The sequence below is a fragment of the Lutjanus erythropterus genome, chromosome 15, assembly GCF_056507025.1.
Source record: "Lutjanus erythropterus isolate fLutEry1 chromosome 15, fLutEry1.hap2, whole genome shotgun sequence".
Classification (NCBI taxonomy): domain Eukaryota; kingdom Metazoa; phylum Chordata; class Actinopteri; order Lutjaniformes; family Lutjanidae; genus Lutjanus; species Lutjanus erythropterus.
In genome coordinates this window covers 24198052-24253743 of record NC_139331.1, presented here as the reverse complement: position 1 = coordinate 24253743, position 55692 = coordinate 24198052, and the positions used below count along the sequence as shown (strand labels likewise).

At 38.1% G+C, this 55692-nt stretch overlaps 6 protein-coding genes across 7 annotated transcripts; 3 read left to right on the top strand and 3 right to left on the bottom strand.

The window, feature by feature from the left end:
• Positions 1–1747: 1747 nt before the first annotated feature.
• On the bottom strand, positions 1748–19132 carry cd164 (CD164 molecule, sialomucin). Of its 2 annotated transcripts, XM_084737453.1 has the most exons (6): positions 18563–19122; positions 15183–15251; positions 5969–6037; positions 5504–5611; positions 3319–3399; positions 1748–3215 (listed from the first exon to the last, which is right to left on the bottom strand). In XM_084737453.1, exons 1-6 carry the CDS (start codon positions 18630–18632, stop codon positions 3043–3045), a joined length of 570 nt encoding a protein of 189 aa, XP_084593579.1. In that variant the 5' UTR covers positions 18633–19122; the 3' UTR covers positions 1748–3042. The 2 variants fall into 2 exon arrangements, with proteins under 2 accessions (XP_084593579.1, XP_084593580.1); XM_084737454.1 differs by lacking the exon at positions 5504–5611 and having other exon boundaries at positions 18563–19132.
• Positions 19133–20617: 1485 nt separating this feature from the next.
• On the bottom strand, positions 20618–24673 carry ppil6 (peptidylprolyl isomerase (cyclophilin)-like 6). The gene is made up of 8 exons (XM_084737079.1): positions 24545–24673; positions 24027–24122; positions 22622–22798; positions 22226–22288; positions 21897–22044; positions 21084–21143; positions 20828–20963; positions 20618–20735 (listed from the first exon to the last, which is right to left on the bottom strand). Exons 1-8 carry the CDS (start codon positions 24620–24622, stop codon positions 20618–20620), a joined length of 876 nt encoding a protein of 291 aa, XP_084593205.1. The 5' UTR covers positions 24623–24673.
• Positions 24674–24947: 274 nt separating this feature from the next.
• gen1 (GEN1 Holliday junction 5' flap endonuclease) lies at positions 24948–35192 on the top strand. The gene is made up of 13 exons (XM_084737763.1): positions 24948–25237; positions 26420–26618; positions 26717–26893; positions 28064–28174; positions 28255–28328; positions 28456–28541; positions 28774–28924; positions 30056–30092; positions 30404–30484; positions 31095–31225; positions 31321–31382; positions 32502–32651; positions 33468–35192. The coding sequence occupies exons 1-13, from the start codon at positions 25077–25079 to the stop codon at positions 34799–34801; spliced, it is 2754 nt and encodes a 917-aa protein (XP_084593889.1). The 5' UTR covers positions 24948–25076; the 3' UTR covers positions 34802–35192.
• Positions 35193–37141: 1949 nt separating this feature from the next.
• Positions 37142–38418, top strand: msgn1 (mesogenin 1). Its single transcript, XM_084737452.1, has one exon. The coding sequence runs from the start codon at positions 37468–37470 to the stop codon at positions 37930–37932; it is 465 nt and encodes a 154-aa protein (XP_084593578.1). The 5' UTR covers positions 37142–37467; the 3' UTR covers positions 37933–38418.
• Positions 38419–39282: 864 nt separating this feature from the next.
• LOC146314467 (uncharacterized) lies at positions 39283–46798 on the top strand. Its single transcript, XM_084737877.1, has 6 exons — positions 39283–39461; positions 43693–43781; positions 44114–44263; positions 44458–44598; positions 44967–45092; positions 45670–46798. The coding sequence occupies exons 2-6, from the start codon at positions 43693–43695 to the stop codon at positions 45758–45760; spliced, it is 597 nt and encodes a 198-aa protein (XP_084594003.1). The 5' UTR covers positions 39283–39461; the 3' UTR covers positions 45761–46798.
• Positions 46799–52158: 5360 nt separating this feature from the next.
• Positions 52159–54735, bottom strand: mrps10 (mitochondrial ribosomal protein S10). Its single transcript, XM_084737587.1, has 7 exons — positions 54631–54735; positions 54391–54443; positions 53353–53422; positions 53113–53252; positions 52677–52785; positions 52398–52487; positions 52159–52308 (listed from the first exon to the last, which is right to left on the bottom strand). Exons 1-7 carry the CDS (start codon positions 54700–54702, stop codon positions 52228–52230), a joined length of 615 nt encoding a protein of 204 aa, XP_084593713.1. The 5' UTR covers positions 54703–54735; the 3' UTR covers positions 52159–52227.
• Between the last annotated feature and the right edge of the window lie 957 nt (positions 54736–55692).

The window sequence follows — 55692 nt, the reverse complement described above, 5'->3', positions numbered from 1 at the left end:
TGGGATTCAGTGGTTACACAGCGTAGCAGTCAGCAGCTGTGAATAAAACTCAAATACTTCTCTAAATTTGGGGCGAAGGCTCTCCGCATGCAGAGAAATGTACAAATGGGTGCAGCTAAGGCAGAACTCTGTAGCCTACTCGCCATAGTTGGGTCTTTGGGCTGTAGCCTAATGCCACCAGGTGACTAGGTTAAAAGGCGTGTTGATGGTGAGCAGCAGAAAACATGTAATCCTAAATGATAAAAGCCAAAACATGAATTTCTTACTGTTCGTGGTCATACAAAACAAGGTGATTATTCATCCATTATCTATTACTATTCAAGACTGAGTATTTATACAAGCATCTGATTTTTTTTTTGGCTGAATCATGAAAACATTTACAAAGACAAAGTTACAAAACAAAGCTTGTCAGTGCAATGCTCAATTTCCATGCCAAAAACTGAGGACTTTGGCTTAATGCACACTGTTTCAAGGCATTCTTTCAGCTAGCATATGGGCTAATCACAAATAATGAAGTGGTTTTTAAGTGGATCTAAATCTGTAAGAGCATATGCAATGGGAGGATAAATCACAACTCCAAGCATCCAGCATGCAATAAAGGAAAAAAACAACATAACATTCTCGACACTGACAAGCCGCTACGAGCAAAATGTACTGATAAACACTCCTTCATTTAGCCTTTCCTCAAGTTGAAACCAAGAAGATAAACAAAAACAGGACGTGGCTATGTACAGGAGGGACAAAAATGGGGCGGGGGGGGGATAAAAATCACACAGTTAGCAGCAAGCTAATTAGAGAACTTGACATGAGCTCTAACACAGCCACTTGTTGCAGTTCTGCACTTCATTCACAATCCTCTCCTTTACACGGCAACTTCAGAAATTAGAGGTGCAACACACATTTAACCAAACCAGCATTCAATCCAACATTTTTACCTCAATGCACTCTCTCTAATCGTTTTTAAATTAAAGCCCAATAGTTTTGCCTTTTCTTTAAAAAAAAAAAAAAGAAGAAGAAAAAAAAAGGGTCCACTCTTTATAGCACCTATCAACGGTCCAAAATTTCCTGCCAGCTCATTTTTCATGTTTTGAAATTGAACACAATTTACAACTGAGTTCTCAAACATAAATAGAGCAGGAGGAGGAAATTTGGGAGCAGCGTTGAGTGCTAACAGAGGACCTCTAAAGGGATAGTTTTGATTATCTGACATAGGTTTGTATGTTACCTGCAGTAGATGCTGGTCTGCATTCCACCAGTTTGGAGAAGCGGAGAGTAGCTGAGCAATGAACTGCTGAGTAGGACAACAAAAGGCTTTTTAGTCACGTTAAAAAGGGCCACCTAAAAAACAAAATCGGTGTGTACGCGCTATTTAAAATATTTTCACTTCTTTGCTTTTCTGACAGGAAACTGCTGCTGTATAAGCCAAATATTGCTCTCTCAAAACCAACCGAACACCACAGGCACAATCAGTAATGTCTGTCTGACAGCGAGGTAAAGCAATGAAAATATTCTAAATATACTGTAGACTTAAACTGAGGACAAAATACCTTTTGTTGCTGACCGTGTCCACAGCAGTTCATTGCTCAGCTTCTGCTCCTGTTGCTTATTAAAACCGTGGGTGTGCTGACCACCATCACACCGACTAACAATAAGAACCTCATACAGCCCAGCTTCAAAAAATCCAAACTATCCCTTTAAATTATTCATTTACACAAGGTCACCAGTGAGAAGACCATAGGTTTCATGCACTGAATAGTCCTTGACTTACAGGGAAAAACTTCAATCTTGTCTGATTAAGGCCCTCGAGTGACAACTATCTACTGTATTCTTCAACAATAAAAGACTCTTCAGCCCAGCTGGGATACTACGGTTCTCACCAATATCAGCACCGCGATACCGTTTCCTCCTCAGAAACAAAAACTAATGATAACACTCGGGCCTCAATCGAAAGAAAAGACTCGTCCTCCTCCTCCTCCTCTGCGTCTCTCTTTAAGTCATACTGGACATTAAAGGCACTTCACTGCTATCACTGTCACATCAAGAAGGTGCATGCCATTTTCTTTATCTCCCCATTTTCTATATTATCTACATTAATAAAACAAATGAATTATTCTACAATCTTTCATTTTGACCCTTTTTTGACAGAAATGGTGCCAAAGGGCCAGATAAGTTTTGATGTCGGTAAAGATCAGCTAGGATATTAAAGGATGGGAGGATGAACTTGTTACATGATTTATTGCATTGAGCTGCTCTACTGGCAGTTGGTTTTTGATATTTTTATAACTAGTTTTGGATGAAATACTTCCCCAGGGACGTCAAACGGCAGAAAACGCACAGCACTCAGGGAGACACCCAAAAATAAGACTGTTTACTAGAGGGTTTGCTATTTTTTCAGTCTGACGTCAGATGATTGGGTGTTGCTTTTATTCCCTTGTACTGTAAGTAACCCCGCCTCTTTTACATCAGCTGTAAACACTTACACATGATGCGTGGGGGGAGAGGGAACCTGCCCACTATTCAACAGGCTAAAAAGCAACACTGAATCATCAAATCCGTCATGTTGAGCTGTGAACTCAAACAGTGTTTCCAAATCAAGACGAATAAATGTTTAAATGCTACCACTTTGCAGCTGTACTACTCCGAAGCATCAACAGGAAAGCTACTCTGTATACATGAGTGATTCTTTAGTTCCAATGTGATGTATTAGTTGACAAATCACGAGGAGAGGGGTGGTACATAACACGATCCCCCTCAATTTGCTGGAAAATGGTCTTTGCAGGATGACTAACAGCAGGTGGTGGGAGTAGCAACCAGATGATGTAATCCATATGCTCAGGGCTTAAATGCCATTATCTCTACAGATCTACAGACTACAACGGCAGCGCTAATGCAGGTCTAAACATCAAAGATCTAGAAACACTTGCTTGAAAACACTGTTTGAGTCCGTCTTGGCGAGTGCATGCCGAGTGGGGAGTCTTCTCTGGAAGGTTCTAGTTGGTGGGGTGTACGTCAAGTGATGTGAATTCCAAATGTGCGGCTGCTTCAAAGGGTGTGGTAGTTGCGATCCTTGGACTTGCAGAATTTGTAGAGGAAGAAGATGACGGCCTGCAGGCCCAGGACGAGCACTATTCCACCGATGAAGCTTGCAGCGTCAAAGGTGTTCTTGTGAGGCTCAGATGAGGGGGTGACTGGTGTGGTATTTGTGCTGGTTCCAGCTGTGATGAATGACAGAGCCAAGGAAAATGGAGATGTATTGGAATTATTCTTGTATTTGTGCATCACACGACAGATTTAAACATGGCAGACTTTGTCACTTACCTGAAGTTGTGGATGGAGTAGCAGGGGTGGAGCTACTACCACTGTGAGTGGGGGCAGCCGTGGGGATAGTGGTTGCATTGCCTGTTATAGGGTCCCAGTAAGAACACATCCATCAGCCTTTATATCATTTGACATCATTAAAGGGATAGTTTGGATTATCTAAAGTGGGGATGTATGAGGTAATGCGCATATTAAGAATAATTTCATTGCTTTAGTTTGCTGTCAGACCGCCTTTTCTGAAGTGACACTGCTGATATATAAGCCAAATATTGTTCTTCCTTAAACCAACTAAACTCCATGGGCAAAATTGGTCATTTCACCCTGCAAAACAAGGGAGTTGCTGGTCCACTTTTGCCTCAGTCTGCAAGTTTGTTGTATCTTTTCAAGACACCAAACAAGCTAACAGCAACTCCTGTCCTCTACCACTTTTGCATATGGAGTTTGGTTGGTGCAGAGAGAATGATATTTGGTTCATATCCCATCCGGAAAGGCTGAAGGTAAAGGTAAAGCAGTAAAAAAATATTCTAAATATAGCATATACCTTAACTGATACAGATTTTTCTAAGTGGCTAAAATATGCATTTTGCGGATGACCCTGTCCAAAGCAGAATTGCTGCTTAGCTTCTGTGCTGGTGCCCCTCTCTGCTTCTCAAAACAGTGGGCATGCCAACCGCCATCTACTGTAGCTAATACACTGACACACCCCCAGATCAAATAATCAGAACTATACATTTACACTATTTAACTTCATTAAAGTTGTAATCCTTAAGATTTCAGCCCTGATTGATTTTCAGACACCCATGGTTTCTCATGGTATCCTACTATCGCAGACACTCCTTGAGCAGCTACCCTGTCAGAAATACAAACACTAGTGATTCTGTTTACAGTGCAGCCAAACAACAATGTTGTTTTAATAAAGACGTCAGTCAATAAGAATTACAACCACGACCTGATTTCATTCTGCATACAGGTGAGGAGTTTCCACACAACAGCAGGACACAGTAAAGTTTTACTATTAGTCGATATGATTAAACGTCATCCAAAAACATTTGCATGTATTAAAAGACATTTGAAGCAGTCTCATTCTTCAATAACCGAATCATATTTTAAATAGCATTGAAATGTGTGGCACTTTTCCCTGTGTATTATGAACACTGCACATTATCCTTCAAAATATGACAATAACTCACTAAATGCATTATCTTTTCAAAGCAAGCAGAATCACAGCATCCATGATTAGCTGCAGCTGTAGCAATCTGCTCTCCTTGCAAGTAAACGTTCACCTGCCAGTGCTGAATGTGGTAACGCTTTGCTCCTGTCAAGTGGTTGTATGCCAGTTTATTCAAACACAGCCTACATTAATAAAATATTAGTAAATAGTTCAACTGACTAGTATTTCTGATGCTGACTAGCAAGGGTAATGACATTTATTTGTTTAGCTGACTAATCGTGCACTGACGAAAAATGCTGTGTATTACTGCCATCTTGTCTTGGTTGTCTTTTGTGAAGCAGCAGCAGTGGGAAATGTTGGGTTTGCATTATCAGTAACACGATACAGCTCTGATGAGATCTACAGAGAGTAAACAGTGAGGCTGTTATCAATGAGATGAAATTAAAACATTAACACAGGCTACAGCCTTTCCTGTGAATCCCTCGGGCATGTGAAGGCGATCTGAATCCAGCACGGGAATGGCGGACTCCGCCACTAAAGCCCCCTTCCTACTGGACAAATCTGCAATCTGCATTCATTCTGGGTCAGAAGACTCCACACAGTTAAGACCGAGGGGGACAGGCTAATTTTTGCCCCTTTGCCTGTGCGATACTATGAGGATCTGTCATCTCCTTTGGTCACTTGTGCAACTTTTTTGTTGCAAATTCCATCCATCTCTGTTCAAGCAGCGCTCAAATATCGTTACAGTCGGGTCTGAGTTATCCATGTTTGAAAAAACTCACAAATATGCACTGATTTTGGTGTAAAAACTGTATAACATTCAAAACTACAATATAGAGAGATAATTGCAGATGTAAATACACTGAATGCCTGTTACTGAAAATGATTTCATGAAATTCTTAAGGATTATAACTTCAAGAGACCTCAATGAAACTATTAACAACTTCAAACCTTCTATACTAGACAACACAGATTACAGCAGGGAGGTAGCAGAGGTTTTTAGGGATTGGTTACCTGAGCTGTTAGAGGAGGCGGTGGTGACGACAGGGGCAGTGGCTGTAATGGGAGGGGGAGCAGTTGAAGAGGCAGTTGAAGCTTGGGCTGCTGTGGGAGTGGGCTCAGCTGGACAGGGAACCAACACCAAAGAAAGGGTGAAAGGGGGAAAAGCAAGAGACACCACCCAAAAAAAAAAAAAAAAAAAAAAATTAACAATAATCCCTTATCATTAGGACACAAACAAAGACAACAGATGAGAGACACCCAAAGTGCTGAGAATGATCATTAACTGACACCTCAGTTAGAGCATCAGTAGTCCCAAACAGAATCAGCAGGAAATTTGTATCCCAAACTTGGAGAAATGTGGGTTTTTTTATATACAAATCTATTGTCTGCTGATTCTCTTTGGGCCTAAAAGGGTATGTTAATACAAAATGTTAATTTCCAGTTTGATAATTAGAACCACAATGCTGTTAGACTTACCTGAGCAGCTAACATTGCTGCAGGTCTCGTTCTCTCCCATAAGGGTCATGTTGTGACAGCCCACAGACGCTGAAAGAGACAAAAGTGCCCTGAATTAAATGCCTGTTTCGTGCTTCACAGGAACTAAGTTTACCCAAGCTGTCAAAGCAGATTTCCGTTATGTGCTTCATTTTATTCATTTAAGTCCAATCTTGAGTTATTTTGAGCTGATGAGAGTGCAATAAGTTAGTTATCTCACTGAAGTCTTTTTACACAACTCACCAAGAGGAAGCCAAATAATCACTGACATCACTGTGTCCAAAACATAATGACTGACAGTTTTGATCTCAATGTTTTCATAACTCATGTTCACATAGAGCGCACACACAGCTGATTCTGATAATCTTTCTCTTACTCGTGTGATGCATACAGATAGTGAACCAACATAATGCGCAGTCAAAAGGGCAATTCTCTTTTTTTTATCTCCTCCACAGGAAGGTCAGAGCTGTTGCTCACACAAGCCCACATCCTGCAGTTGGGAGGATGGCGTACCCTCCATCCTGCTGCCCCCATCATAACACTTGTTTATCTTAAGTTGGACATGTCTGAAACCTGTTTGTTTTTAACTTTTTTATCGTATCAGCACACTATCTGTTGATATAAGATGACGAGTCACTGATAATTATGGCTGCATAAAACCGTCTCTGTCAAGCTACTGTGCAATAACATCATGACTCCAGCACACTATACATCCATATTAGAGCAATATTACATTTATTCCTGTGCAATAATTACATGCAAACCACTGCAACTTTTCTTGTGCAATAATACATATTCAAATGCATATTTTATTTTATGTTATTTATTCTTCTATTCAAGATTACCAGTGTTCTACTTACTTCTTATTCTACTTACTTTATAATTCTATTTTTATTTAATTTTTTTAACCAGTTATTCAGCTGTGGATGTTTACTTTCTGTCGTTGTTTTTGTTCTTGTGTATTTTTGTATATTTTTGTCTCTGTGTCTTTTTAATTGTGCTGATCAGGAGCAATGTTCCTAATTTTGTTGTGTTCTGTACAATTATAATAAAGCTTTTTTTTTTTTTGCAGTCTCTTCATTGTTTTAACACCTGCAGATAAAGATTAGGCTTCAGTTATATTATTAGTGTTAGTCTGCTTGTAGATGTAATAGATTGCAATAGATTTCAGGGGTGGCTTTGTTGGATTGTTCAGCATTTATCCAGATTTGTTGATGCTTAGCCTTTCAAAAAAACAACATTTTTACTGCAGCCAAAAAACAAAAACAAAAAACTGCTCTCATGCTTGCCGCACACAAAGGGAGCTACACATCTATATTAATGGGCAGTTTTATCTGCAAAGTAAATAGTAACTAAAAATGACAAATAAATGCATTTCACAAATAAAGTGGAGCACACATATAAAGCATAGGCACCTGAAAACTGTACTTCTGTACAGCACAACTGCTTGAGACTGCAGACATTTTGATTTGCTTTTTGTATGTTCAGCGTGCTGAGTCACAGTTTGATCATCTAGGTGTATTCTCATCATTGTTGTAAAATTGGATTATTAATTAACCATGACAGAGATGGACTTTGTTCCCCCATGAAGTCTTGCCCGTCCCAAATACTTGACAGAAGGTCAAGTTACAGACGTACCATAGCATTGATGCAGTTATTTAGTCATTTACATGAGGAGCATGATTTTTACTAATTTACAGACATCATTAACTACATCAAGAGGAAGTTCAACAAGTTAAAGCATCAGTTTATGTTTGTTTCTGCAGTGGTAAAACTCTGCCTGCCTGCGTCACAGTGAGGAAACCATGAGTCATGACTAACAGCAACTTGTGACTATAGATTCTTTTCACACCCAGTTATACGATACATTCACTTCACTGCTGTTGTTGTTCAGTACAAAACATTCACATAGCAGAAATTTCTGAGTTAATAAAATGGGTGCTTTTATTTCAAACTTGACTACAAATCAGAAGATTCTCAAGTGAATCAAATCTTTTAAGAAGCTGAAATCAGAGAATTTGTTTTCTTTAACAAATTACTCAGAATGATTAGTCGTTTATTAAAACAGTTGGAGATTCATTTAATAGTTGACAACAATTCGATGAGTCAACTAACTGGCGCAGCTCTGCAGTAATGAAATTAAGAAAAGCAGTAACAAATATCGAGCCAGGTCACTCTTTGCCTTCACTCGTCTCAGTCCTCTGTGGAATGCCACTTTACAGGTCCTGAAACTAAATGGGTCAAGTAATACGGAAGTGGAACATGCATTTCCCACAAATTTTCAATACTGGTTTGACAAAGTGAAAGCGGAGGCCATTAACGGCTGCTGACCTCACTGAATGAATTTGTGTCTACGAGCATATGGGGTCATATTCTTCCTGGAATACAGGAACATCATAAAGAGAACTACGTCCACTCAATAAAGTGCACCTGGTGTTGTAAAAGGCCTTCCTACACCTTCCACGCTTGTTATACTACAATCCACAGCAACCCAGCCTGATGACTCCCACCAGATGGCTCTCCATAAATTACGAAATTAAATACACGGCAACTTTAACAGTAAGGCTGCAGCCGTTGTTGGAAGCATCTTTTGGCTTTCTCCAAATAGGGTCAAGAATGACTCAGGAGTCTGTGTTACATTTTCCACAGCAGGACTGTGTTTTGTGGTTATGCATCTTTGTGCGCTGGTCTTGGATACGAGCATCTACCAAATAGCTGTCCTTTCTATTGTAATTATTAGTTTGTGAAACCCATAATGTGAAGTTTCTGTTGAAACTGTGTCACTTGGCTGTTAGTTCAATTATGTGGTTATAATGGAAACCAATCTGGTGGCTATTCTGTCAGGTGCCTGTTGTGGTCACTGAGCACTGACACTACTACTTCTCTTTAGTGTAATAAGAGCTGCAACAAACGATCATTTTCACTATCAATTAATCTGTTGATTATTTTCTTGATTAATCGATTAGTTGTTTGGTTCGTAAAATGTCAGAAATTGTGAAAAATGTTGATCAGTGTTTCCCAAAGCCCAACATGACGACCTCAAATGTCTTGTTTTTTCCAGAACCCAAAGATATTCAGTTTTCTGTCATAGAGGACTAAAGAAATCAGGAAATATTCACATTTAAGAAGCTGAAATAGGAAAACTGGGATATTTTTTTCTTAAGAAATTGACACAGAACGATTCATTGATCATCAAAATAGTTGGTGATTAATCTAAAAGTCACTTTATAATAAATAAATGTGTTATTGTTGCACCTCTAAATATAATAATAAACTTTATTTGCATAGCACCTATCATACAAGAAATTACATGCACCAAGTGCTTCACATAAAAAAAGACACTGAGTGAACTAAGGATCTTAATAATTAGGCCTAATCATTAATCATCTAACCAATTAAAACATATTAATCAATTATCAATAGTGTAGAATAAGAAAAATAAAACCCACTAGTTTAAATTAGATAAAATGAGAATAGAATAAATAGAATGCAGCTCTACATGGATAAAATCCACTTAATAATACCAGTTACATGAAGATAAAAATAAGAAAAAAAAAGACAAAATAAAATGTCAAAAATATCATAAGATGGAAAATAAACCCCACTGAATAATAACAATAAAATTAAAGTTAAAAATAATACTGGGTACTGTGCCCTCGAGTCATGCCTGCGACCTTTTCTGTGTGAAAGCAGCCCCTCTAATTTGCTGATTTAACAGAATAAAATAAGAATACTGCATTGCTTTTTAGCTATTAAGAGCCCAAATCCTACAGACAGTTAGGCAAACAATTATGTTATGTCGTTAACAATCAACAAACGGAGTCATTATATATTAAAAATTAAAGAAATAGGGGTCAATGAGTGTCTTTTCAGTTTGCTTCCATCAAAGCGGACGAACCTGATATTTACAACTACTTTACTGAATTCTCAAGCAATGTATCTCATTTGTCACTTTTCCTGCCATTGAGACAGTTAGTTTTTCTGTTTCGACAGTGCGTCCAGTGTGATCTTACTGTAATCCAATTACAATTACACTACTGCAGCAAAGCAGAATTGTCTATAATTTGATAAACCTTTTACTACGAGCTGAGAGAGTAGAAAACAGGTCGGGTTTAGCTCCACTTCCTACGTTACTTTATGCTGTTTTCAGAGTTCATTATTGGAAGGTAGGTCAGCTCAGTTTATGTGAATTATTAACATTAAAATGCTCTTTGCTTCCCGCAGTCTTTCAAGTGGGCGAACTGTTAAACCAAACTCCATTTTGAAAACAGGTGTTTTATGGGAGGGCCATAATTTTTCAACAGTAAAAACTTCAGTTACACCGTCAAAAAGACTTTCTGATTCATCTCGGCACACGGGTCATTTACTCAGCAGCATCATTAACTTAACTGTGATAAAGTGTTCGTACATGACTGACTGTGGGTCCCACAGTTTTCACACCATTTCCATCATCTCTGCAGATGGCCTACTGCCACAGATCTCTCTTTTACTGTCCTTCACTCGTTCGGGAGGCAAAGAAAATCAGGGGTTTATTTTACTGTCTGACGTGCAAAATTCGACACAGCCACTTTTAGGCACGATGGCAGTAGTTTTTTCAATTTGGTGCCTGCAATTTAACAGCGCTTGTTTTCACCCAACAGAGGAGGTGGTCGTTCTGATGACACATGCCTGCCCTCATGAAAAAAATAAGTCGTACCATGTATTTTAAACTCTAAAAGTGACACTTTTTAAAGCTGGAAACTTAATGACTCACTGCCTCTCTCACTGCGATTTAGTTCCATCAAAGATCAAGTCATTTTTAAAGTGTTGGCAGCATTATTTTTCACACTCTTTGTGTGATCTGACACTGCGGTCTGTGTACGTCGAACCATGTGGGAGGTGGGTTTTTTTCACTCTCCAGCAGGTCATAGGGCTGTTATCTCGCAGGCAGCTGTGAACATTAGGACTGACTCTCACCCTTTTTCCAAGATGGTGACATCATCATCACCACGAGGTGCATCCACAGAGGTGTGAATGAACATCTCAAGGCCCCTCTCTTACCACAGAAAACAGCCTCTTGGTTAAGAGCTCTCAACAAGCTTTGTCACAGCCTGCAGCCGGCACTTAAAGACGCTGCAGAGCTTGCGTGTACACGTGTTAAGTTTTTGAGCATTTAAACGCTGGCCTGCTGGGAAATGTGCCTCTGACGCCAAAAGCTTGTTTACACAAAATCCCTAAACCGAAGATAAATCTGGTAATGACAATGTGGTAGGCGGTGTTAGCTTGCTGCAACAGTGTGGTTATGCTTTGCTCCAGTGAAGCAATTTCAAACTGGCCAGAGCTGACCTTTCCGGGTTTTGCTGAGTTCATATCCAATAGGTGATCCATTCTACAGTTTGTAAAAGGCTTTAGCTATAGGCTTACTTATTGTGTGCTTGTGTGGTAAGCTGTCAATACAATTGTGCCTCTCCAATATGCTGTGTAGTAAGCTGGAGTGAGTTCTTCGCTCTGGTGTCAGAAATCAGCAAAGAAGAAACACATTTCCTGACAAGAACAAGATAAAAACAGCAGAACCCTGAAACCTTTAGTAATGAGTCAGTTTCTTGTTTACATTAAGATCTGATGACAAAGGGAAAAACTAACTTCAAATCAAATCTTTTTTACAATAAAAACAGATTCCACCTGTCAGTTGCTTTGTTTTGTTCAGTTCCTGGATACCCGAGATTATGATCATGTTATTTTCAACAGACATTTAAAAACTGAACTAAGATCGCTTAATATTGCGGTTAAACATAATTTAGGACTACACCAAATTCTTTTTGTTTGTTTTAAAAGCTCTGTCAAAAGGCATTTCCTCGTTTCTGACTCTGGAAAAGTAGAAGCAACAGTAAAATTTCCCAAATCTACTTTATGTCTGAATTTCTTGTGAGTTCCTGTGAGTAAAATTATTGATTTCACCTTTAGAATTTTATCTGGTTTGGAGAGAGTGAAATTTTACTTCCATGACGGCAGCTTCCTGTCAGGAAAGGCCGTGCATCAGCAAGGTAAAGCAGCGGAAAATACTCCAAATACAGTGCACACTTAAACAGAAAGCTTCGGTGTTGGCACTCCTCTCTGCTTCTCCAAATTATCCCTTTAAAACATTTGAAAAATACAACAAATTCAATTAGAGAACAGATTTTGATGCGTTTGTGTCTGTGGGTATTAAATTGTTATTTCCTCGTGTGCGTTCAGTACAGCTTTCTCCCACAGGAAACCACCTTGTCTTCCTTGTCTCTGAAATGAGACACATAACTGTCATCCCACCTGTCCTGTTCCACCACTTAATGAATCATTAAGTCATGTATTATTATTGGTCCACTTAACATTCAGAGACAAAGCAGGAGGAGGGTGTGGGATCAACAAATCTCCATACAACCTCTCCTCATTGGTGAAGTTGTCAAACAGGTCAGCTCCCATGAGAGGTAAAATACCTGAGCCTGTCCTACAAAAGCAAACCGTTTACTGATGTTGAAAGCTGAACTGTCAAGTAATAGGGTTAAGATTACACAGAAAAGTTACAGTATCTTCCATTCTTTGAGCCTAATGACAACTGAAATGTAAGATGAGATAGATCAGAGTGTACTCCCACCCTTAACTGGACCCGAGGCATATATTATGAGAACAACAAGGCACATGAAACTTATCTTTTATCCTATCTGCGCACTCTTTCCTCTGACTCGTGCCTTTATCCCCTCCATCCCTCTGTTCCCCAGCGTGAGGATATTGCAGGCTTCCTGCCACACATCCCCTCGCTTCCTCTCCTGTTCATCTTCTTCACAATCACCAGGGACCTGTGTGCGCCTCACTGCACATACTGAACTCGAGCCAACACTGGAGCAAGGCCCCTCTAGGGCGATACATCAACAATCACAATACACCAACAGGGTTCAGGTTTTGGCCAGAGTCTTAACCTCACCAAACACTTAAGCAGAGGAAAGCTTTCAAGCCGATAATCAGGATTTATCACACTTTTTCCCATATCAGTTGAATGGAACTGCATGACAAACCTGATGATTGCGCTGACTGATCTGCATTTTACCCATAAAACCCGCAACATCATTTCTGTTCACAGGTAACGAAAAGATAAACAACTCCTCTCCTGACACAAAACCACAAACCAGCGATTGGAGAGCCTGTTGGTTGACTGAGGAAGCAATCAGTCATGCAGTTTTGTTATGGTAACTCCTTTTCACTGAATGATGCATATTTCTAATCAACCAGTAAAGACTTCCAAATTAGGCTGAAAAATACCACTGCGGCAGCATATTTGTCCACATCGACACTTTAGTGCAGAAGTCAGGGAGATTTCTTGGAGCACTCGTATTAAGACATGCATTTCCATTAGCATAATTAAATTACAGAACAGCAATACAGAGATTTAGACAAACTACAATCAGAACTAAAAGTGAGACTTTGACATTTTTTTTTTTTTAGAGAGAACAACTAGTTTTACTTCACTTGCCCTATAAAACTTCTACAGTGCAGGGCTCAACAATAAGGACTGCATACTTCATCTATTTTGACAATCTATTAATAGTAACAAGTAATTTGTCATGCACAAACCGTTTTCAGCCTCTCAAATATGGAAATCTCCTGCTTGCTTATGTTCATTATCGTATTAAACGGAATATCTTTGGGTTTTGGACTGAAAAACAAGAGATTTTAAGAAATGACACAGAAATTTTTCACTACTTTCTGACATTTTATAGATGTTACAGTCCTAGATTAAACATAATTAACTCTTTGTTGTTGTCTAATAACCGCTCATAAATAAAACTATAAGCATACAGGCAAATAAAAATTTATTTCAAGCAAAGCAGATTTCTCGTCCACTTGCCTGACCAGGGAAATGAAAACAACAACAACAAAAGTAACATTAGACCCTGCAATTACTTTGTTGTGTCTATGCAATCACCCACACAATTAAATTCAATCCCTCGTGCTCTGATATCAAGAGATGTAACTCTCCATCTATTTAGATTGATATATTGATTTAATAATCAATGATGAATAGCAACACTGCGAAGTGAAAACATTGATATTTTTCCTCTTTATCCATTTAGTCAGTTTTGGCGTGAGCTGCTGTGCTCTGGAGATGTCAGCTATAGAGAGGTCTGTCTTCTCTCTGATATAATGGCACAAGATGGCACTTGGCTTGTGGTGCTCAAAGCACCAAAAAAAAAAAAAAATACAGGGAGTAGTTCTAGTAGATTCTACCAAAGAAAGAAAATAGTTCCTACATGAAACTGCTCACACCAAAGCCTGTGAATTATCTTGAGTAACCGGGTCATGATTTCTGGAGTGAGACATTACTACTATTTCAGATGTATTTTTTTTGGCACTTTGAGCACCACAAGCCAATCTAGTTCCATTATATTTAAGAAAAGGCAGACAGCTCTATGACTGATATCTCCAAAACTCTGCAACTCACACCAAAAATATTTAGAGGGATGAATGAAAATGTGTTTTTGACTTTAGGGTGAACTGTTCCTTTAAGCTTATATTATGGTGACTAGCAAGAAACTATTGTCTATGAACCTAGACAGTTATTATTGAGCCAGATTTTATAGTTTGTTAAATATTCTTGTTGTTAAGCACCATTTTATGAGTTTTAGTGGAGTCACTTTGAGCAACTTTACTGTGCTAAACTGCTTATAATTATTTACTGTGTTGTTTTTTTCTTTTATGACCAAAAGCAGAAAAGAAAGGGGTGGCAGCTTCTTCTCTAACTTGTATCAAATGGACATATGATATCATCTCATATCGATTTCAGGCCCTTTGAATGAATCAAATTGAAATCATATCATGACAGACTTTGTGATATCAGCAAATATAGTTTAGTTGCCCAAAGAATTGATAAAATGTCACATCATGATTAAACTTGTGATTTACACCCCTAATGGGGCCGTGTGCCAGTAATTTACTCCCAAACCAGCCTGTCCAGATCCACAGCGTTGGGATAGTGTTGCCAGATGATTACGATGCAGCTCTGGCTTCGGGGAAATTGATATGACATCATCTAAAAGTCAGCATCCACTGCCACACATTCTCTCCATACCCTGGCATCATGTGTCCAATCAGTCCAGCTGTCTGGACAATTTAGGACACACAAAGACCAACCTGTGCCTCTCGCTCCACAACCTGCCTCCACACATTTAAGACATTTTACACTCACATGTGCAATTAAGCCACTGGCAGTCAGTAGTGGTTCCACATGAATCACATGACAGACCGGAACATCCATCTGCAAAGAAATCAGAATAAATCAGATTTAGTCATGGCAGTTTTTAAATAACTGTAACTTCCTGCATGTGATAGAAAATGAAACTGCGGCTTGCCAGATGTGGCTATAAAATAGGTCTGCTAAAAATTGTCAAATTTTCAATAATAAATCTGAAGCAGAAAAGATGACTGGTTTCTCTGTAAACTGCAGACAAAGAATGTGTAAAGTTCTCTCGCATAACGAAGGAATAAAACAATATAAAGAGGAAGATAATCAAGGCACTCAAAATGCGTGGTAACAGAAACGGAAAGATGAAGAAGTCTTTATTGTAGTTGCTAAATCACTTAAAATGCCAACATGTTTCGACCACTGCAGGTTTTTGTCAACACTTTGAACAAACATAGTTGTAAACACACCTATATAGTAGAACAAGCCAATGGGAGGTACAGCCCAGATAAACATGCTGCATAGTTTTTGTTTTCCAGTTCTGTAAACATAATTGAAACATTAATTTCCAAAGACAATTCATACCATTTTTTTTGACCACTTAGGTCATGGCTACTTTCATTTTACTTAAAGGACCAGTGTGTGGGATTTAATCTTGCTTATCTGCCAAGCGTGTATGAGAAACTACGGTGGCCCTTGTGAAGCTAAACTCATAAACAAAAGTCCACTGCTCTGAAAATACACACCGGAGTTCGAGTTCAGTGACTACCTGCCAGAATCCATTAACATATTGCTCAATTTAAGCATTACAGCCATCTACTTCTTCTAAAAGATTATTAATGATTTCTTATTACTCATAAACAGACACTAACTCATTTGGTGAACATTCAGCATTAATTTTAACTTTAATAAATGTGAAGTGGGAAAACAAAACAGTTGGTCTGGCCCAGAATGGAAATTTCAAAGGACACTGCGATTGTAGCGATGATGTCAGAAAAGCCAGTATTTCAACTTAGCAATGTTTCCTTAATCTCTGATTACACATCATGGTCATTTTATGATTTAGTACAGCAAATACATTACATATTTCCTCTTTAAAGCTACTACAAGCAGTCTTTCACTGGTTATGAAACAGACTCAGCTTATCACTGATGTCTCTACATGACTTTACGAGACCTTCTGCGATTAGATCTATTAGTCTGTTTCTGTGTAGTTATTCTTAATGCCTGCCACAGAGTTGGATTCTCTGAAATCAGATGAAATAAGCTTGTGTTTACATTTACCCAGACATTACAGAGAGTCGTATATTAGCCAGTTAAAACGAAGCAGGAGATTTTTATTTAGATTTTTTTTAGGCCTCTTGATGGCTTTATCGATAGGACAGCTGAATATATGACAGGAAAGCGGGTGACAGTTGGGGGAGATGATATGCAACAAAGGGATGCATGCGGGAGTTGAACCCACAGCTGCTGCAGAGGACTCAAAGCCTCAATACATGGGGTGCATGCTCTACCGACCGAGCAACCAGGCCACCGATAATTTTATTTCTGACATTTTACTTTGACACACCAGATGGTAAGTGGTCCTTAGAAACTGTTTGGAAAAGGGCAGGTGCTTTCAAAAAACACCTGGCAGGTGATTAGATGAACCATCTGTATATCGCGTCTAACACGGGCTTCCTTCAACCAGCCAGATCAAACTCTTGCCGAAGTCGGTCAGGAGAGAGCGAAAACATCTCTTCCATTGAGAAAAGTCTCAGCTCCAATCTCTTCTTTCAATGAAGAAATGCTCTGCAGTTCTGATGTAATTGATGCTATCCCAGTACATGTGATAACCTTTTCAGGAGCTGCCATTGTTTGTTTGAGACAAGATGCTTCCATGGACACCTCTCGCTGTTGTCACACCTAAAACCCCACACGTAGCTGCCAATGGTCCCTCTTAGGAAGCTGATTGGCTACAACACTTTTGGTGTTGACACAAATGGATAACTTGAAGCCTGGCAGGATGGATTCTCGCATGATTTTGTGAATCCAGCTGTCTTGCAAGGTAAATACTCTGGTTATTACGATGGACACAATACCGCTTTTGTCCAAAAGGGCCCATAAATAAACAAAATATTAAAAGGTCCTTATAGTAGCTTTAAAGGACAAGTTCAGTTATTATCTACTCACCCTCATACTGATTTAAGGTTTGGTTTTTTTTTGGTCTGCAAAACACTGCTGGAGTTTCAGAATCTCCCAAACAATGTAAGTGAATGGTGGCCAGTTATCAAACATAAAAAAAAAAGGATAAAAACATAAAATGTCTCTACATACTGCTCATCTAGTGTAATCCAAGTCTCCTAAAATCCCAATATGCCAAGCTGACATTGCGAGACAGTCATTTACACCATGTTTTTAGCCCAAATCGTCACTATAGATGTCTAGCTTGGAGCTTCGTTCACACAAGTGAACAGCATATCAGGGCTTTAGGAGACTTGGATTACACCAGACAAGCAATACGGAGGAATTTAATGTTTGTTTTGTTTTTTTTCTTCATGTTTGAAAACTGGTCACTATTCGCTTACACAGTTTGGCAGATTCTGTGAAACAACAGCAGTCGTTTGTGGTCTGAAAAACTAAACCTGACCTTCAATCGGCATGAGGGTGGGAAGATGATGACAGGATTTTCATTTTTGGGTGAACTATGCCTTTAAGTTGAAAGGAAAACAAAGTGTATACAAACAAAAACTGCTCAATACATCAGATTTACTATTTAATAACGCACATTTTTAAGTCATCAGTTTTATTTTTTATTTTTTGTTATGTTAGATCCCTAGTCTTTCAACAGAAGTTTCAAATCTGTTAAGTACAAACAAACAGAGCAGGGCAGTACAGTGCAATGAATGTTAAAATGTGACACAACACAGAGGCTGTTGCATAACAGGCTGATCTGGTCCCTGGTACCTGATCAACTGGGTTACACCAGTCCTGCTCCTGCTGTGCCCTCTCACAAGCCATACTGTTATGAGAAGAAATATCACAGTTACACCAGTCTAATTTAATCTCAGGTCACACAGCTCGCTAGCAGGCTAAAGCGTTAGCTGCTCCTGACAACTTGTGTCCCTTTGGCCAGCGTGGACATAAAAACTGACAAGTTGCCAAAAGGGAATTTTGAGTATTTATTTCATGTAAACCGATACAAGATGGGTGACACCGCCAGGCTAATAAAACAGACATCTAATGGACCCTGTGGTGACCGAAAATGGAGGCACGGAGGTAGATATAACCCAGCTAACCGTGGATGTCTTCACCGAGCTAACCCAAGGAGGTACACGGCAGCAGAAGCGGGCTGTGTGTTAGCTGTTAGCTAGCCGTTAGCTCAACACTGAGAGGTCGCAAACTTACCTGACTCTGCTGCGGCTGATGCTCCAACCAGAGCTACAACTACAGCGAAAAACACCACCTTCAGGTACATGACTGATGCCAACTTATTAGTCTATCTGCTCGGCGGGTGAAGGGTATCTTCGTGGAAACGTCGAGAATGACACTTCAGAGATTTCACGGCTTCCTCCTCTCGTCTTCTTGCGTCTGTGGTCGCTGCTGCTGCTGCTCGGGAGCTCCTCACTTCCTATTTGACAGGTCATGTGGCACTTTTTACTGGGAGGGACTGTGAGAAAAAAAAAAAAACCACTGCTAACACAGGAAAGCCGAGAAAAAGAAAGAGACAGGTTTCTTTTTTAGAATACGAACCGCTGCTGGGTTTCGTTTCTGCTTCTTAGAGCCACATGAGACGCAAAAATTCCAGGTAACAAAGTACACCTGTGAGGAAACACTGAATATTAGTACGCTAAAAATAACCTCTCATATTTATATTTTTGCCCCGGGGCATGCATACACCATGACCCCCTATGGCAATAATGATATAATTATAATAATGTTATTTATTATGGTTAGTGCTCAACATTTTTAGGGCATGCAATTTAACATACTAATATTATTACATGGCTTTGTTGCTATAGACACAGTTAACCTGCAATAAGCAGGTTGTTATTGTGAAATAAATCCCAACAGGATGATGCAGGATAATGAGATGCTCACTGTACATTATCACACTTATTACATCATGGTTACTTACCCAAAATATATGCATGAATAAATAAATAAATAACTTGGCAAAAAAGGCTCACATTTATGTTTGTAAAATAATAGAGTTAGATAAAAGCTAAAAAGACAGCTTAAGAGCTTAATCAGTACAACAATCTGGATAACATGTCAGGATACAGGGTGCATTTTAATACCAGGTATAAAGGGGGTGATAAAGAACAACCAGACACAAGAACAGCTTCTTCCCACAGGCCATCGCTCTGATGAACAGTTTAACTAGTCCCTCTAACACCGAAACATCCACTTACGTCCATTATAGATTTTTTTTTTTAAATAACAGATTTTTCAGTTTAAATGCACCGTCCTGTTTTTAACATGTGAATACCATTATGAACTGTCACTTTAAATATAAATCCTGTATACTGTTTACTGCATACATGCCTACACTAAACATAATCATCCACTCCATGTATATCCATTTCTTTACATTTTTTATAATGTTTACAACTTAAAAACACTTCATTGGTACAGAGTTTTGGATCGATGGATAAACTGAAGTCAAATTTCTTTTACGTGTGAAGAATTTAAAGAATGAGAGAAACAAAATGGTAATTCAATTTGATTAACAATTTATCTGTATGTGACTTTAAATCAGATAAAAGTGCAGGCTCTTCCACATGGCAGGGGCCATCGTCGGCCCCCAGTTTCACTTTTATGATTCTGAGCAGTAATCACTGATCACAAATGCATTTTGGACAGGTGAAATTGATCTTTCAACTGCTTGCTGTATCTCTGCATCTCACACTTGAATTCATATCCAAATTTGCTTACTGACTTGATCGAAAATACATCTGTCCAGCAATACATTACACACTGAATGTTAAAAGCAAATATTTTCATTTCAGCCCACCTTATTTTCAGCGTTGTGTTTGTATTTCAGTAACTGCACAGGTTTTATTTGGGCTGCTTTAAAATTAGTGACTATTATAAATATGGTTGGTTCTACCTTTAAGCGTTTTCTGAATAAATATTAAATGTAATTTGAACAAAAAAGAAATAGAGAAACCATTATAAAAGTATAATAATATTCCTCTCACATACACAGATTAATTGATGTGGAGCCCCTTGAGAATAATTAAATGTTTGTTGACAAAGACACGAAGACACAATTGTTTTTTTGAGTCATGCACATTATAAACACATTATCTGAGTCATGCACATTACAAACAGAATGGCAAATTACAAATTCATGCAAATCAAAGCTAAATACTTGTTTGCGATGCAAAATTGGTTGTAGTAATGTGTGTATACATGTGTTGTGTTCATTTTACTACATTAAAAACATTTTTAAAGACATCAGTAATTAATCTGTAGGACGCCACAATCTGTAACTTTACAGTCATACTTTGGTCTTTCATTGCTGGTTGGAGCCTCTTCTATCCTCCTGAGGACGTCAGCACCCTCGACCACTTGACTAGAATTGAAAATAAAGACAGTGAGATTATTAGATTATGCAGAATAGTGAAATTAAACAGGTGTCTCTCATGTCAAACTAGTGATACAGACCCAAAGGCGACATAGGCCCTGTCCATCCAGGGTGCTGGCTCCAGGGTGATGTAGAACTGGGATCCATTGCTGTGGGGACCCTTATTGGCCATTCCCAGAATGCCCCGTTTAGCATGGGTCACGGCAAAGGACTCATCTAAAAGGTGAAAGGACACATGTTGCAGACAATACAAGTAAACAAACTAATAAACACACATGTACAGCATGTTCTCATAGTAATACTTAAGATATCAAAGACTCTTTATATGTTTTTTACCTTCAAAAGTTGGTCCATAGATTGACTCCCCTCCATTACCTTTCCTCTCTGGAGAAATATCTGCAAAAAATGAAATATACTATAGACCACAGTATTCACATCCTCAATCTCACAATATTATGTTTATGACTTAATGCTGTTATAATCTAAACAAGTGTTAGTGTGAAAAATAACAATGATGTGGAACTGAATATGGAAGGAAGTTAGAGGTGTTCACTTCTTATTTCACTAACTGTAAACAGAAAGGTCAGAGAAATTTAAAAAATATATATATCACTCAATTGTAATACAGCCTTCATGGGTAGACTTCAGGAGCCCCGACATATCAGTTGCTAGATGGTGATGAATACTGTTTATTTTATGAAGTGTTGAACCAAAAGGCACAAAGTAATCTGGGTGCATGTGGAACTGTAACGTGTTGGCAAAGGCTTGCAGTATGGGGTTAAAGAGTTGAGGCCACAGGGGGCCAAATACATGGCATATTTGGTGACAACAGAGTAACTTTTTGTGACTGTTGGCCATCACATCATTGTTAATGTTGAACCCTGTAGTGACTCTGATATTCAAAGTAATATTAGCAGGGATACTGAAAAGTAATAAAGAGTAAAGAGTTATATTGCACATGATATTGAAAGTATTATTGCACATGATGTTGAAAAAGTAATATTGAACATAACATGGATATTACTGCTCACTGCACTGATGCTAAAGTTAGATGGGAGCTTACATATTCCTGTTTTAATTGCGTTTAATTTTCATGTGAACAACAGTTAAATATTGTGAACACTGTTACAAGACTAGAGTGGACTGTACCTCCACCTTGCACCCAGCCGTTGGGCACCACACGATGGAACACAGAGCCCTTGTAGCAGAGTGGGAAGCCGCTCTGTGACAGACCTGCCTCTCCTGTGCACAGAGCTTCAAAGTTCTTTGATGTCTTTGGACAAACATCTGAGAACAGCTGAGGAGAGGGAGAACAATGCGCCTTGTTAACATTCTGCTAGTTGGAAATGGTCATCTGGTGTCTTATATTGCCATTTTATGATAATATCTATCAGTGTCCTGTCAAATTTTACTATGGGGAATGCATGCAAAAATGAGAGGGTCATAATAACACGGGTGGTATGTGTCAGTTGCCTCACCTCAAACAATATCCTTCCCGCTGCTTCTCCTGCTATTTCGATGTCCATGAAGACAAACTGATGCTATAATGAAAGAACAGAGTGTGTATTCTTTTAATTTTAATATTTTAAGACAAACAAATATAATAAATGTGGGCTTTTTACAGAGTAATATTCAGCTAGAGGAGCTACTGATGACTCTAACTATGACAAAAGCCTGATAATTTGCAAAGCTTCCTATACATTATTCTAAAAAAGTCACAAGTTGCATGTAATTGGTAATGCAATTATGTTCTGAGTAAATTATGACTACTTACAGAAGTCAAACACATGCTTCCACCCACCACAGAACAGGAAATTAACTTTCCATACATCCATGTGTTTAACATATTTGTTATTTATGTGACTGTAACTCGCCCCTGTTTTCTGTAGGTGTTTGGTGTAGTAATCATCAGTGAAAGCCGGCATCTGAGTGAAAGTGAAGCTCCACTGAATCTTGGCCCAGCAGACGAGGTCCTTCTCATCACCGAGGAGAAGGCCGTCCAGAAAGCACATCAGGCTGCTGGAGTACTGCCACACTTCACCACGCAGCTCCTTGAATCACAAGTGTTGAGCAACAAATGCGTTGTGATTCAGCATTTCAGAATAACCACAACGTCAAACTACAGCAGTGTTTTGTTGTGTAGGTGCGTTTAGCTGTATAGTAGAGCTCATACATTTGCCTTTGTTATTTATAACAGCACTATCATTACTGCTCATTTCAAATGAGGTGATTGTAATAAGATAACAAAACATATTTACTCACTGTACAATTTTAGTGTACTTGTTCTTCCTACATACCAAATTTCAGAGGCAAACATTGTACTCTTTATTTGACTGTGTTCATTTGAGAAGTTTAAGTTACTCCTACAGATTAAGATTATACTAACAAAAGCTATAATCATATATGATATATATGCCCAGCAGTTTATATGTTAATTTAAAAGCACTCACTTTGACTAGTTACATTTACATGCACAGTAATGCATCTTTAATAATAGCCTACTATAATTAATATAATAATAGACCTTTTCAAAGAGCCATATTGATATGAAATACTTGAATAAACACAGGTGATACCAATGACACTAATAAAGGTCCCATTCCGTTTAGTGTAGCAGATCCCAATGAGCCAAGATACCCAATAGAAGCTCATTGACTCTGTTTGATCTGAATAGAACAGACTATTTATTTATTTTGTATCATTGGTAACACATGCGTTTATTATTTCATGTCAGAGTGGCTGCTGTGAGAAAGGTCTGTAACTCAGAAGTAATATAAGGCCATACTGCTGCCTAACAAGTACTTTTACTTAATATTTTAAGTATATTTCACTGTTAATACTTCTCTACTTCTACTAACATCCTTTACACCTCCAAGGGGCACCCACATGTGTTTTCACTTATTTTTCAATTTGTTTTAATGACTTCAAATATTGTTTCTGTTTTAATTAGTGCTTTTTCAAAAAATACCATATGTATTGGGGTCTGGGTGGACCCCAATAAAAACCCTTATTCCACCGTTGGTAGAATAAGGGTTTTCAGTAGGTCAAACTATTTCAGTGCATGAGTTTTGCTTGTAGTGGGATAGCTAGCCTAACTGGCGTTGCTACCTTTACATATAATCTTGTTCCCCCCCTGATTTAGGTTAGCTTTAGTACACAACACGTACAGAGCATCAGCATGAATCACAACTGTCCATGCCTGAATGGACAGCAGGTTTACTCGTTATGAATAATTTGCTGGATCCTTGGACTTCAAACAAATATAATCAGATGACTCACCCTTTTCTTGTCGCACAGATATGTGTGCCAGTCAAATTCGAGTAGTGGTTGAATTTTTGGATCCAGAAATGCCTCGGGAAACTTCTGTTTTAGTCCCTGTTTGTGCATAGTCAAAAGTGTTGTTAACATCCAGGTGTAAACATATCAGTTACCCCATAATTATCATTGTATCAAGGTAATTTATTTATCATTATACAACATAGGATTGCACGACAAAATGAGAATTGTGGTCCATTCACGCTACGCACACATTTAACATATATATAGATAATCAAAGTCAGAGTAGAATAGGATAAGATATAAATATAATATAAAATATGTACAGTTTTTATACACCCAAGAAAATGTAGTGCATTTACTGTGTATAAATACATGGTAACATATAATTATTATATTACTATATTAGTATTTTTTATACAAACACATCGAAATTTATAAATACATAACCTAGTGCATTTATATATATATTGTCTATATAAAACTCTAGACTTGAGAAAATTAAGAAATTAGTGGTTTACCTCGGCAATACATTTGGCAATATGAAAACTACGGTCTTTAATTAAACCGACGATTTCTATGTGCATTTTAGAGTCCATAGTTGAAAAGAAAACCAAAAAGTCGAAAAAGTTCTCAGGCTGTAAACAAGAGCCTCGTAGCCATAGCAACAAGCATGGAGGCGCTTTAATATGACGTTGTGTTTAAAAAAAACGGTAGGCTGCGATCCATTCTGTGGTCGTGTTCCCTTTCTGTCTACTTTGTTTTTCTGCAGTAATAATCATTGAGAATATAAGAGCTGTAATTACTACATGTAAAGCCTATTACTGACTTATATTCAACTTAAGCGTCGAATTCACTTTCTTTCAAACGTCGCGATATTTAGTACAGCAACAAGGAAGTAGTAGTACAGAGAAGTTCAACGAATCTGAACGCAGCCCAACGGCGCCACTGTTTGAAAACTCCGGCTCATTGTCGTGTGTTGTGTTGTGTAGCAATAACGTTATATACACATTTTCCTTCCGTTAAATCAGTTTAAAGCCATCTGGAGCAGTTATGGGTGTTCATGATTTGTGGTCTATCGTGGAGCCGGTTCGAGAGTCGGTGCCGCTGTACAGTCTGAGCGGAAAGACGCTGGCAGTGGACCTGAGTTTATGGGTGTGTGAGGCCCAGCATGTCCAGGCTATGATGGGCAGAGTTACCAAACCCCACCTGAGGTAAATGTTACATATTGTTGTTTAATTAATCACACACGTTGGCGGGAGAAACACTCAGATATATTACTAATGTTAAAGTAGCAATACTACAGTGCAGAAATACTCTGTCTCAAGTAAAAGTCATAGCAAAAATATTAGCATTCAATTTGACTTAAAGTACCGGAAGTAAATATACTCATGCAGGATGGCCCATTCCAGAATAAGATGTCTTATATTATTGTACTATAAGTAGGGATACTGGATTATTGGGCGTAATGTTGATATTAGGGAGTGAGGAAATATGATATCGCTATATCTGCCCGTGTGCGTTATACAGAATGTAGAATGTATACATAAACCCAGATTTTAGTGACAGATATGTAATGGAGGTAGGATATTTATATACAGTTCAACAGCTTTATTGTCAAAAATAATATCACTGCACTGCAACGGTAAAGTTTCAATTGTATGTTTAATATTTCTAAATAACTATACAGTAAAAATGATCAAATACATGCTTATATATGTGCATATAAATGCTTCCATTAAAGCTAACATGATAATGATAACATATGGTTTTTCGATTAATTGTGTAGCCTTAGTTTTTTTAAGTTGCAGCAAATCTACGAGCCACTTAAATATTTTACCAGCATTTGGCTGGTGGATGGTGCTAATTTTAGTCCCTGACCACATGTGACAGATCATTGCAAAAAAAATGTGGGTATATATATATATATATATATATATATATATATATATATATATATATATATATATATATATATATATTCTGCATAGGGAATATTGGCTAATATATCAATATTGGATTTTGTTTAAGGTGCTACTTTATGTACTGCTGGGTAAATTGGTTTGGTTAGGTTAAATTAAACTTTATTGTCCATAATTTGGAAAAATGTCTTTGGCTTCAACACAGTTAACATGGGCTGCAAACAAGACAGTAACAAAAAAATTAACAATATTAAAAAACAAACAGCAAGTATTAAGCATCACCATAGATTACATATAAGACAATAGTAAAAAAAAATTGAAGTACTCAAATAAAGTACAAGTACCTCAAAATTGTGCCTAAGTTTCATAATTGTGTAAATGTACATAGTGACTTTGTACCACTGTTTACTTATGATGTTGGCTTCAATTCTAATCTTTTAAACACTCAAAGGCAGTGCTCTCTTTTGTGTCCAGGAATTTATTTTTCAGGGTGTCGTCCCTCACGCTCATGGGGGTGAAGCTTGTCTTTGTGATGGAAGGAGAAGCCCCGAAACTTAAAGCAGAAACCATGAGCAAGAGGACAGAAACAAGATATGGAGGATTCAAAAAGGCTTCCGGTCCAAAGTCTACAACAAACACCAGCAGAGGGCGCTTTAAAGCTGTGCTCAGAGAGGTCGGTTGGTCCTTCAATGTCCTGCATGTTTCATCAGAGTCAGGCATAATAAATTCCTGGTGTTTTTGAGCAGTCTTGTCCTCATCTGTCCTCTGTAGTGTGCAGACATGTTGGACTATCTAGGTGTCCCGTGGGTAACTGCTGCTGGGGAGGCCGAGGCCATGTGTGCTTACCTGGACTCACAGGGCCTGGTGGACGGCTGCATCACTAATGACGGAGACGCATTCTTGTACGGAGCCCGGACAGTCTACAGGAACTTTAATATGAACAGTAAAGTATGTTTGTGAAACTGCATCTCATCCACATCTTGAAAGAGTTCAACCCAAATCACAGGACTAGAATTTGATTTAAACATGCTTCACTGCTCACATGACAGGCTTCTTCAGCTCAGACTGTTCTGGGGATTGTGGTTGAATTTATGCCTGAGTGGAGGGATTTAGATTAAACTTTATCCAGAACAGTAAAGTCACACCTGTGCACCTGTCAGAGATTTTTCCAGGGTTGTGTTTAAATACACATTCCTTCTTGATTTCCAGAGGCAAATACTGTATTTCATGCTTTTGTTCCTAATTACATCCCTAAAACTTTATTTATTTTAAAGGTCCAGTATGTTAGATTTACTGGGATTCATTGGCAGAACATGACAGAAGTAGAATATAATATTCATAAGAATGGTTTCACAAATGTATAATGACCTTTTTGTTTCCTTAGAAGGAGACATTTGAACTCCACAGACGGCATGGGTCGTCTTCCATGGGAGGGAGTTTCTACAGTAGCCCAGAACAGACAAACCAAACGCTGGCTCTAGATGCAGCATTTTGTGTTACGTGCGAGTTTTGCAGCCACCATAAGTGCATACACACTTGGAAGGGGAGGGTGAGGCGAGGTGTTTGCATTCTACAAGCTTACCGCTAGATGCCAGTAATCCTACAACTGGTCCTTTAAAGTATTTATTTGAAGAACTCCAAGTCTAACAATTTGAATTCAGCCTGTGAAGGAGAAGTGTTCTATCTGGTTCTAGTTTTAGGCAAAATAATTGTTCTCTTATTGTTTATAGGAACAATTATGTAAGAGTTTTTGGGCCATGCATATGGACAAAAAGATCAGAGGAAGGTTTTTCATGTTAACAATCATGTTAAGTTGAAATACTTGCTGCTCTGCTCAACAATACTACAGCTGCTATGTTCTCCTTTTAAAGCTTCATTTCCTTCCAGAACAGCTGTTTTTGTTTGCCTTCACTTTACTGCATGAGTAAATGTCTCTTTATGAGACGTAATAAATCATTAATAATCTTTCAGAAGGCATAAATGTTTATAACGGTTAAATTGAGCGACATGTTAATGGAGTCTGGCAGGCAGAGAGACAGACAGTTACTGAACTCAAACTCAAGAATGTGTATTTTCTGAGCACATTTTCATGACACTGTTCCTCACTTTTCTCTCCAGGACCCTCAGGTGGACTGTTACAAGACCTCCAGGGTACAGACAGAGTTACATCTCTCCAGAGAGAATCTCGTCGGTCTGGCCATCCTCCTCGGCTGTGATTACATTCCCAAGGTAGAGAGCGCCTTAATGTGAAATTTACATCATCTAAATCACTACTAATGACTGATTATAACTGTACATTCTTCCATAAGGGCATACCAGGTGTTGGCAGAGAGCAAGCTCTGAAGCTCATCCAGATGCTGAAGGGACAAACACTCCTGCAGAGGTAAGAAGCAATGCTCTGTGGATCATCTTTCTTGCCTTTTGACTGCAGAATTCTGTTCAGTTTTGCTCACATAAAGAGTGTGTGGTGTCATGTTTGTGTACTTGTAACCTCTCTCCGGCCACCTCAGGTTCATCCAGTGGAAGGACGAGAGTGCGGGTGTGTGTGAGGGGGTTGTAAAGAAGGTTGCTCACTGCCACGTATGTCGACATCCTGGTGAGTGGCGCCCTGCTTTGAACTCTGATCCTGATAAGAGGTGGTAAGCAGGGGGATTTAACCTGTAAATGTTAAAACATACACATATGTGAGAGATGGGGTAGTCTCACTTTACACCCAATTTGTAGACGTGTGTTAGATTTTAAAGTTCTCCGTTTGTCTTGGCTTTTCCCCCCTACTTTTCCTGTTTTTTATCAAATATTTATTCTTATTCATCTCCTCCCTTTTTCAGGCTCAGCGAAGGCACATGAGCGCGGTGGCTGTGTGCTTTGTGACAGCAAACGTTTCTGTCAGCCTCAGGACTTTGACTACCAATGTCCCTGTGACTGGCACCACTATGAACGGACACGCCAGGCCTTGTCTTTTGAGGCAAACATCAGGAAGTATGTGACTTTATGGGAATGAACAGTAGTTTAATTAGGATGCATGCAGGTTCTTAAAAGTCTGAAGATATATAAATTAACCTTTAATTATAAAAGGCCTTAAAAAGTATTAAATAATCCTAAATTCTGTTTAAGAAGGTCTTAAATATTCTTTTACTAAATGCGTTGAGCATGGTGCAAAATTGACTCCAAGTGCAAAATGGCGGTATATTTAATCTTAGGCGAACTCAACAGTATTTGGATTTTACATGCCTCTGTTATCCTATTACAGTCTTTAAAGTTTTTGTTCTTCGTCTTTGTAATCTTTGTCCTCTGGTGTCCTGGACAGCACGGAGGAGTTAGCTTGTTGGGTAACATTAACCTAAAGGCTAAAAGAGACAGGATGTCATTTACTTACTTATTTAACATCCATGTGTAAACTATAATACAGAGAACCACAATAATAATAATAATACATCCTGGGTTTTAAATGACTTTGACCACAGAAATTTTCATTCTGCCTTATAAAAGTTCATTTCAGAGTCTGACTGTAGGACAACGGCAGTGATTAAAATCATTACGGACATATATTTTTTCACACTAATCAACAATAAATGTTGTTTAACTCACCTTACTTGCCTTATTTCCAATTTTTAACTAAAAATCTATATTTACTCAGAAGACTATACCTGTAGTTTCGTATTTGATGTTTAGTTTTTCTTCTTCAAAATCCGTCTTAAATTTAACTAAACAGTGGAAAGCGAAAATCCCCCAAAATGAAAAACAGAAGTGCCATGGCATGAGAAAGTACTCTAAGAGCATAAAGGTAACATATTAAAAGGATGATCAAGATTAGTAGCTTTATAATAAGTCTGTGAATGATCATCCTAATAATTAAAGCATATATAAGCAAAAGTGGCAGAAATGTAATTGTTTAAAGCTACTTAAATGTGACAGTTTTCTGTTTTTCTTCTTCGATGCTAGTAAACCTGATATCTTTGGGTTTTTGACTATTAATCAGACTAAACTAAATTTACGTCCACATGGGCCTCGGAAACTCATTATAGGTGTAATGATGTTAAAAGATGATTTTCTTTCATGTCGTGTCGTGTGTGTCTGTTCATTTTACGTGTGCTTCATTTCTTTTTTTAGGAAAACACTGGCAAGCCATCTGTTCCCCTTTACAGAGGTACAGCTGTTTTCATCTGCTCATCGTTTCATATATCAGTGTTTTTCAAACTGGGGTCCTTAAGTAAGACGTAGTGGGTCCCCACTAAAAGGAGGAATAGAATATTTCAACTTTTATCACATTTGTTTGGAAATTGGAACAACGTGGGAAAAAAATAGGGTTATACTCAAAGACCTTAAGAGACAAAATCCTAGTCAAAATCTTTTGTGGTCTAATGTGCATCTATTGTGAGGTTCCTTGACGTGAAAAAGTTTGGGAACCCCTATTAATCTTCAGAATATGTTTTTTAATACTTGAATTTCATTTTGCAGATCATTCGTGAGTTCCTGATTTCCAAGGATAAACCTGTGTCACATTTCAAGAGGAGGCAGCCAAATATGCTGCTGATGCAGGTAACAGGTTGATTTTAAATTAGCTGTTCATTTAGTTATGTCTTTAGCACTGAAGTGCCCAAATTCTTTCCTATGAAGGACCAAAAATAAACCTGGAAGGGAAGGCTGCGGGCCAAAAATAATACTGATGATATGTAAAATTACATTAAATTACAATATATTTTATAGAAAGTATACATTTCTTTTAGATTTAGTTCTAAATCTAAAAGGCTTCAAAATAATTAAAATACTGCTCTTTAAGCCACTTAACAGTAATTTTATTCATTTGTGGAGATGATTGTTAAAAATACACCCATATGCTTCATTTTGGGAGAATACATTTAAAAGGAAAGACATCTTTCTGACAGAAAGTGCATGCCATTCAAGGTGCTTTAAAATAAGTTGGACAGCTGAATTGTCCATCAAGACTGGAAATTTGACTTCAGCTTGAATTCAGCGTGACAAAAATATAGAGTTAAGCATCACGGTGAAAAACAAATCAATGTTTTATATTAAGATTAATTCATCACTTGCACTGTCAATGGGAGATATGCTAGAAATGACATTTTTATAGAATGTATTTGCCCAAAATGGGTCGGCTCTGTTTAATTTAAGAATTTGTGTTTTCCAGAAATTTGCCCATGACAAGATGGAGTGGCCGAAGCACTACACCAGTGAAAAGGTTTTAGTCTTGATGACCTACGCTGAGCTGATGAACAGAAAATACGGAAGAGAAATGTCCTCCCAGATCACGCCCCTCAGGTAGACTTACAAGTTCAATATCAACTTTACACACCAACAAAATAAAATGTTATTTCAGCATACGATTAACGAATGAAACCTTTCTCCTACAAAAGAATCTTTAAACCGAGGGTGAGGAACGCTGTCGCTTGCTTCGAAATCATCTGGCGCACACCAGGTCAGTTTAAACCATCCAACAAAGGACGCTGGTGACATCATCAGCTCTGTTTTGAGTGACATGACTGCTGCGTTAGGTGGAGGTTGGGGTGCGGGGTGCTCGTCACCGGGTCGTCTGTTAGTGACTTGCTGTGAGGTGGGGTTCAGAGGTGACAGATCGGTCACAACAGCCACGAGGTGCTAAACCGGCTTCCTCCCCAGGCTGAGAAATCTATCATATCAAAGTCCACCTCACTAACAAGCCGGCCTGAGAAAAAAAAAAAGTCTCAATCAACTGACTCAAAATGAGGCTCCTCATTTGTTGTATTTAGTGGTGGAAAGTAACTAAGTACATTTACTCAAGTGCAGCACTGAAGTACAGTTTTGAAGAACTCGTACCTTCAGTTTTCTTCTACTTTCTAGTTCTAATCCACAGCATCTCAGAGGGAAATGTACTTTTTACTCCACTACATTTATTTGATAGCTTTACTTATTTTATCAGGTATATAATAGTATAGTACAAAATATAATAAACAAATAAATTATGATGTAAGCTCAAAGTATGCAGCAGTAAATAAAAAAAAAACTTTTTTAACAGCTCCAACATTAAAATAACCAAATGAACTCATTAATGATTCAAACTTATTCAATAATATAATATATCTTATTCTTAAATAGGCCTCTCTGCATAATGAGCACTTTTACTTTTTGTACTTTGAGTGTACTGTTATGCTCAAACTTCTGTAAATCTGTAATATATATACTGTGATAAATCATAAAACGATCATGATATGTCATATTATGTCAGATTTAAGGAACATGTTAAGTTGAATATACATCCTATTTGGACTAAAGTCCTAAACTTTGGATGTGCAATTTTTACATATTATTCTTCTTATACATTTGACTGTTATCTATATTTGAACTGAAAATGCAGTAAGTACTAAAACCAATTTCATTTTCAATTTTGAGTTTCGTTGAGTTTTACGTTTCCTCAAAATGCCTCAGTGGTGATGAACCGCACATATTTTTTTACAGTATCAGTAAAGAAGAGTTAACCACCTTCTTCTTTCCTATATCGATGAAATGAGAGTGTTATTGAGACCAGTGTGGACCTGACCTTGACATTTTCTTTTTGCAGAACATTATGTGTTTCCTGAGGATCGGCCTGCGGAGGATCAACACGAGGTGAGGACGGTGGAGGAAGAGTCTCTCGTCCGTGTGGCCTTCCCGGAGATGGTGGAGAGCTACCTGAGAGACAAAGCTCTGGCTGAAGAGAAGAAGACCAAGAGTAAGACAATAATTCATAATATTTACTTGAAATATTAATGTATCAATATAAAATACTGATTATAGCATATTATTTTTCTGTGAAGATTTTTTTGTGTGAAATGAACCATGTCAGAAACAAGCCCCCCCCCCCCCCCACAGACTTGACTTCCCACGTTGTGCTGACAAGGGCGTCCTGATCAAAGGCACCTGAAGCTTTGACTTGTTTTTCAAGGCTGTCTATTACAGCAGCTCTGACACCTGAAAATGTAGAGTTTGGCAGCTCGACTAGTTCACACCAAAGGCTTTGATGCAGCCGAGAGGTGTCTGTCGTCTCACAGGCTTCGCTGTCACTTTATGCAGGTTGTACTTTGCTCCCCTTCTTCCCCCGGTCATAACTGCTGTAGAGCTTCACTTCCTAATAAAGAAAACGACCAATAATACTGGTTTGAATATGTTCACAACTGCCACTTGAATGTCGGAATTTGATAACTACTGGAGTTGCCATAAGTGGTCATTTCGACTCTCCCAATTCACAATAAAAAGATTAATGCATCGCCTCTGTTAGGATATATTCTATAAAATAAATTAACACCAAATGTAAATTTTGCAGAATTTAATTATATATCTATCAATATGCAAGCCATTGCATATAATTTTACTGGTAAGCTTTCAATTTTTTGACAAATTCATTAAATAATTTTGTTATCAGTTGTGTCTCAACCATAACATGTCACCTCTGTAGCCCCACTAAATCAAAGCTAAATAAGAATTATGGTTTAAAAATGTCAAAACATGTTTGAATTAGATTTTATGTGAGATTTCATTTTCTTTACAGAGAAGAAGCCGAAGAGTAAAAAGGAGAAGTCTGATGTCTCTGATGGTATTTCAGACCTCTTGGCTCAGATGACCCTTCAGAGTTCCTCTAACACTCAGCCACAAACGCTGCTCCCTACCATCTCAAACACAGAGGAACCAGAAGTGGTGGTTTTGGACACACCAGTGACCCATAAACAGCAGCAGAAGTCAAAGGAAGACCACAGCAGTGTGGGTGATTGTCCCAATACTCCTCTGTCTCATGCACAATCAGAGGCTGCTGCTTCACCGTCCGTCTCCGTTGTCATCGACGCTCTACACCTGAGCGATATCGACTGGGATGCTTTGTCCTTCACGGCCTCTCCGACTCCACAATCGGCAGCAAACCACTGCACTGAGCTCAAGCTGAGCAAAAAAAACACAGACGGCGATGTCATGGAAAGTGAGGTTGAGAACGGCGGACACAAAACCTCAAGTGATGTCAAAGAAGCAGAGTGTTCTCTACGGGACAGGGTGCTCATGAGGAACACAGCTAAAGCTATAGATCAGATGGAGAAACACACTGATGTTGAATCAAAACAACTAAGCTATGACATTTCTTCTCATAACTTAAACTCAAAATCAAATGGACAGATCTCCAGTAAAGGTAGTGATTTGCCAGGAAAGGAACCTGCTGTTAGCAAAAAAGAACCACTCACTGACAAAGGTGCAATCAATAAATCAGAAACAGAAACTCGCAGTTCAAAGCAGCAGCTGAGGCCTGCAGTACAAGCTCAAAGTAAGACAAAAGACAAATGTAACGGCTCCCAAAAGCCTCCTCACAAATATAAATTTGTCAGAAAAGCCGTTTCTTCATTGGCTGTCCCACCACAGAGGTGCCACTCTGACCCAGGTCACAGTGACAAGAAGGACAGAAACGCGCCACAGACCACCAAGAAGAGTGTGTGTATGAGCGTGGGTTCATCCAGCGAGGACAGTGACGCAGAGAACCAGCAGATTGGACATCAAAGAAAAGCTAAAAACAAGCCCGTAAACAGGGTGAGGCGCAGTTTCATTTCAGCTTTTCCCCTGAAACCTGTTTCTGGACCTAAAACAGCCAAACCTACAGCAAAAACAGCTCACAACTTCCAGTTATTGCCGCTAAAACCTCAGAGCTGCAGTGCAGATAAAATAAACTGCATACCTGTGTCAACTAAGGGCACATGTCAGGATGTCTCACCAGTTACAGTGGATGGTGACGTGTTCCTTCAGACTCCGGATTCACCTGTCGTTGTGTTAGACAGTGACGATTCGGTGGTTTGTAGTGAGAGTCCACTGCCACTGGCAGAGAGACTGAGACTGAAGTTCCTGAAGTGAGCGGTGTGATAACAGGATGATGTACAAGAAAATCTAACCTATTTCATGTTGAACAAAAAAAATCTTAACTCAGGCCCCATTTATGAACTTTTTTACAGAGCTGCAACAGTTGATCCTTTCTAAGTCCCGCCCCTTTTTGCTCTGTGCTCCAATGACAGTTGAGCAAGCTTGATACATCGGTCATCTTTTCCCTTTCTTGTTATTTGTATTTGCAATATGCTAAACTCGTCTTTGTTGACAAGAAAACCAAATTTCTCCTTTAAGTTAGCAAAATGTTGGCTAACTAGCTAGCTAATCTACATGAATCATTATCTTGCTATTTAGCTAAGTTTGCTTAACTGTTATTGGAGCACAGAGCCAAAATGGGTGGGACTTAGGATGGGTCAATTAGTTGATTTGTCAATTGCCAGAAAATTTATTTGCTACTCTTTTAATAATTCAGTAATCACATTTTCAAGCAAATAGGTCAAACTATAGATGGCTGCAGCTTCTCAAATATGAGAATTTTCTGTTTTTCCTAATATTTTTAGATTTTGGTTTGTCTATTAAACAAGACATTCGGTGGCATCAGCTAGAGACTAAGTAAGTTATGATAGGCCTTTTTTACTGTTGTCTTATGTTTTGAATATCAAACAGTTAATCAAGAAATAAGTTTGTCTTAGCTTTTCTGCAGCTTGTTGATGTGATACTAAATGGAGTTTGAAAGCTGGACCTCGAGTCAAACATTTTCTTTTATCAGCAGAAATGAAAGGAATGATTTTTATTGAATGTGTTTCATTAGATGTTTGTTGCAGTTTATGCTGCGAAAATGAAAAGCTTGACACAAAACATGAAATTGCTCAAATAAATAAGTTCTTAAAGAATGTTTTGTTGCACCAAAGTTAGCCTCGACACAGTCTGTTGCTCTGATCCTGAAAAGAGCATTTTATGTAAATCAGGGGAAAGGGTTGTGGATTAGCACAGTTTTAAGTATCGAATGCCATTTAAAAGCACCACATGAGCTTGTTTTCTCCCACTGCTGTTTGACAAGCTACATGTCACCTGCAGAGCTTTCTCTCTGTAGCTATGAGCAGGACACACAGGAGGACGCTGAGCCATTGGTTTTACAACCTGCCAGTGTCGGGCCCCTTGATCATGAGTGAGGCCTTACACACCTTTTTCAGACATGAAAGGTCTGGCAGGAGCTTGGTGACAGCTGCATCCTCTGCCCCAAATAACAACTCAGTCCCACTTAACTCTTATTTTCTTTAAAGCAAGTGCGGAATAAACAGTTCAGGACAATCAGGATAATTCAGATTGTTTTCAAGTGCAAATCGGCTTGTCTACCAAAGTATGCAGAGTCATGTAATTTTCTTTTGTAGAATATTCACGGTTCATGGAAAACTTCTCAAACAGGAAAAACTGCATTGGAAACGTAGCATTACTCCAGGAGGCAAGTGGCAACAGGATTACGAGGACGAGAACATGATGAGCATTTTGAACATATAATTACACACTTTGCAGAAGGAACAATGATTCTTGCTGATTCTGAACCATTAGTCACTCTGATATTTACATTTAGACTGCGTTGCACCACCAATGATTAATTTCATCAAAGATTTGTTCTAATCTGAGTTCAGCAAAACTGGGTTTAAAACTAAGAAATCTAGATTTAAAATGTACAGTTTAGTAGTTTAGAAAATGTAAGTTTATTGATGTAAGCCTAAATTAAAGTTAAATCAATAGGAAGAACATATTTTTTTGCTAACTCTGCTCTTCAAACTGGGGTCCGGGGACGAACGGGGATCCTTGAGTTGGTTGTAGGAGGTTCTGAGCAAAAGAATTAATATTTTAACTTTTATCACATTTTTTGTAAGTAGGAACAACTAGTAGACTATAATTTTATTATCTTCTATATGTGTGTGTGTATATATGTATGTATATATATGACTGGACTGGAGTGAAAGAAAGAAGAGACATATAAAATCAAATTGGGTTGAGTCTGTCCCCTAACTTTCCCTGGATGAACTTGATAATTTTACCAGTCCATCTCAGAAAGTTAAACCTCCTGTGCAAGTGCAAGTTTTAAATTAATGCTGGGTCACAATTTGAATTGAAGTTTAAAGTTTTAGTGCAACTGTAATTAATTTAATCTAGGTTTAGAGTAAAACCTAAAAAATAAATAGATGTTTCAGATTTGAATTCAATCTCAAGTTAAAGTATGTTTTAATTGAGTTATAAATATAAAAATGTATATTTGCTGTTGAAACCCATTTTATTTTTGTTTTATTTTTGACTATTTAACGTCCAGACTGAGGACACACGCAGGCCTGACTTGCCAGAGACGTGTGAAGGTCTCAGGTGAAACAGCATCCTCTCATTCCTTCGTTAGACAGATCACATCAAACTGATAATTGTCGTCGTGCAGACTTTAAAGAGTAATTTCCCACAAAGGGAATCTAATTATTTTTCTTTCTATCACATTATCCGTCTATTTAGCCTTATTCACACCCGAGTGATAACGAACGACGGCCTTCGGGATGGTCGCATTTTGGCACTTGAGGTTTTCTTTGAACTTTTTTTCGCCTGAGCTGTGAACCCATAAACCTCCGGAGATCTGCTTCTGTATAAAAACGCTTTGGCAAAATCGCCTCCACACAACCTGTCTCTGATGTCATCCTCGCAGCATGGACGTCTGGAAGTCTCGGGATATTTCTAACATGGACTCGGAGGTTGTAACTGCTAAAATCCTGTCAGAGTGGCGGGGGAGCACTTTTGGAGACGATCAGGAGTCGCTTCAGTCCACGTCTTCACCGGAGTCCTCGATGGACTCCATGTGCTCCTCACCGGAGATGTGCTACTCCAGCGGGCATCAGGAGGTCAGCGACTTCTCCTTCGGCTTCACGGGACGCAGGGCGACTCCGGCGGCGCAGCAGAGGCTGAGCAAGCCCAAGATGTCCACCAAAAGACGCATGAAAGCCAGCGAGAGGGAGAAGATGCGGATGAGGAGTCTAGCAGAGGCTTTACACCAACTCCGTGACTACCTGCCGCCGGACTACAGCAAGAGAGGACAACCCCTGACCAAGATACAAACCCTAAAATACACTATTGAATACATCAACCAGCTTTCAGACATCCTGAGCCGCGCGTAATGGACACACATGGACCACTTTTACGCATCAGGTTTACTCTCATCTGGACATTTGATGGGTTTAGTTTCATATTTCTGATAAGTAATGCAACATCTGTAAGATTTCATCTCATACTTTTCCTGTCTCTCACTTTTTGGCCCTTGATGTAAATATTGTTTAGCGGGCACTTGGCAATTATTATTTTTTTTTTTTTGTATATGAGGCTGCTATTGTTGGAATTATGAATTCAGTATTTGGAAGTGGAGTTGGCTGTTTGTTGATATGTATATGTTTGACCCATGGCATCTTAATGGGAATGAAATACGGCTTTATGGATTGAATATCTCCACTGTTTCTATGTTTAAAGAAACATTATCATACTCACTGAGGCTGTTTTTAATCTCTTGTAGTTTGTTTACTGGTATATTTTAGAACTTAATGGCTGCATGGTATTTTTAGGTTTTGTTGTGTCTGAAAGTTATTAAATAACGTGTTCGTTAACAATGAGTTAAACTGTCCATTAAGTTCTTATATTTCTTCTAATTGTAAAATATATCAGGCGTGTTTAACACGTTTATACAAATCCAGTGTATGAGGTCGAGGTTAAATTCACACACGCGTATTTTACATGTTTTACTCACTTACATTTAAAAGAAATTATGTGTCGAACTGGTTGCCCTTTTTTTGTATATCTCACATTTTTAAAATGAGTAAACCGTTATTGTATAATTACAAAACATGTAGTTCTCTTCAATATCGGCAGGTCTATAATTTGACAAAAATAAAAACACAAAAGGAAAACTATATATTTAAACAAATAGTTAAGGTTTTACAGTTCTATTACTTTACCTACTTTAACTTTGCTTTTTCAGTCCATGTAATGCACCAATGAAGTGTCTAATTTAATTTTTATTTTGGATTGTATTGTATTGTATGGGTTCTTTAACGGTCGTAACCAGAAGGGAACCCAAGATTTCAGAAACTCTCGCGAGATTTATAACCGTTGTTTCTGTAAAGTGCACGGTTTACAAGCTAATTGTATTTCATAAAGTAGCAAAGCTGTGCTTAAAAGCAATGTGGGTTTAGGGAGAGACAACACTTGGTTAGAACTAGGTAAAGAGCATGGTTTGGTTTAAAATGATCACTCTCGCGAGATCTTTCGCGAGTCTGGGGTTCCACTTGTGGCCCAGTTAATTAATGGACCGTCTTCAAGGATGAGCAACACGGTTGGATTATACGTCAGACGATCTCTCCAATCAGAAAACGAAAACACGAAACACAGGCGGGATAAGAGCAACAAGCAGCCAATCAGACGTCAAAATTCTTCCCGGTGGGCGTGACTTCTACATAATGTGGTCCACACAAAGAAATCCCAACCTGGGATGTAGGCTAGTCTGACGAAGCCGCCATTTCAAAGCGCGAAGGAGCTGCAGAAGCTGTCGGAAATTTTGTAATTTTTTATTTTTCTAATATATATATTTTTATTTTTATTAGCAAATAGAAAATATATTACTTTTTTTGAATCTACCTCGCCTGCATCACCAACAGAAGTAAGTGATTCCTTCTTTACATTTCACCGGAGCGTTTGAAAATCACAGGAACGCCCCTCTCGTGCATGACCAACATTTAAATACACGCTTATTATTAGGGTCACTTAATTCGTATTTTCTGCTCGGAAAGTTGATATCAAAACGGAGATTATCTATTTTAATACGCATAAAACGAAGCAACTGTTTAGGACTCAACATATTGTGAGGCGGGATTGCCTTGCGATGTTCACTCCAGGAATTAGACAGGGCCCCTCTGGCTCGCTGCATCATAATTTAGCCGGCTGTGCCTCATTATTAACTCTTATGTTAAACAGTATTAGGGAGTATTATTAGAGACTTTAGGTGTATTTGTTGGACTAGGCTCTCCTCTGATGTTCCTGGCTTAATATTTAAGGGCTCACACAGCTCCAACCGCCTCTGAGGATCAGGATAAAAATGTTTCCATGACGCTCGACGTGCCTGTGGCTCTGCAGGCTTATTTTCTTTAAAGTAACACTGTGATAATGTATGTCCTCCATGGCATGGTTAGAGTCAGTAAAGTTTCAAGTTTACTGCCATTGCTATATATTAAAGCTTCACAGGCTTTAGCATCCTGGCACCTCTATGTAAGATATAATAACGCACAATTAGATAAGAATATCTGCCTTTTTAAATGATATTTTATTGAGATTTCTCATGAGCTACACAATATACACTTGCCACATCAACAAAACAAAGACCCACAATCTTAAAGGGACAGTGTGCACACATATATATGCATATATATATGTACACACACATATATATGCATATATCCATCTACATTGTTCTGGTGTGAGTTGCTGATTTTTTGAGATATCCGCCATAGAGATGTCTACCCTCTATATAATGGAACTACAAGGTTTGTGGTGCTCAAAGCGCCAAGAAATACATTTGATAAACTCAACAGTAATGTCTCTTTAATCATGACCCAGGTACTCAAGATGATACACAGACCTTGTTGTTAGCAGTTTCATGTGGGAACTGTATTCTTTCTGCACAAGTAAAACAAAGTTCCTACGTGAAACTGCTCACAACAAGGCCCGTGGATTATGCTGAGTAACTGGGTCATGAGTTCTAGAAAGAGACGTTGCTGTTTAGTTTTTCAAATTTATCTTTTGGCACTTTGAGCACCACCACAAGGTTGCCAGGCTGGTCTGTTATAGTGGAGAGAAGGCAGACATTTCTATAGCCGATATCGCCAAAACTCAGCTACTCGCACCAAAACAATGTAGATCGAGAAACATCACTACAGGTAAAAGGAAAAATGTGTATGTCTGATTTTAGGCTGAACTGTCCCCTTAACTACAAAACAAGACATATAACAACTAACATTTAGTACAGCTCAGAATCTGTATCTTCATATCCATGAAACAGGTCAAATACCCATAGCCTTCAGACCAGCTAAAAACTCCAACAATAATACAGTCCTTTAGATTTCTAACCACACAGTTGTTATGATTTAGGTGTCATTATTGTCCACCTGTACTACAGTCTGACAAGAAAAATCACAGAGACATACAAGCAAGTTTAAGCACAAAAACAAGTTTTTTAATGCACTCAATTCTTGTTATACTCGCAATTCATCAGTCTTCGAAGGATAACAAATGATATCAAATCATAAAAACGATATAGGCTGTTAAATGCTAGAAAGCTCTTAGTGAATAAATTATGTTCCTGCAGGCATAGTATGAAAAAGTAAGCTCTTGGAATAGATTGTTTGATCCATAAAATGTAAGAAAAAGGTGATTGTAACAGTTTCCCAAAAACTGTCAGTCTGGTGACTTCCTCAAATGTTTGTTCCACATCCCAAACATGTTTAGTTCACTTACATGGAAAACTAGAAACCAGGGAATATCATAGAATCTTCTTAAAAAAAAAACAAAAAAAACAAAAAACTTGAAATTATTGTTTTATTATATGACTTTATTAAATACTTGATGTTGATTGGTCAGTGTCAGCATTCTGAGGTCTGTTATTTCTGTTTAGCAGACCTTTTCTATTTCTGTGTTGAAATTGGATTTGTGAACTAATTACGACACAGAAGATGTATACAAAACATGAACTCTGAGCCAACAGTCCACAAATGGGATAATGTACAGTGAGTGGGTCATTGTTGCTAAATAAACTACAAGAGGGTGATGCAGGACTTGTATCATCCTGAAGGGGTTAATGACCTGCTCACTATACATTATTGCTTGCATAATTTATCTTAAAATATTGTTCCTGTTTAAAGGAAATGTCTCTTACGCTTGTGGGAATAGCTAGATCTCTACCTGAAATATCAGGCACATAGGAAGAAAGACAAGTTACAGCCGCCTTTTTCAGGTTTTGTTTTCTGGGCCGGTTGCCCCCCCAGGGCAAATTTTGAAAGTTGTTTCAAAATGCAGATTCCCCAGATTGGCGTTGGCTAAGTGTCAGTTTCATGCTTAGCGCCCAACCCCCCTCCTCTTCCCTTACCTTTCCCCTATATCACAGAAGTATTCTCTTCCACTCCTCTCTCTGACTCACATATGCTGCATTTTACTGTAGTGATCCAAGCTTTGGGACTATTAATAATTTTCCCACTTGCAGCTTTGACGTGCAGTTGTCCGTGCTTAATTCGCAAACGTGTCACCTGCTTCGGTATGAGGCATGCACAGTCTGTCACACCCAGTCATAAGGCGATGCAGTGCATGCAACACTGAGGTTTCATGTTTACAAGATCTGCTGAGTGATATTTAACCTTATTGTAGAAATGCATACCTAAATATGTTGTTAATCTGTGAGTAATATGATAAAAATATCTCAAAACATCAAAGAGAGAATCATCAGTTATGCCTGCAAATGTTTTTTTTTCCACATATCAGATAAATCTTTGGGAATGAGGCTCACATTTGTTACCATCATGCTTGATTAACTTGTAACTGCAGGGAACTTGCAACTTATTTCTGCATGAATTAATTTTTAAAATGGTAAAATGCCCTATTTTCCCTTCCTACAGAGTCTGAATAATGTTAAGGATTTTATTAGGATCCCTGTTAGCTGCTATAGGCTATCATCTTATCTCCCAGGGGTTCACACAAAACATAAAAGCATGACAACAGTTACACAAAGGCACTTACAGGCAAAATAACCACAATATCAAAATAAAAATTAAAACTTAAATTATTCTTTCTTGCAGCATATTACAATATGACTAAGTTTTAAGATCTCTAAGATTTTTTAATTTAAACATTTTGTTTGTATTTTGCACTGACAGTGATGTCACTGTTAGACTATCAAGTTTTGATTTGCAGAGATCAACAGATTATTGGTTTTATTCCTTGGCAACTGTCATGCACATTTTCAAATTCCTCTTTTAAAAGTCTTTATGGTATCAAGTTTGATATAGCGGCCAGTAAGCTTTGTCATCTTTGAAGTGTCTTTTTCTCCAACACGCACCAGATGCTGCAAGTAGGTTGAAGTTGGAGGTTGGAGAGAAGGCAAATACTGTGAGAATCACAGATTCTGCCTTTCGATTTGGCTCCTGAAATTGGAAGCACATTTCAATTGATTTTTGGTGTTCATATCGAAATTGTGATACCCCAACCATATTTTTATTTGTATACACTTATACATGTTAATACATAGGAATTCAAACATATTACTATATTCCTATTCATACATTTATATATATTAATATACACAAAATTCATCAGTGTACATATTGATACTCATCTATATAAAATAAGACAAAAAAATGTACAAAATGTCATGACAGGCGTAGGTAGGAATGCACAATATGGATTTTTTTCTGCCGATACCAATAAGTGATAATTATCTGCTCCTCATGCGTAGCACAGGCCGGTACGTAGTGAGCAATGATGGAGTCTTACTATTTAACAGCTCTGACCAAAACAAATCTAACTGGAAATTTCAGGGGTGTTCTTTGTTTTTGCTGTAATAGTGATGTCAGCTTTTTGGTTTTTTTTATTCCTTTATTCCATTTTTCTATTAAAGTACATCAGTGACATTCACAGATTTTATAGAGCTTATTGCCAAACAATTCAAATTAAATACTTGTTTTATTGTGCATTAATTTTGTATGTGGAAGCTAAATGCACATTTGCAGGTTTAAATCTTTTTCCTGTCAAGGCAGGTGTTGCTTATGTCTTTATTGTTTTGTGTGTAGTTAATTTTGTTGCCGTACTGACACGGGGCTGTGTATAATTATTGACCTGCATCCTTGCAGATGGATGCAGACACAGAAGAAAAGATGACAGAAACTTCAAAAACTTCCAAGGATGAATCTGAGAAACCCACAATGGACAACAAAGCTAGGTCAGTCTCATGTTTCCTGAGTGTATTTATGGATCTGTAATGGTTTCTAAATTACGTGTAAAATGCTCTTATTACTTGACTGCCTCCTAAACTGCAGTCAGTTAACACGCCCAGTTGAAACTGGAGTTGTTTTTCCTCTCTCGTGCTGCTGACATCTTTTTATATGAAGCAGTCATGGAGAGGTCAGATTGGTGAACACAAGACTGCTATACACCGTTCATGCTGCATGTGAAACTTGTCATACTGCTTTAGGTTTGGTCATCTTTACATGATTAAATTTGGACCAGTGTAACCATGGCAGCACTCCTCATATTTATTTTTTATCTCCTCAGGGGTCGTGGGTTTAAAGGCCGCGGTCGAGGGGGTCGGATGAATCGAGGCAGCATGCGTGGTGGGCGAGGCATGATGAAAGGGTTTGGTCCACCCGGACATGGGAGGGGTCGACCGAAAGATGGACCCATGAATGGATTTGCACCCATGAGGTACTGAAATTTTAAGTATAAATGACAAATTGTTTCTTTTATTAATTTGTTTGTTTTGCAAACAAATGTTGTGATTATAAAATGGAAAAAAAAATTCTTTTTAGTTTTTGTAGATTTACACACATAATCAAACACATACCTTTTAGTATGTGCTGTTTCTAAATTTTTATGGGTAAATTGCACTTCCCTTGCAGAGGAATGAGGAGAATGCGACCTTATCCAGATGTAAGAGGGCATCGAGGTAGAGGTGGACCGATGGGCATGGGCCCCCCTCCTCCTCCTCCTCCCCCACCACCTCCCATGCACCTCAGAGGCCCCTTCCCACCCATGCCAAGGTAACTGCCTCACACAAACACACAAAGACACCACAGCTGCATTCTGCATTTCTCAGCTAATTTCAATGAGTCGTGTTATATCTCAGGCTTTGTGATCCACATGGAGTCGGAAAAAAGTTTTTCCTGACTCTGTTTAACCTGAATGCACAAAAGCTCAATTAGTATCGCTGATAACATGTGTTTACTCTATTATTCTTTGTAAAAAATGGCTGCTGTGAAAAAGGTCTATTGGTAGATGTGTGTTGTCACTCATTTGATCTTGCAATTAATCAACACTGGCTCATGTGCATCACTACAAAAGGATTCGTCTGACTGAAAGTGTACATTAAAGTGTCTTGTATAGCTGTTATACTTGTCCCTGTCTGTAGGCATGGACCCCCTCCACCCCCTCCTCCAGGTCACCCTGGTTTCAGAGGGCGTCCACCACACCCTCGAGGCCGTGGCATGCTGCCCCCTGGACCTCCACGCCACTTCCACCCCCGTGGCCCGAGAGGGTAAGAACTATTTGAATATTAAAATCATGCTTGAGCTTTGCAAGTCACAATTCTCAGCACTTTTCTTGCATAGTTTTATGATTCCTTAATAAATAATAGTCTAAAAATGAGATGTACTTGCACCACTTACGTTCCTTTAAATAAACTGCAAGCCAAAAGACTGAGAGTTGTGACACAATGCACAGTCCTTTCTGTCCCCTTTCTCTGAAGCCTCGTAGCTTAATATCTTCACTTTAACTTGTCCTCTGATTATCACATTTCTTTCTCAGTTTGTTTATCAAATAGCAGAAATAATATAGCCTTTTGCCCAAATACTTTCTTACTAATGTTAAGTCAAAGAATGTAAACGTATAAATAAATAAAAACATACTTACTGCTCAACTATTTGAAGCCTTAAATAGTGCATGGAATAATGACATTGCAAAAGACATTACACTGTATTTTGCCATTCAAGTAACTGCACAGTAACTGAGAGGGGATGATATCCCCGAGTAGTTCACATGGCTGCTCTTATCAGAGTGTGCCCCCTATTGGCCAAAGCCAAGAATCCAATGTGTGATTTTATCCTTTTACACAGCTACCACAATGGACCGGTCTCTCCTCCGCCTCACCCCCCACCTGGCAGAGGCCAGAGGTGGCCAGGGCCCCCTGGTGGCCGACGCTTTTAACACAGCCTGCCCTAAAAACAATAACCAAGCACCTGTTAATGTAGAAGGGGCCTAAAAGCGGTGCAGCAAATGAAATGCCCCTCAATTATGTGTTCTACAAAGTCTCCGAGTATCTTCATGACATACTCTGGCCAAATGTCTGGTTATTGATATTGTCTACTGGCAAAGAAATAATGTGAAAATGACAACCGAGGACACATAAAATGCCTCAGAACTTTTTAACAATGTAAAGGCATCCTCACATTCTGTTATCTATGTTAAAGAAATACTGTTGGTACTGTAGGAGCTATTTGTTGAGAAAAAGCTGTTAAAAATGGGGGGAAAATTCTTGTCAAAGTTCATTAAATGTTCTGTGGTTCTTGTTCCAGTCACCCTGTGAGCCTTAAAGAAATGTTCCTGATCCTTAATAAAGAATTAAAAATGGGTGACACTGTATATTTGAAGGTGGGGAACAATTAATGAAAGAGTGCACAACAGCCCTCCAGCACCACTGTTACTAGTTTAGTACACCTTGGACCTCCCTAACCTTTCCTTTTGTTACATGGAAATAGTTAAATGTATTATAACCTCACCAAGCAGTGCAGCAAATATTGTTGAACTTACATTATTACACATTTTTTTCAAGAGAAAGGACAATATTCCACTTGTCAAGTATTCATGAGTATTTAATTTTATATTTTATATATCGTTAATGTGCAGCTCTTTTAAGTTATGAGTATTGCTGTCTGGAACGTTCATGTTTGTCTTCAGCAATCCTATTGTGTAAAGACAAAAAAGGAAAAGGCATTATAAATGAGTAGTAGAGTGAAATATATAGTATCTAGTAGCTTTTTATAAATGAAAGCAAATTCCATTAGTATTTACTTCAGTTAAGGATAAGACATTACTCTTTACTGTGTTCAGTTTTTTGAAGTGTTATAAAAACTTTATTCACTGTAATTAACATAACTTTTGTGAACCTGTGAATGTGTTTTATGAAAATCGTCAAGACATGACGTAGTCGTGGAGAAAAAAAAATAAAACTAAAAATAAACTCAACTTCTCTTTTTTTTGTTTATTCACAAACAAGTCTGAGAGTTGTCATTACAATTTACAACAATTCTGTAATATATGAACGAGAATGAATGTTAAATTTAGTAGTGTACACAGTGGCACAGTAACAGTGTTTTATATTTGGAAGTGAACATGTAAAGACCACTGCAAACATGCATAAATTATAAAGACATTTTTGGATAAGTGTGGAGGACCAAGAGCCCTTAATGAATCATTTCTATTGGCTGTCTGAAGGCCACATGTAAGAAAAAAAGAAATCCATGGATTGCACTTTTATCATCTGAGAATTTGAATTTCACTCATACAAGTGCATTACTATTTATCTTACCATGTAAATTTGAGTGGAGGACTCCACTTTGTAAAGCACTGAAATACCTTTGACCGAATATGATATCACAGTTCAAATTCAGTGGTAGCATGTCTAAAAGGAGGACATCATCTGCAAAGGATAAACACTCTGATATGACCAAGGACTTTCACATTTTCTTTCTGTTATAATTAGATATGATGAGTGATTTTAATTTGACTTTAAATGAGATATCAGAGACTCTTATATGGGTATTTTGACCAATGTGTTTTTCTATTGTGAATTATTATTATATTAGCATTAGCATTATTATTATATAAAATAAAAGTTTACCATGTATGTACACTCAACAAAAATATAAATACAACACGTTTTTGCTCCCGTTCATGAGTTGAAGTAAAAGATCCAAGATTTATTGTCTGTGTGCACTGAGGGTTTATTTCTCTCAAATTCTGCTCACAAATATGTTAGTCTGTGTTAGTGACCACGTTTCCTCTGCAAAGACCATCTCAACCTGACAGGTGTGGTGTACAGACATGCTGATTAAACAGCAGGATTTTCCTCAGTGTCCCGCAACTACGCCGAATTCTACAACCCCAATTTCAAATAACTTGAAATGTTATGTAAAACATAGATATCAACAGAAGGCAATGATTTGCAGAAACATTTCAGCCTATATTCAATTGGAATACTGTATAAAACAGGATATTTAATGTTCAAACTAATCTACTTGTTTGTTTTGAGGTTTTTTTGTAAATATACACTCATTCTGAATTTAATGCAAAATGCTCCAAAAAAGTTGGGGACAGTGAAATTCTTTCTAACTCTTGCTTGATATATGACTTCAGGTGCTCAACCAGGGTCTCTGTTGTATTTTGCACTTCAGAATGCACCAATAAAAGACAGGTCTGATTGGATGGCAGCATATGTTCCTCCAAAACCACAGAGGTGGCAGTTAGCCATGATGCCATGGGCACTAACACACCCCCATACCATCACAGATGCTGACTTTTAAACCTTGTGCTGGTAACAATATGGATTATCCTTCTCCTATTTAACCCAGAGGACACAAGGTCCATGATTTCCGAAAACAACGTGTCGTAATGATCAATTTATCAATTTTATTTTAAACACCATGATAGTGTGTAGATGTGTGTTGACATCGTGTAGAGTTTGTGTTGGTCCCACCTCACAATTTTCAAATTTAACTGTAACATTTAAAATGATATGAAGCATTACGTGATAAGTTTCTGTACTGTCCTAGTATCATCCCAGATACCACACCTTTGTGTCGCAGGCGCTAGTTTTATTGCTCTTGGGACAGCAGGACCTTCTAAATTTCACCAGACACGTGTGTGTCAAATGGTTAATTTTCCTCAAATTTTCCTTTGTCCCTCAGTTTTTGTTTTTTTTTAAATCTGTGCTTATAAGCACCTCTCCTTTGCCAAGATAATCAACCCTTCTGAGTGTTTCAGAGGAAAACAGCATTGCACAATCTCCTAAACAATTTAAGTGAATGGTGACCAGTTTTCAAATGGAACAAACAACTGAAAACAACAACAACAAAAAACATCAAATCCTTCCATACTGTTTGTGTGGTGTAAGGCAAGTATCCGCAAGCCCCGATACATGGCTCCAAGCTAAAGATCTACAGTGAAGATTTAGGCTAAAAACATGGTGTAACTGACTGACTAACTTTTTTTTTTGTTTTGTTTTGCTTCCCTTTTTTTTCTTTTTTCTTAACATTAGAAACTGGTCACCATTCACTTTAGTTGTCTGGGAGATTTTGTAAGACGGACTAAAAAAACTAAACCTTTAGTTGGCATGAGGGTGAGTAGATAATGACTGAATTTTCATTTCTGGGTGAACTATTTCTTTAAACTCATGAAAAACTGGAACAAAGGCAAAAGTGTTGCAATCATATTTTTGTTGAGTGTCATTGCTTACTGTGTGAAGTTACTGTGCCCTACAGCAAAGAGTAGTAATAAATTATCAAATGCATGATTCTGCAAAGTGCAGTGATATACAGTAAAGGCACCATCTGATGGGACATTGTATAAAGTGGCAACTGATTTTAAAAGATATTTTAACCCATCGGATTTTGCAAGCTTTGTGAATAAATACAGCCCCTTTTCCATAATGTGGTGCTAATTTAGGCCTTCTGAATTTATAATGCAAAAGCACAGAGGCATTTATTATTGATGCTGTGTGTTGTACTGTATGTACTGCTGGCACAAACAAGGATTTGGCATTATTTCTGGATGAAAGCGCGTTTAATTCTCTGCAGAAAGCTCAAACATGGCTGCAGACCATCATCACAGCTAGTCTGTTTCATAAATTAGCCACAGACAGGTGTTGGCTCTCTCTCCCTACTCTGTCTGTCCTTTTTCCATCTCTTCAGCACTCTCAGTACGTTTTGCTGCCTCTTCAGTCTCTGCAGTCCCTTCTTGTTTCTCCCTTTGGTTGATTATAACAGACTGACCGTTATTGTCTCCTGAAGGGGGGGCACACAGTACAGTTAACCTCGCAGGCCCCAGGAACCCAGGCCCTCCCTCACATCTCCCCCCTCCTTCATCACCAGCGGCGCGACACCTGAGGTGCGGCGCTTCACTTGAAAAGGTGAGCCTCCTCTTGTGTCTTAATCCCTAAACCCCTCCCTCACTGACGCCTGGAGATTCTCTCTTTCAGGATGGACACTGAAGTCGGTGAGACACAGAGGAGTATGGTACTTATTTTTTCATTAATGGTACCAGAAAAGAAAAATACGGTTTAGACGATTTTTGCTCGACTTACATGGAAGTACATCTGTACTGTGAAATCTTCAAAGAGCAGTCTTTACACTTTGAGGTAATGCATGGAGCTTGCAGGGGTATGCAGTCTTTAATGGCTATAAGATCAGGCCAGTATTATTGCACTAACAACTGGCATTAAGAAATTCAGACACATCATAGTAGGAAAAGCGCAGGTGTGTGTGAACATTTTTGAGAAATCCATTTAGTTGCTTCAGTTTCAGGGTTCTGGTATTGTGTATGCTGGAGCCTTTCTTAATGTTATTACAGAGTGGCTACAGGTCCTTAAAAAGTCCTAAAATCTATTGAATCTATTGAATTTAGGCCTATATTTCCAATTTTGATGTTTAGTTTTATTGCCAAATTGGTTGTTCTTTTTAAGCCAAACATAAAGTCTATAGCTTTGATTCTTAAAATAAGGCACAGTGACATCTGGTGGCTTTCAAAACTTACAGCAGTCTGTCAGGACTGGGGCTGAAGCACAATCTCACTGATGTTAACTGTTTCATTCTCAAGTGTGCAATAAAAGTTGAAATGACGGTTAAAATTAAGTGTTTTACAAATGTTCCAGACTTTGTGCGAACCCTGTGGTACACAAAGAAAAGTAGAAGATAATGTATCGGGTTCAGAATCTTGGAAAAGTAATTTCTGTCACAGTTAAAGAGTTATATATATCTACATAACCATGGCAGGTATGTGGTATAATAGGTTAGAATTGATGGTCATTATAAAAGAGAAAATATGTATATATGAGCCAACATTTATAACCAGACAGGATCCCTGCAACTGTACCCAATACGTGGTCGGTCCAAAAATAAGCAGGGGCTAAAAGTTGTCTAATAATGTGATTGGTGCTCCATTGCAGAAAATGTTAAAGTGAGGATGATACACAATATGATTTATGTCACCTCTGTATGACACCTCATTTTAATACAAGAAAAAGGTGGGGAGTCAGTCATCAACAGTTTTTAAATAGAGCAATGGAGAAAAGTGTGCAGCGGTGCCCAAACTTTTTCCCTTAGACGGCTAAAACTGAAACTTAATGGTGTGCCAAGGGTACTTTAAAGGGTTCTAGGATCCCAAGTTCCCTCAGATGACTGACTTCCTGCTAGTGTCACCCTGCCTGCTGTACTAGATTCTGAAGAATTATTGATTAGGTATCCTACATATGTAAAGAACATCTTTATCTCACAAATATAAATCAGCTTAAATAGTAATTTATATTAGAATTGTTTAAAATTTACATGTGGCAGGCCAAATTGAACCTTATGGTGTGTGAGCTTTAGTCAGCCTGTATAAGGGGACTGTTTGAGATATCTGTAGTCAGTGTGTTACCTACAGTAGGTGGCAGTCATCGTGCAGCAGTACCACCAGTTTACCAACATACTGCTGTGGACAGTGTCAGCAACCAAAGATATTTTAGCAGTTTTACGATCACTGAATATGGAATATTTTTTCTGCTCTACATTGCTGTGAGACAGCCTTTTCCTACAGGAAACCACCATTACACCGTCTGCAAACCAACAAAACTCAGTGGGCAAAATCAGTAATTTTACCTCGCAGAACACAGGAGTGTTATTGTGTGACTTGGATGAATCCAAACCAACCTTTCAAAACACCAAAGTCACACAATAACACAAACAAACTAGCAGATCAAGGCAGCAGTAGACCGGCAACTCCTGTGTTCTGCGAGGTCAAATTACTGATATTGCCAGTTGAGTCTGGTTAATTTGGAGGGAGCAGTATTTGGCTTATACAACAGTTTTTTTTTGAGATGAAGTATTAGCCTTCAGTCCTTGAGCATTAATATTCCATGTTGTTTTCACTGTTAATAATAACATTCAGTATTTTTTCTGTTTTACATCAAAGATTTGTCTCCCAACTATTGAATAAATGCAAAAAAAACAAGTTTTTGTGTGCTGGTCTTTTGTCCTACGGAATATACATCTCTATACAGAATCACTGCAGATAGCTAAACACAAACATTGTAATATTAATGTAGAGGTACCACAAGCTGACTAAATAACAGCACAAAAAAGGTGAGTTAACATTGACAGTAAATGCTGATTTTATTTATTGAAAAAACAAACAATTGATCCCACACTGTTTTGCCACAGACAATGAAAACACACTTTAAATATACAGCTGTACAGATGTTGACACAATGAATGTAAGCTCTACAGCTGTGCCTGTTTCTGTTGTCTTTATTTTTGTCCATGACAACCATGTTGATGCTGCATTTTTTCCACTTTACTCAATATGTTCACTGATGTCTGAGACAAGACATAAATACATCAATCTGTCACTCATTGTTGAATTCACTGGCTGGGCTTGTCATTTACGGGGTGGTCCTCCCACATGGGTTCAAGGATGTGATCTGGAACCTTCTCCATGGCAATCTGATAACATGAACAAAAGGGAGGGGGTGACTAATGATATTCAATCAGGCCTTCTGAATGCACAATCGGAGAGGGTGAGATAAATTTACCTTTGTCACCTCCATGGCGACACCTTCAGGCAGGTTCCTCTCAATGTATTCCAGGTACACCTGTGCTGTGCAGCCTGTTATATGAGACAGCTGCAAAACAAACAAAATAACAAATACATTCATCTCAAATACACTGACTGACCAGTGGGTTGATTTTGAAGTTTTAAGGACAGTGTCCTCTGAATAAACCCTCATTACTTGGAGGGAATGTAAATACTTGTCTCCGTCAGTGATTAATTGAATTAAACAAATGTAATCAGCCAAGTTCAGACTCCTCACCTCAATGTACCGGTAGTGTGTCCTCATCTCATATTGGACTCTGTGCTTTTTGAAGATGTGAACTGACTTCAAGAGTGTCAACCTCTCCATGTCCTTACGAGGTTCATAACTGAGAGAGAGGAAAGAGGATCATTAAAATAATGTGAGTGAGAAAGGTATACTACTAGGACTTTCCTCCTTCAATAAAATAAAAGTAGCCAGCCATGATCTAAGCTTGTGCAAAAATAATTAACATGCATTGTCTTTGGCAATGAATGTTTGAATTATGTGTGTACAAACACAATGCAGCACACAATAGCAGTCCTTTCATAAAATACAAATAATAACCAAGTAATGTCCCTGTAGATATCACCACAGTCCCTTACAATATTACACTGCAGTATTTGATGTATTGCTATATCCCTACACACCATAAAACTATATTAATGGTACTCACACTTTGCTGATGGTGATACCGAGCTCTTTAGCTGCCATGGTGGCAAAGAACTCATAGCTGTCCAACACGGCCTGGTCATGACCTTTGACCAACACAGACACCTTCTGAAACAGTGTGTCGGGCTCCTCTGTGACAGTAATCTGCAAGGAACATCTAAGTGTTACTTTTGTATTATTTTAATAGTATTCTGTTAATAAACAGTAAAGTGAGGTGGATAAAGAAACTGCACTGATAACTCACTGATGAAGGTGTTGATGAAAACACTGTTGCTGTGTGGAAGGAAGTGCTGGATGTCAACGGGAGACGAGACCTGCAGAGGCAAAACAGTTTAGCACAAATGACTCTAGATCTTTATCGTGAGACAACTGCTTATTACTTTTCCTGTTTAATTTATCAGTTCATTTATTTCTTAATTTATCTGTGCACTCTGATGTTGATCGACCAATAAACCAAAGGTTTACAGCAGGACACACCCTGAATGGCAGCCCCCTCATTTGCATAATAAAGCAAAATTAATTTTCAAAAATTTAAAAAGACAATCCAGAACTAAATAAGTCTTGGAAAATACATAGGGAGAAAATGCAAAGGCAAATAAAAGAAACAAATATATGAATTTAAAAATGAAAAAATAAATAAACAGAAAAGTAAATGTGAAAGTAGGTAAATATAGAAATTATTTTAAAAGGTAAATAAAAGGAAAATAAAACTTATCTAACTTTATGTCACATTTTATAAATGAATGAATGAATGCCAACATTTATTTTTTGTATATTATTTTGGTGCATTGGCATACTGATAAAATAAAATATTCCTTTATTAGTCCCACAACAGGGAAATTTTCAGTGTTAAAGCAGCAAAGTGCATATCAAAAATATAGAGAAGCATCAGTAAAGTATAAAAATAAAATATAAAAATACAGCAAGATGTAATATAAAAAATATGAACAGGAAATATAAAAATAAGAACAGTATATACAGTGTAAGCAAACAGCAGTTGAATGACTTTGCATCATTGCACGCAGGAAATATTGACATTGCACACAGAATGATAATTAATTTACTTATTTATTTATTTATTTTTGCTAGTTTAAGTCCACCTTAACAAGGTAAATAAGTACTTTTAATTCACACCTCTGTAATTTAAAGGTTGTAATGATAACTGCTGTCTCATTTATGTACCACAGAAAAACTCAAACGTGATGAAGCACCGGTGTTTTTATGGTTATTAATAAACTAAATAGACCTCAAACGAACAAATACGACAAAATATATATCCTACCTGATTATGTTAAATTTTCTGTGAGCTGAACAGGCGCCCAAAGCTCTCGGTCCCTGTAAATAAATGTACATTAGTCAACATTTAAAGATGACATTTCACTGTATAAGCACCATGCTGCTACCGCCGTCTGCGACCAAACACTGAGATTTTCTGTTTAGTTCTCATAATCTAAACTCTCACGTTGGTTAGTTGTTCGCATTTTTTGTTTATGGCAAAATATATATATTTCAGTTACCGTACCAGATGTGAGATTCCGCTAAATATCCTTGCCAAAGAACATAATTCCCGTCTTAGAGCCATGGGAGCCGCCATGTTTTTGGAGGAGGTGGGATAAAGTTCAAATGATTTCCCAGTGCTGCCCCCGTGTGTACTGGAGGGTAAATGACTTATTAACTAACTGGGTGCTGAAATCCCACAGCTGTGAGGACCAGATCACAGCTGGATGAGCTACTGGTGCCGAGGAGGACATCCTCAATCACTGTACAAGAAAATATATATTAAATATATTATGTTAAGATGCTTGAGGGTCGACAGATTTTCGCAGTTTTTACAGCCTTGCGAATTACATTTCAAGAGATATTGAAAGTTGTTTATTTGGTTTCTTAAAATTGTTGATCTCTATAGAAGGATATTGGTGCCATGCCAGAAAAAGAAAACTGGATCAGTATGTGATGTGTTATGACATAAAAGGTTCATAACAAAATATTTCCATGTTATTACAACACACAAACCTATCACATTATTAAAAGAAACATTTATTGTTACAACAATGTACTGTTTATCTTATAATATGAAAAGTTTCATGTTAAAATGAGAAAACTGTTATAACATGAAACCTTTCTTGCTGTTCTTGTTCAAAATAAAAAAAACCAATACTTTTTAGAATGGACACATTCACTAGTCAAAATGAGAAAACCACGGTTGACATTTTTTTTGTCTTTGTTTTTCATTCATTCATTGTAATGACTGGGATGACAGCTCTTAAAATGGAGCAATTAAGGTTGTAGTGTAGAGGAAAAGTCACTGGCTCTTCCTCAAATGACCAATGCTGAGCAATCTTTGCAAACAACAACTCTGACACTTCAACAAACCTCCACACTGAAGACATACATATATGTCACATGGGCCTAATTAAACATAATCTTATCAGTAGAAATATTGGCATTTCGAGCCATTACTATTATATCATTTTAAAGCCTTTATCTGCCAACACCGCTGAGATATCGATAATATTGTGCATCATTAAACAATATACTATTTATCTTATTTTAATGCAAAACGTTTAATGTATAACATGATAAC

Coding starts and splice junctions, on each gene's coding strand:
- cd164 (XM_084737453.1), bottom strand. CDS start 18,632: ATGTACCTGAAGGTGGTGTTTTTCGCTGTAGTTGTAGCTCTGGTTGGA. Junction 5,612..5,968: donor CAGCAATGTTAGCTGCTCAG/GTAAGTCTAACA, acceptor TTCCCTGTCCAG/CTGAGCCCACTCCCACAGCA. Junction 3,400..5,503: donor CGCCTCCTCTAACAGCTCAG/GTAACCAATCCC, acceptor ACCCTATAACAG/GCAATGCAACCACTATCCCC.
- mrps10 (XM_084737587.1), bottom strand. CDS start 54,702: ATGGCGGCTCCCATGGCTCTAAGACGGGAATTATGTTCTTTGGCAAGG. Junction 53,423..54,390: donor AGAAAATTTAACATAATCAG/GTAGGATATATA, acceptor TTGCCTCTGCAG/GTCTCGTCTCCCGTTGACAT. Junction 52,786..53,112: donor GGTATCACCATCAGCAAAGT/GTGAGTACCATT, acceptor CCTCTCTCTCAG/TTATGAACCTCGTAAGGACA.
- msgn1 (XM_084737452.1), top strand. CDS start 37,468: ATGGACGTCTGGAAGTCTCGGGATATTTCTAACATGGACTCGGAGGTT.
- gen1 (XM_084737763.1), top strand. CDS start 25,077: ATGGGTGTTCATGATTTGTGGTCTATCGTGGAGCCGGTTCGAGAGTCG. Junction 31,383..32,501: donor AATCATCTGGCGCACACCAG/GTCAGTTTAAAC, acceptor TTCTTTTTGCAG/AACATTATGTGTTTCCTGAG. Junction 32,652..33,467: donor TGAAGAGAAGAAGACCAAGA/GTAAGACAATAA, acceptor TTTTCTTTACAG/AGAAGAAGCCGAAGAGTAAA.
- ppil6 (XM_084737079.1), bottom strand. CDS start 24,622: ATGGACTCTAAAATGCACATAGAAATCGTCGGTTTAATTAAAGACCGT. Junction 22,799..24,026: donor ATCTGTGCGACAAGAAAAGG/GTGAGTCATCTG, acceptor TTGTGATTCAAG/GAGCTGCGTGGTGAAGTGTG. Junction 22,045..22,225: donor CGGGAAGGATATTGTTTGAG/GTGAGGCAACTG, acceptor CCCTCTCCTCAG/CTGTTCTCAGATGTTTGTCC.
- LOC146314467 (XM_084737877.1), top strand. CDS start 43,693: ATGGATGCAGACACAGAAGAAAAGATGACAGAAACTTCAAAAACTTCC. Junction 44,264..44,457: donor AATGGATTTGCACCCATGAG/GTACTGAAATTT, acceptor CTTCCCTTGCAG/AGGAATGAGGAGAATGCGAC. Junction 45,093..45,669: donor CACCCCCGTGGCCCGAGAGG/GTAAGAACTATT, acceptor CCTTTTACACAG/CTACCACAATGGACCGGTCT.